Source organism: Ctenopharyngodon idella, chromosome 23, assembly GCF_019924925.1.
Source record: "Ctenopharyngodon idella isolate HZGC_01 chromosome 23, HZGC01, whole genome shotgun sequence".
In the NCBI taxonomy this organism is placed as follows: domain Eukaryota; kingdom Metazoa; phylum Chordata; class Actinopteri; order Cypriniformes; family Xenocyprididae; genus Ctenopharyngodon; species Ctenopharyngodon idella.
In genome coordinates, this window is record NC_067242.1 from 10,376,235 (window position 1) to 10,448,323 (window position 72,089).

At 37.7% G+C, this 72,089-nt stretch overlaps 2 protein-coding genes and 1 long non-coding RNA gene across 4 annotated transcripts; 2 read left to right on the forward strand and 1 right to left on the reverse strand.

The window, feature by feature from the left end:
• The first annotated feature begins 2,444 nt into the window (after positions 1 to 2,444).
• dtx3la (deltex E3 ubiquitin ligase 3L a) lies at positions 2,445 to 8,443 on the forward strand. Its single transcript, XM_051882987.1, has 5 exons — positions 2,445 to 5,387; positions 5,472 to 5,617; positions 6,287 to 6,459; positions 6,934 to 7,145; positions 8,027 to 8,443. Exons 2-5 carry the CDS (start codon positions 5,536 to 5,538, stop codon positions 8,094 to 8,096), a joined length of 537 nt encoding a protein of 178 aa, XP_051738947.1. The 5' UTR covers positions 2,445 to 5,387; positions 5,472 to 5,535; the 3' UTR covers positions 8,097 to 8,443.
• Positions 8,444 to 27,123: 18,680 nt separating this feature from the next.
• LOC127506124 (uncharacterized) lies at positions 27,124 to 30,251 on the reverse strand. Of its 2 annotated transcripts, XR_007927924.1 has the most exons (5): positions 30,099 to 30,251; positions 28,187 to 28,295; positions 27,982 to 28,101; positions 27,813 to 27,891; positions 27,124 to 27,715 (listed from the first exon to the last, which is right to left on the reverse strand). It is a non-coding gene; the product is annotated as an uncharacterized LOC127506124 (long non-coding RNA). The 2 variants fall into 2 exon arrangements; XR_007927923.1 differs by lacking the exon at positions 30,099 to 30,251 and having other exon boundaries at positions 28,187 to 28,358.
• Positions 30,252 to 32,933: 2,682 nt separating this feature from the next.
• Positions 32,934 to 41,381, forward strand: steap2 (STEAP family member 2, metalloreductase). The gene is made up of 5 exons (XM_051882683.1): positions 32,934 to 33,093; positions 33,815 to 34,353; positions 36,041 to 36,568; positions 37,990 to 38,154; positions 38,245 to 41,381. Exons 2-5 carry the CDS (start codon positions 33,853 to 33,855, stop codon positions 38,527 to 38,529), a joined length of 1,479 nt encoding a protein of 492 aa, XP_051738643.1. The 5' UTR covers positions 32,934 to 33,093; positions 33,815 to 33,852; the 3' UTR covers positions 38,530 to 41,381.
• The last annotated feature ends 30,708 nt before the right edge of the window (positions 41,382 to 72,089 follow it).

Sequence of the window (72,089 nt, forward strand, 5' to 3'; positions counted from 1 at the left end):
TGTAGCATAAACACAAGTTTTTAAGTTGATTACTCAAAGAAATTAAGTTGCTCCAACTACCAGAGTTGTAGCCCTAGAACCAATTAATCTGATCTATTTCAAATTAACAGCTATCATTGCACATGCTAACATAACTTATTTGACATATATATTTAATGAAAAAGTAAGATATTACTCGTCACTGGCATTGGCGCAGTCATTGCTTATAGAGTCAATGTGTTTACCTTCATGTATCTACTCTTCAGCACAAAGGTAACCACAAAAACTTCAACATTACAACTTCAACTCTTTTAAATGTCAAACATAACAGCATTAAACACTAACAGGTCTTTCCCTTCACTAAAAACAAATAAATTAACACTTAATTTCAACATTTATTCTCCTTATCCAGCCCTCTGCACTGGAACAAAAAATCCACTGCCTAATTCCTGAAGTTATCAAGACAATTTCATGTACTACAACCTAATTTTTTTATTTAAAAAAGCCAATTAACACAGACATTTGAGTTTAAATTAAGTTTTAATTACATCAATTTAAGTTGATGTAATGATCAACATTATTATGTCAACAGAATTCAACAAATACAAATTAATGTTTGCAACTTAAAAAGTTTAATTAAAACAATAAATTAGAATTTTTAACTTGCAACCATGCACTTATTTAAGTTGTGGTAACAGGCCCCCTGAATTACTTTTTAGAGTCAGACAGGTGGAAATCACAACTTCATTCACTTAGAAAAGTAACTGCTCACCTCTCCTCAAAAGTTGCATGATTTGAGATAACATTCATCATAACAGTATGATGTCAGAGGCGTTGCTCTCTTCAGTATCCCACGGACATCTGCTCTCAGGCCATTCGACTAGAGATGAGAGAGAGAGAGAGTTAACATGCAGTTCTTGAGACAAGACAGATTTAAAATTTAGTTTCCCCAGTTCTGTTGCATATGACTATTAATAGAGCAGATGACTTCAGACAGGACACAGACAGATTAGGGGCTCAGAGCCAGTGGGCATGATGGGTAATGAAACTAGTACAACACTGAGTGTTCAATGTTTGTTTGTGTGAATGACTGTCTCCACTGAGGACCTTTTGTATTTTTCATGTGTCATATGCTGCGGGGATCGAGAGAGTAATTAATATACTTTGGCACACGCATATACACACCCTTTTTAATCAACAAATGTTTTTGTTGCATCACTTAGACACGATGTAAGAATCTTGACACTGATCTTTGCTTTCACTGTTGTGATTTTTTATATAAAAAGGTGTCAATTCAACCCCAGACAGACGCAAACCAACAGGAGATTATCTTTGTCTTCCTCTTTTTCCTCCTCTTTATCTCTCTCTATCGTCAGTGCTTCTTCTCCAGCCCTCTGGGCCACAGTGATGAATAAAGATGGCTCGTATAACTTTCCGATCACCATGGAAACGCAGCACTCTCAGGGATTTAAGAGAAAGAAGCTGACGCCCAAATCTGTGAGGAATGTTCCGGCACGCTCCAGAGGAGCGCAGTACAGCTATGCCTCTCTCTCTCCTCACAACGCGACACCGAAAAACACACTCTGACTGTAACGCTGCCATGCCACCCAGAGGAAATGTTATAGCTTAAATAAGTCAAACCCATCAAACCCAAAGCCTACTATGGAAAATGTTTTCTAAGAAATTTATTTTTGTTTAGTTTAGCTGCAATAAACCTTCAATAAAATTAAATGAGAAAAAAACGGAGCCCCTAAGAGGACATGGTGGTGGAAAAAAAAAAAATGAAATGGGAGGAAAAATAATAAGTCAATGCTTTCGCGTTCGCTCGCAAATGTTTTGCGTTCCCCTGAGAAACTTTGCGTTCAGGGGAATGCAAACATTTGGTGAGCGAATGCAAAGTTTCTCTGGGGAACGCAAAACATTTGCGAGAGAACCCAAAAGCATTACCAAATAATTTTTCCTCCCATCTAATTTTTTTCTTCTTCACCATGTCCCTTTAGGGGCTCCGTAACATAGAGCTCTTAAAAGTACAGTAGCAAAAATGGCACTTTTAATTGTAAGGATCAAAGGCTGCTTTTCCTCCGTTGGGCCAAACCATTCTCTTTACTTAAACTTTCCATTCCAGGCCGATCCAGCCCAGTCGGTATGGATATGGTTTCATTTTCCACTGTGGAGTTGACAACAGAGCTCTTTGGAAAGTAATATAAATGAGTCAGTTGTTGTCTTGATAATGTAAGAGTTTACAGACAAAATGAGATGTAAATAATGACCACGTTATGAAGGATGATGAGATATTTGTCACGTGTGGGTGTAATAAAGCACACATAGAAGGAGTGGAGAAACAAAAACAGTCTTTAATAAATCCAAAACAGAAAACTCAGGAGAATAACTTAACCAACCACATGAACATTGACGACAATCAACATCGAACAAAGAACTGTGAGAACTAAAGACTTAAATACACAAGGGAGGATAATCAACAGAAACTGAAACAGGTGCGTAACATTATGAGTAACCAAGGAAACTAACTTGTGGCAGGAAAATGAGAACAAAGGAAACAGGTACTAGAACTAAACCAAAACAGAACATAATCGTTACAGTGGCGTTATTATTCGTTAGTGGCTGCATTATTCGAAGGCTAATCGCGTCACAGTGGCGAGACAAAGCCTGTCCCAATTTGGCTTCTTCAAATGCGTCATTCGTTTCCCGGTCAATGAAGGATGCAACAGATGGATCCTTTGCGGCCTAGCCTACTGCAGAATTCATTGCACTCCAACCATCCCATTTACCAACGCTCGCTTCGACCTTCGCGGCCTTCGAAGGCGTGGCCTTTGAAGTCCTTGTCCAGCCTCTGAATTGTGATGCAACTACGTTGCTCAAATAGCACACTTAGCCAGCCAGGCAACAGACAAGTGACCAATCCTGAGTTGCGACGTCACTACAAGCATTCTACCAGCATGGTTCAACGCAGTTAGTCAACCGTGCTGAGAATTCTTGGCCGAAAACGGTTTGTAATCATGCCGTGATATACCAGGCTCAAGTGGAAATACAACTGGAACCGTTCGACCCAGCGGTGGAAAAGTTTTAAAGGTACAGTAGCAAAAATATATTTGTTATTCTTTTAAAGTCTTTAAAATGACAATCAAACTGGTGGAGATTAGAGGGCTATAAGAGGGCATGACATATGAGAGTCTCTAGTTACTTTGAAAATGAATGTGATTATCAATATCATTAATCAGTGGTTTCTCACTGCTCTGTGTGTGTATTTGAATTATCTGGTTGATTAGCTCTTTGCACTTCTAATCAAGTCATCAAGACCCTATAATGCTCCTCAAAAAATTCATGGCTGAATTGAGCATTTGTAATCAATATGTATATGAGAGCAGAAAGAAAAAAGAAGGGATTTTTGTGTGTGCGCGCACGTTTGTGACAAAGAAGCAGAAAAGACAGAATGTACACAGACGAACAGAGAAAACTGTCATAAAAAATCTTGTTTGTTTTGCCTCACACACACACACAAAACCTCACAATGAAACCAACAGTAAACTCCCGTCCAGTCTGCAGATCAGTAAGTCCTTCTCTCTGCTCACGTCTCTGGATTTATTTTCTGCTGAAAGCAGGAACTCTCAATCTCTTCTCAGCCTGGAGTCTTTGGTCTCATCTCCCCTCATCTCACTCTGAGCCTCTGCTGTGGATCCACAGCTTCATGTGCTGTCTGAGTGATATTTCTCTCCTCGCTTCTGGGGAAGTAGACTACATGTTCTATCCTTCCTTTATTAAATAATACTTTATAGAGTTGGAAAACCTCCTCAGTGTATGATAAGGAACAGATCTCTACAAACTTATGAGACTGAGTCAAATATGTGGCCTCTGAATCCTCATGAGACAAACATTGTGTTTGGGACGTTACACAGTAGAATACTCTAGAGCATTGTAAAAAATAATTTGATTTATTAGATAGTTTGAGATAGCTACGAACCCAAGAATCTTAGTCACCATCAACCGGGAGTAGCAACCTACTTATTATGACCATAGACTGTATAAAACAATGGACGTAGTGTTCGTGACGTCACCCGTAGGTTTCTGAGGAGCATTTTTGAAGCCCAAAGTGGGCGGAGCTGGCCGTCGCCATCTTGGCAGCACGTCACCACGCGTCACTCCCGGATAACCAAAAATGGGAAAAGAGGTGGGATGTGGGTGGAATTAGCTGAAGTGACGTGACGGCTAACAGCAGACAAACGGCTAGTAGTGACATCAGCGGCAATCCACCTGTCACTCAAGTGGCCACGCCCTTAATTATGCAGAACTTTAAGGCTTAATATAATTTAAACGGATGAGTTATAAAAAAAAAATTCACCCCCCTCACAGATGTCATGAAGGCAAAATTAGCTATATAGACCAAAATCACTTTTTGTACCAGGCTGTAAACATATTTTTTTCTGCTGAAAAGTTGGCATTTTAACATGGGGGGTCTATGGGATTGACTCCATTTTGGAGCCTGTCTCTAGTGGCCAGTCAATGAACTGCAGTTTAAGTCACTTTCGTGTTGGATTCAAAAGAGAGACTGGAAGGTTGGCGCTTTATTGTGACGTATTTTTCCGAGTGAACCGGAAGCACACTGACTGATGTCATCAGAGAAGGAAGGAATTCCAGAGGGGAATTTTCAGATTTTGATCAAAGATTATAAAAGACAAAAAAAAAAAAAAAAAAAAAAAATGTTTTTGTGAATCAACTTGCACGGATGAAGACTAATGTGCACTAACAAAGTAAATAGGGTCAATTTGGATTTCATGCCAACTTTAACATCAACTCCATAGATTGGTCAGAAAGATTAAAGTTGGCATGAAATGGAAGTAGCGATTGTCTTTTCTTCCCTATCGTGACGTATATCCAAACAGCTGAAATAGCTTTCCGAACAAGATAAAATGTAGGGTGGGATTTGATTTTGTCCATGGGGAATTGATTGGATGGTTGTGGTCTGCTATTGGTCGATCTCATGTGATTGACAGGTTGCTCTGTCCTCGTGCCATTAAACACATTATCAGAGAAGTTGCTGCAAAAGGGATGGGAAGTTATTTTGATGAATCAGATTAAATGATTGTCATGTTTTTCACACAAAAAAATCACATTAAAAGTTTTTGAAGCGTTTTGAGTCCTCATGCAAACAAATAAATCACAACAACGTGTCATGCTCGTCTGCTGAAATCCTTAAAACCCCTCCCATTCGCAACCAGCTGTCTCATCCAGAACAGGTTTAACTGCACCTGCCTTCACTTCCTTATGCACTTATTTTTGTGCTTATAAAAATCTGTGAGCTATGAGAAAGTTTCATCACTATAGTCAGAGTATAGATGAGAAGTTCACCCAAAAGAAAGAGAGAAGCAGGTGAGCATCCTAAAAGATATCAGGTAAGTGCACTCAAAGATTATACATTTATATGATAAAATTTCAAAACCTCTGTGATGCTTATATTTTGTTTGTATCTATTTCAGAGCTTATTCTTTTCAATGACCTGAAGATCTATGAAATCATTGCTCATTTAACTCAGAGCTGATCATGGGGGCTTCACAGAGCAAAGATAAGATGCACTGCACCAGATATCTGAACGGCAAAGGTCCTCGACCGCTGACTGAGACAGGTCAGTTTCCAGTTCATGACACAGAAAGACAAATAAAAATATCTAATGTTTTTCCACTTTTAATGCATGAATGTTATTGCATTAGATAATAATATATCGGTAACACTTTACAATAAGGTTTCATTTGTTAACATTAGATACCTAACATTAGATAATGTTAATTTCAGTATTTACTAATACCTAATATATTATTAAAATTATATATTGGTAATAAACCTGAGATAACATGAAGTAACAATGAAAAGTTCTATTTTTATTAACTAACATTTACAAAGATTAATAAATACTGTAACAAATGTATTACTTATTGTTAGTTAATGCATTAACTAATGTTAACTAATGTACAAAACCCTACTTTTCAATCAAATTATTTCAAAAAATGAGTTTTTTTAGGTTTCAAATGATATAGCAATTGATATATTGTTCTTTTTTTTGACACTTTGTAGTTGTCAAACATTAGTTTAACAACATTGTTAATGTAATAAACTATTAATACCTGGTTACTCAGAAACATCGAAAAGTAGATCAGGAAAGTCAATTTAGTTCTGAGAAAAGCTCATGCAGTATTTGTTTGCAGAAGCCATTTGTATTCTACTCCAACTCCATTCAGGCATTTTCACTTGTTTAAGTGTGCATTTAGTGCATTTAGTTAATTATATTTTATGACAGTTCAAGCGGAAATTCAAGGATCAAACAACCACAAAAAGAATACTCCGATAAAACAAGGAAACCAGCCAGATGGAGGGAAGATGAATTGGAATATCGAGAGACGGAGTTTGCCAGGACATTCTGACTGTGACACCATTCAGATCACCTTTCATTTTGATGATGGAATTCAGTCGGTGAGCTCATGATGTGTTATTATTTTTTACAGTATCTCTTTGTCAATGTTTAAGTATCAAGGTGAATTGGCACACCTTTTCAGTGTATCACTGAGAACTCTAAAACATCTCAGCCATCCGTCTCTCTGCTCTGTGGAATCCTGTCCGGCCTGTTTCTCATACACTTCCACAGGGCACATGCAGACACTGACGGATGTGTGCTGATAACTAAAATCCCCTGTTATGACAGACACTAATGCCTGAAGTGTTTATAAAGCGCTGTGCTTGAACTTTCATATAGTTTCCATTAGTTTGTTTTTTTAAATTAGATCAGAGTTGTTTTTCATGTGTATATACATTATAACTTGAAAAACAGCTTTACTAAAGTCTCATCTCAAAGTTTTACTTCTGTTTTACACATGCAAATACATTTTTAAATTATTTTTAATATATATATAGTATGTAAGTGATCAACATTAGTAACTCGCCTTGTAGGACATGCATCCGCACCCAGGACATAGCTACAAGGGCACCAAATTTGTGGCCTACCTGCCTCAGAACACTACAGGGACCAAGATCCTCCGGCTACTAGAGCAGGCCTTCGAAAACAAGCTGCTGTTCACTGTGGCGGCCAATATCAGCAATGAATACTGCGTGATGCCTGCAGATATACCCCTCAAGACTCAGGACAGCGGGGGACCTGGAAGGTATATAGTAATTATAAAAGAATCCCAAAAAATAGATTAGTATTCACTATATTTCTTCATTATTGCTGAGTTGGAATATACATATTCTCATTTCCCTTTCGAATGGGAACTCACACTGTGTCCGAAGGCACATTGGGGAACGCCGATGTGTCTTCGGACACAGTGTCTCGTTCCCCTTCTCAGGGAACCATGGTTACATGTGTAATCTGAGACGCTCCTTTTCGAATGGGAACTCGCACTGGGTCTGAAGACACATTGGCGTTCCCCAGTGTGTCTTCGGACGCAGTGTCTCGTTCCCCTTCTCAGGGAACCATGGTTACACGTGTAACCTGAGACGTTCACTAAACAAACAAAAAATATTTTAAATATTTACTTTCTGTTCATTTGCAGTGTATTTTTTTCTACCCACTATTTTTAAACCTGAAATTTTTTAATTAGATTCAAATTCCTATAGATAAAATATTGTTTGTATTTATTTATTTTCAGATTTTTTTTCTGTTGTGTTTTTGCTATTGTTAGTCATTCTAAAGTTAATTTCATGATTTCGTCTTCAGAAGCCATTCGAAAAATGAAACCACAATAATATAAATAATAAATACATTATAAATTTAATTTCATTCAATTCAAATGCCATAGAAAGATAAAACATTTATTTATTAAAAATATATATAATATTTAATTATAGTATAAAAATGTTCTATTGTTTTTTATTAAAAAGTTAACTTTATAAGGAAATCGTTATGTTAAACATTTACATTGACATCATAAGATAACAAAATTAATTTTGTAAGATTTTTTTTTCTCTCATATTTTCTCTTTTGTTCACCTTTAATGTTGAGGTTAAATATGATTCAGTAACATTCTCTCTCCTTTTGTGTCAGCTTGGGCTATCCAGATCCAAATTATTTGAAATCAGTGAGGAAAAGTCTCAAGGTAAAAGGGATCAACTGAGAGAAGATGGACTACTATGACTACAACAAAATTTCCTACCTCGTCATGACCCTGCTCTGCGTGACCAGGATATGGATATGGATGTGGCACGATTACATGGAGTTTGATGTTTACAGCCAAATCAACAGAACATGGTCGTGGCTGATCAGTTTGACATAGTGTATGAGGACCTTTATATGCAAAGCCAGAAACTGAGTTGCATACAGGGCGACTTGTTGTGTATTTTCTATTAAACAGAGTTCTATCATGAAGTAAGACAGTATTGTATGCATTGCTAACTATTGCTTATTTGCTTAAAGTGTTTTTAAATATTTTTAAATTAAAAATAAAAATTAATATAACCCCTTTATGGATTTCTTTAAGTAATCAGTAAATGATGTCACAATTTTTCTTGTTCATATCAATGTTATTTTATTATCTGCATACTATTAATAATATATTGAATTAGCGTTCATTTTTATTTTAGTTAACTTTGTCATTTTATTTGCGTTTGTCATTTTTATTAGTTTTTTATGTTTCTATTTGGCTTTAATTGATTGTTATTTATTTCAGTTTTAGTTCAATGTTAGTACTTCAGCTTATTTTATTTCAGTTAATTGCCAAGGCAACATTTCTACTTCTAGTTGAGGTTTTAGTTTTTCATCTTTATGTTTTAGTTAACAGTCACAACTGATTCTTATTCACATGCATCTTTAAATTAATCTGACTCAAATATTGATTATCATTTAGTGTAAATGAAGAAAATGCAACATTAAAATGCAAGTTTAAAGGTAGTGAGCATCACATACTCAGTGTGCACCGCCTGCCAGGTGGAGTCAACACATCCTCAGCAATATTTCCTCCGTGCCTGAAATGTGTCTGCACATTGCCGAGTGTGAACTTTCCCAGGCTGACGGTGGCCCTCTGTTCTCCTCAAACTGAATTACACACCAGGCTTCATACTCACAATAAAGAGTAATCGGATTGGCAGGCCCCATTAGAGAGGGCTCCGTCATCTCCAGGGGCGTTCTTAAACCACTTTCTCGTGGACGCTCCGCCAGGAGTCATCCGTCCCGACTGTCAGCTTCCACCACGACTCTGACAGCTATCAAATCTGTTCCTGCCCCATCCTCCTTCAATCTGCGAGGCTCTCCCCTCCTCCGTCACATCCCCCTCTCTCTCTGTTCACGACCCGAAGGAGCTGGGCTCTGTCTAAATGTGTCACAAAACTGTACCTGCCCTATTAATTTTATTATTTAACACTTACTTACTGACTTTAATTATGACCAAAAAACCTTTCTATATCTTAGAAAAAAGAAAAAAAGACCTTTTCACACTTGAAATAGTTAACTTTGGGTCATTCTAAACCCCGGGTAAATAGAATCCTGTGTTATTTTGCTTTAAATTTCACATTACTCACAATTTACCCAGGGTTAAAAATGAATCCTGTGTATTAAAATGTGTTGAAACCATCTCTTTTCTCCAAATGTTGCATTTTCTTTTTATAACCCTGGGTAAAAAGCGGTGCTAACCCCGCTTCTAAATTACAAGTGTGAAACGTTCCTTTACCCGGGGTTAAAAGTGAGGTATGAGCGATGATAATACGGGGTTAAGCGAGGGGTTACAACGCAAAAGCGGAGCAGGGTTTATAACCCCGGTAAAAAGCGGTGCTAACCCCACTTCTAAATTACAAGTGTGAAATGTTCCTTTACCCAGGGTTAAAAGTGGGGTTTAGAACGATGATAACCTGGGGTTATGCGAGGGGTTAACAGCGCAAAAGCGGAGCAGGGTTTACAACCTTGGGTAAAAAGCGGTGCTAACCCCGCTTCTAAATTACAAGCGTGAAACGCTCCTTTACCCGGGGTGAGGTATGAACAATGATAACCCAGGGTTAAGTGCAGTGTGAAAAGCCCTTGTGAAGTGATTTGAAATCATCTGTTAGTAATGACTCCTTCCTCTCCTCCTTGTTATGCAAAACAAAGTTCAAATTGTCATTAGAAATCACTGTTGTTCTTCCCACAAGGGGAGTGTTTGTGGTGTTTTGCCGTGTCTTCCCCACTGGGGGGCTGAGTGTTGGTCTGTGCACCGGCAGCTTGTGATGAATGAGCTGAAGGTGTGTTTTCATTAGGCTGTTTAATTTGGAGCACAATTAGACTTCATCCTCTTTTAGAAGACAAAGCAGATTCTAAAGTTGTTAATTAAAAGGCTGAGTTGCAGACAGTGAAGATGGATGTGAACGCAGGGAATCCTCTCCAACAACAACCCTGCACTCCAAAGTCAATTCTTCCTTGTCTAACTAGCTGCTCTCCTCTCCTCATCAAAAACTAGTTGGTAATCACTACCTAGTTCAGTGTTTTGTCTCCTCTTTTCTGTTTTTGTTCTTTTCATTTAGTCTTCTTTTTATCTCATCACATTTCTTTTTATCTGGTTTCCTCTCCTTCCATCTCCTCTCATCTCATCTCCTTTGCTTTACTTTTGTGTTGTCGTTTTTTCATATTCTCTTCTTTCCTCTTGTCTCATTTCATTTATCTTAATTTCATTTGATCTCATCTCTTCTCTTTTTGTGCTCTGCACTTTTCTCATTTTGCCTCATTTTCTCTCTTCATCAAAACTAGTTAGTAATCACTTGTTCCTCATTTTGTTTCCTCTGTTCTAAATTATTCTTCCCATTTACTCTCCTTTCGTCTCATATTGTCTCAACTGCTCTCATCTCGTCTAATTTTTCTCTGATCTTCTCATCTCTTCTGCATGTCTTTTGTCACCTCATCGCCTCACGTCTCATTTTGTTTGTCTCGTATGAGCTCTTTTTGTTCTCATTTCCTCTTCTAATCCAAAACTAGTACTATCTAGTTCCTCGTTTCATCTCGTCTTCTCTGTTCTATTTCTATCTTTCTATCTAGTTCTATCTCTTTTTATTGTCTTGTCTCATTTCAACTCATTATCTTATCTCATTACATATGTTCTTGTCTTGTTCTGTCTCATCTTCCCTGCTTTCCTTTTTTCTACTCTCTATTTATCTCCTTTCTTCTTGTCTCATTTTGTATCGCCTTGTCTCATCTCCTTTTTTGTGCTATGTTCTCATTCCTGTCTCCTCTGCTGTTGATTTGTCTCATTCCCTCACCTTTGTTCTGCGCTTGTCTCATCTTTTAATTTCTTCTTTTTTCATCTCAAATACTCTCTTTTTTCTTTCCCTGCTCTCTTATTCTCCTCTACTCTCCTTTTGTCTTTTCTCCTCTCCTCTTATCTTCTTGTCTTGTCTCATCTCCTTCTTTTGTGCTGTTCTCATCTCATCTTGTCTCCACTTCTGTTGTCTTATCTCAAATCCTCTCCGCTGTTCTCCTCAGGTCTCTTTTCATCTCTTATTCTTTCTTTTCATCTCATCTCACCTTCCCTCCCTTTTTTCTCTGCTCTCTTCTTCCTCTCATCTCATTTAATCAAACCTCATCTACGTCTCATTCTGTCTCCACTCATTTTTGTGTTCTATTTTCTCATCTCTTATCTTCCTCTGTTTTCTCGTCACATCTCAACTGCTTGACTCCCATCTCGTCTCATCTTGCATTGTCTCGTCTCACCTGCTCTACTCTCATCTCATCTCACCTGCTCTACTCTCATCTCATCTCGTCTCATCTCATCTCACCTGCTCTACTCTCATCTCATCTCGTCTCATCTCATCTCACCTGCTCTACTCTCATCTCGTCTCATCTCATCTCATCTTGTCTCATCTCACCTGCTCTACTCTCATCTTGTCTAACCTCACCTGCTCTACTCTCATCTCGTCTCATCTCACCTGCTCTATCTCGTCTCATCTCACCTGCTCTACTCTCATCTCGTCTCGTCTCATCTCATCTCATCTTGTCTCATCTCACCTGCTCTACTCTCATCTTGTTCCATCTCACCTGGTCTATTCTCATTTCGTCTTGTCTCATCTCACCTGCTCTACTCTCATCTCATCTCATCTCGTCTCACCTGCTCTCTCTCATCTCATCTCATCTCACCTGCTCTATCTCGTCTCATCTCACCTGCTCTACTCTCATCTTGTCTCATCTCACCTGCTCTACTCTCACCTCGTCTCACCTGCTCTACTCTCATCTCGTTCCATCTCACCTGGTCTATTCTCATTTCGTCTCATCTCATCTCACCTGGTCTACTCTCATCTCGTCTCGTCTCACCTGCTCTACTCTCATCTTGTCTCATCTCATCTTACCTGGTCTACTCTCATCTCACCCCATCTCACCTGGTCTATTCTCATTTCGTCTTATCTCATCTCACCTGCTCTAGTCTCATCTCGTCTCATCTCACCTGCTCTACTCTCACCTCGTCTCACCTGCTCTACTCTCATCTCGTTCCATCTCACCTGGTCTATTCTCATTTCGTCTCATCTCGTCTCACCTGCTCTACTCTCATCTTGTCTCATCTCATCTTACCTGGTCTACTCTCATCTCATCCCATCTCACCTGGTCTATTCTCATTTCGTCTTATCTCATCTCACCCCTGCTCTACTCTCACCTCGTCTCACCTGCTCTACTCTCATCTCGTTCCATCTCACCTGGTCTATTCTCATTTCGTCTCACCTGCTCTACTCTCATCTTGTCTCATCTCATCTTACCTGGTCTACTCTCATCTCATCCCATCTCACCTGGTCTATTCTCATTTCGTCTTATCTCATCTCACCTGCTCTACTCTCATCTCGTCTCACCTGCTCTACTCTCATCTCGTCTCATCTCACTTGTTATCTCATCTCAGCTACTTTTCATGTCCACTGTAACCTCCACCCCCAAAGCTCCGTATAACATGGTATATATTAATGATGACCCCGGGTTGGGCTCAGCTCAGCCCTGTGTAAATTGCGCTGCTCCTGTGGGACATTTAACTAAATTAGTTTGCAAATAACTACAGCTGCCTATAAAAAAGCAACTCTGAAGTGCACAAAAAGGAAACACAGCTTTCAAAGCAGCACATATATTTATCCGCCGTGACACAGGATGTTTTTTACAAACCATCACAAGATTCCGTAAGGCCATCAAAACCAAGAAAGCGTGTTTTGACGGACACGACACATCCCATTTGTGTCCATTTTACAGTCTCTATAAACCTTGGCGACAAGGGAAGTGAGAAACAATACAACGTCTCCGCTCCGAAGCATCCGTGCGAAAAAGGCACCTGCCGCGGCGGTGCAGAGAGTGAATCTTCCGGAGGAAATGGTTTATGAAGTACTAAATCTCGATGTGGAGATGGATGGAGTGTTTCTAGCCCTTGTCCCTGCATGCTGATAGGACGGACCTGTCCCTTCAGGTTAACTCTGAGATAAAATGAAGTCTTAGGTGAAAGATGACACATTTAAGAGGGGGAATGTCGGTAGGAAGGGAAAGAGGATTTACCCATAATTCTTTGTGAATGTATTTAGAGAAATATCTTTTACAGAAGTAACAATATGAATTTTTGATGATGGATACCGAGTCAAGTCAATGCTAATAGCTCAAAAGCTCGACTGAAAGAGTGAGGAGAAAGAACAGTAGATGTGTAGACACGTTGCAGTCGGGGAGGGGAGCGTGTCTCGGTTTGATTTACGATGCTGTCGTTCGATATCCTCTCAGGTACCTGTTGTCTTGCTTTCATAAAGCCACCAACACAAACGCATTCACTCTTTAGCCTTCCAGCTCCATTCATCAGTGCAGAAGGTCCCTGTTCGGCTCTTTTCATCTCAGACGCACATGCTTGGGTCCTTCGCAAACGCACCGCTCTTCTTTACACGGCCAAATCAAAGCGGTCAGAGATCTGCCCATGCGATAACCTCCAGCCTCTTTGTGCTCTAAGGTTAGTCCCGTTATGTATCCGGCTGCCACGCGCAGCCACCGCAAGAAGATATCTCACTCAGAGCTGAATGGACCCGGGGTTTCTAAAGAGTCACTGATACATCCCTGTGATAGTGGGGTCTACTATGTGTCGGTGGCCTTTAGCTGAGAGAGATGGAGAGATAGACGACACTGGTCTCCATTTCTCTTTTCTCAGGACCGTACAAAGAGCAGAGAGCTTTGGGCCTGAGCGCTTTTAGCAGTCTGGTATTAGAAACACATAATGGAATACCTGTGGTGGATGTGGGCCGTGATGTCGCTTCCTGTCTCTCTGAGTCCACAGTGATTTCAGACATCTAAAGACGGCCGTATAATCAATTCTGCTATAGACTGAATTTCAAAAAGTGTGTTAAATGCACGTTTGTATTACCAAAGCACTCATTATTTACTATGGATCCAATCTGATTTTGTCCTATAGAAAAGAAACAAGCATTGACAACAAACTAGACATCTCTGAGGAAGAAAATATAAGTGATATAAAACTCGACTGCCAGGTCACTGCAATGTGATTGCTAAGGTGTATAGATAGATAGATAGATAGATAAATGATGAACTTTAATATTTCAGTTTAACACAAGGGACAACAAAGGATGTTGATCTATGAGCATATCCTACTTGCAGAGTAGGACATGCTAAATGATATGTACATTGAAACACTTTGCAAGGATTTTATGATGCTTTAATACTGACTTTTTGTCCCCAGAATTGATCCAAGCTTGTCCTGGTGGGTGAACAGCTCCTCTAGGTGGATGAGCCGAACTGCCCAATCTCTCCTGGCACTTTGTGATTTATGACCTTTTTGGTGACAAATCGCCTCAGTTACACAGCATCGGAATAGCAGCGCGTAGAGTCGGCCTACCTTAAATCAATGGCCCATTGTTTCTCCTCCGTGGACTCTCTGCGGCTGCCGAACAGGGACAAAGCCACCCAGATCTGCTGGAGAACAACAGCGCTTTTAGAGAGCTCAGAAAATGGTGAACTTCACATGTACGTACACTGCTGTGACAAAATAACTTTGACCCTGACTTGAAAATGAGACATGCTCATTTTTCACCATGATTCATTCAACTATGCTTGATGATTTGACAAGTCTTCAGTATGAAAATATGAAAGTTTAGAACACGGGAATTATTTAAAGGGTCTAAATCTGCCACATTAACCAGTAGGGGGCATCTGTAATGCAACCAACCACATTTTGCTTTCTGCATATAACATTTAAGGGAAGGTACTGTACATCTAAAATCAATGACACTACAACAACAAACCAGCATGCAGAAAAGTGAAAATAAAATAAATACATAAAAAAACAAAGTAGGTCATAAAAGGGATAGTTAATTCTGTCATCATTTAGGGTGAATTCAGGTAAATTGGGATATTTTGTCCCAGTCATCTCAATGACAAAAAGTGTCCCAATTTACCTAAATTCACCCCTCACTCTCATGTCGTTGCAAAACTGTATGACTTTGTTTGTGCGGAACACAAATAAAGAAATTATGAAGAATGTTGGTAACCAAACAGTTTCAGGGTCCCATTGACTTCCATTGTGTGGTCAAAAAATATAATGGAAGTCAATGGGAAACTTTAGTTTAGTTACCATCATTCTTCAAAATATCTTTGTGTTCCATAGAAGAAAAAAGTCATACAGGTTTGGAACAACATGAAGGTAAGTAAATGATAACAGAATATTAATTTTTGGGTGGACTTTCCCTTTAAGGTCTGTCATTCTGATTGTCTCAAGATTCAGACTCATGAAAAATGTGCCATGATAACATCACATCAGTCATCAGTCAAGACTGACCTTACAATAAACCCCTGATGACTAACTTTGTTTTCCTGCTCCTAAAGGTCATGGTTTCCTCAAACTATGTCCAGATGGATGCACTGAGAGCTATTCTATGTTGTTTTTTTATCATGTGTCCATGTCACATACAATATTTCTCTCAGGCCACTGAATCTGCCTTTTTATTTGTACAATGCTGTATGTTGATGTTGCATATTTTTCTCTTAGTAATAGCGGAGAATTCTAAAGTACAGTCTGATTGTTTGAAGATGCCCATCTGTCTGTTTTCATGTGACAAAGCGTGTGGAGAAAATAATGAGGGGCGACGAGCTACAGTGGCCATCCACCAACTAAAGGTCACGTCCGGTGGGCTACTGAGTTATTGATAATAAATAATTGATGGTTTATTGTTACTAGTATTCCACCTTTCACATGAACCACAATGTCTGGAGGTTTCAAATCTGAATCTGAGCTCCCATTATGAAAAAAGGATTAAAAAAACTGTTTTTACCTTTTCTGGAGAAAATATGTTTTCCTGTGTAAAATCAGCCATGATCCTGCAGTGTTGACGGGTGGAGCCAGGGCATTGTTATGTGGTTGCTGTGGGTGGAGCCAGGGCAGTTCTATGTGGTTGCTGTGGGTGGAGCCAGGGCGGTTCTATGCGGTTACTGTGGGTGGAGCCAAGGTGGTTCTATGCGGTTACTGGGGGTGGAGCCAAGGTGGTTCTATGCTGTTACTGGGTGTGGAGCCAGGGCGGTTCTATGTGGTTGCTGTGGGTGGAGCCAAGGTGGTTCTATGCGGTTACTGTTGGTGGAGCCAGGGTGGTTCTATGGGGCTGCTGTGGGTGGAGCCAGGGTGGTTCTATGGGGCTGTTGTGGGTGGAGCCAGGGTGGTTCTATGCAGTTACTATGGGTGGAACCAGGGTGGCTTTTTGTGGTTGCTGTGGGTGGAGCCAGGGCGGTTCTATGTGGTTACTGTGGATGGAGCCAGGGCGGTTCTATGGGGCTGCTGTGGGTGGAGCCAGGGTGGCTCTATGTGGTTGCTGTGGGTGGAGCCAGGGCGGTTCTATGCGGTTACTGTGGGTGGAGCCAGGGTGGTTCTATGGGGCTGCTGTGGGTGAAGCCAGGGCGGTTCTATATGGTTTATTGTATAATTATATTTGTAATGCATGCCTGTGATTGCATATATTAAATATATTATAAATTGCTCATATATATATATATATATCATTTTTGATCAATTTAATGCATCCTTGCGGAACAAAAAAAAGCATCTTACTGACCCAAAACTTAGTAACCACCGCACTGCTAATTGATCTAATTGGTTGGCCTGAAGCTGAATGTCTTAAATTTAAGAGTCTGTTTTTAAAGATTTCCTGAACCGAGTGTCTATTCTGATCAGTGGTTACAGCCATTCAGCTGACAGTGTGAAGCACTAATGGCAGGCCTGAGAACTATCTTTTATGTCTTAATAAACCTCTCTCTATCTCTCTTTCTCCTGCCACCAATGAGAGACGATGCTTTTTCTCCTTCTGAGCAAGGGGGCTGCCCGCAGAGGATCAGCTTCCTGTCAGTGGGTCTGTCTCTTAATGAGTGGGACTTCACATAACCTTCAAACTGGGCCGTGGAGCCGCCCAATGCCTGACAGCTTGGCCCATCTCCCCTTGCACCAATAAATGTCAAGCGTTGATCTCTCTCTCCATCTCTCCCATCGCTTTGCTCGGTCTTAACGGGGGTCCCATAAATCTAACTGGCCCTTTTCTCCCAGGTCTGAGTCGGGGCCTGAAAAATGACAGTTCCGAGGCACTCATTTTTATTCTTTATTTCATTTCCTCCTGTCTATCCTCCCGACCTGTATTTAAAGCACTGATACAACGTCCACGTCGCCGTTTGCCTATAGGGCTTGGGGTGTGAAGACAATGACTTCATAACTCACCTTAGATTAACAGAGAGAACGACCGTGGAAGAGAGAGAGAGGGAGAAGTAAAGAAATTGAATAGGTTATGGGGTTATTTGAAGGGCACCGCAGTGGCTTTGTCACTCTCAATGTGATCTTTGGCATCAATTTCTTATTACAGAATACATCACTACAATCAGGAGCAGGGGGTCTGTTTGTGGTCGAGGGTTTTTACGAAGTACCGTAAAGGATTGCGGTCTGTTCCGTTTCTCTTCATTACAGACCAGGGGTGAGTTCCATGCAAAAGTGAGCATCAGTGTATCCCAGGGCAGAGCACTTAAAAGTGAGTACTATAAAGGGTGCAGGACCTGTATCTATGGCTCATACTGTATGTCTGTGGTTTGTACACATACATCACTCCAACTATGTTAAATTGTAAAGTTGCTTTACATGACAGCAGAACTCATGTTCAAAGCTGTTAAAGGATTAGTTCACTTCAGAATTAAAATTTCCTGATAATTTACTCACCCCCATGTCATCCAAGATGTTTGTGACTTTCTTTCTTCAGTCGAAAAGAAATTAAGGTTTTTGAGGAAAACATTTCAGGATTTTTCTCCATATAGTGGACTTCAATGGGGACCAACAGGTTGAAGGTCCAAACTGCAGTTTCAGTGCAGCTTCAAAGGGCTCTACACAATCCCAGACGAGGAATAAGGGTCTTTCAAAAAATAAATAAAAATTATATACTTTTTATCCACAAATGCTCATCTTGCACTGCTCTGCGATGCGCCACGCATTATGTAATCACGTTAGAAAGGTCACGCATGACGTAGGTAGAGTGAAAAACTCCATCTCATTTTGCCCTCCAAGTTCAAAATCGTCTGACATCATTGTTTTACCTTTTTTTTTTAAAGGCCGTTTGACTTAGTCTTTGCACGGTACTTCCTCCTACGTCATGCGTGACCTTTCCAACGTGATTACGTAATGCATGGCGCATCGCAGAGCAGTGCAAGATGAGCATTTGTGGTTAAAAAGTATATAATTTTTTTTTTTTTTGAAAATGGCTGATTGTTTCGCTAGACAACCCTTATTCCTTGTCTGGGATCATGTAGAGCCCTTTGAAGCTGCACTGAAAGTGCAATTTGGACCTTCAACCTGTTGGTCCCCATTGAAGTCCACTAAATAGAGAAAAATCCTGGAATGTTTTTCTCAAAATCTTAATTTCTTTTCGACTGAAGAAAGAAAGACATGAACATAACTCAAAATGCATGTCTCTTTGCATGTTTCACAACAAACATAGTGCCTATAATTTTAGTATTATATATATATATATATATATATATATATATATTATTGTATAATATAAATTGACCAAATGTGACAGTAAAGACTTTTACATTGTTACAAAAAAAATTCTATTTCAAATAAATGCTGTTCTTTTGATCTTTCTATTCATCAAATAATCCTGAAAATCCTTCAGAGTGTGTGGAGCATACTGATGCTCATATTTGAATGGAATTTTGGCCATGAACGAATTGCATTGCTTACTGTTCTTTCTTTGGAATTAGCCAAGGAATTTACTTCCTGAAGTGTCATTCAAGGCCAAACAGGCAAGTTTGGAATTCATTCTAGGTTAAAAGCATGGTAAAAGCATGGTATCGATCACTTAAAAAAAAGTCACTAGCAAAACACTCAAATATAAATACATATGTAACAATAACCACTCAATGCACACAACCACATTGGCAATAGAAGGATATCCACAATCCACTGTGATAGACGGCGAGGTAGAAGAATGATGAAGGCATGACCTGCAGAAAAAGAGAGATAAAAATGAGAAGCAGTTAGTAAAATCACTCAATCACAATTTATTTAAAAGTCAGGTACATTCTAACACAAGTTTCATGTAAAGCACATTTGAAAACAACCTGGAGTGTAATCAACCAACAGCAAAATGACTCGTCTTAAACATTTGGTGGACATCATAGGGTCGTAATGGTTATTTTTCATTAAACTAAATGGCACACCGAAGGTCCTGTCCACCCGCACAATTAGATGCTCACTTCAGACTTGTTTACTTTATTATACTGAAAACACATTTATCAGTAATTGGCTGCTGTTCTTTGTTGGGGGAGGCCAGGTTATAGATTTATCCCATAGCACTGCAAACAGTAAAGTAATTAGAGTGAGAGCTCTTTAGGACCAGAGTTGTGTTGAACAGATTCAAGTATGTGTTTAAAGCTGACTCAACTGTTGGAATGTGGTCTAGTGGCTTTGCATTCTCTAGTGACACGAGTGTTTGTAAGTACATACGTAGTAATACACAGCTGATAATACAAATGCCCAGGAGAAACCTAGTTTTAAGTGCCTTGCTCAAGGGCACAACAATGATCGTTAATGATGTGTACCCAGCATGAATTAAAGGGTTAGTTCACCCAAAAATGAAAATTCCGTCATTAATTACTCACCCTCATGTCGTTTTTCACACCTGTAAGACCTCTGTTCATCTTCAGAACACAAATTAAGATATTTTTCATAAAATCCGATGGCTCAGTGACAAGCCAGCAAGACAATTAACACTTTCATTGCCCAGAAAGCTACTAAAAACATATTTAAAACAGTTCATGTGACTATAGAGGTTCAACCTTAATGTTATGAAGTGACGAGAATACTCAAAAAAAACAAATAACAACTTTATTCAACAATATCTAGTGATGGGCGATTTCAAAAGACTGCTTCATGAAGAATCGAAGCTTTACAAATCTTTTGTTTTGAATCAGTGGTTCGGAGCGTGTATCAAACTGCCAAAGTCATGTGATTTCAGTAAACGAGGCTTCGTTACGTCATAAGTATTTCTAAATTTCAATGGTTCACCACTGGAGGGAGTGACTTTTAGCGTTGCATTGCTAAGGCAAACTACCAAAATATTTTGCACGCAAGCTCATTTGCTACTGATACAGCAGGAACCAATCAGCTGTGCCCTATAGAAAACAATGTGATTACGACCAGGGGCCCGTTCTTCGAACGTTGCTAACTCAGTTAGCTGGATTTGATTGATGACGATTTGGCATTATCTTGGATTGTTCGGGTTCTTCGACGCTCATCCTGGACTTGCTGTCATAGCAACAGGTCCTTAAGCTTAAACCTGCTCGGGAGCAGGCTTATTTCGTGTAAACAGGATTAGATTGCATCTTTTTAAGCGGAGGTGATGCTCAAAGTTTGTCCCAGCCACGGCTACTTTCCCACAAGAGTACCCTAATGAAAACCAAGGGACAATAATAATGATTTAAAAATAAATTTGCAAATAATATTATGTCATGTAGTATATCATAATATAGACACAGCCAGTTCTATGTATTGAGAGATTCATTCGTGAGGGAATAATTACCTAATAATTTTATTGGAGTCTTACACACATGATGTACAGATAGTCTTTGCATTAATTTGAACCGCGACAGCTATTATGGGAGTGGCTTGATGAAGCGCAGGAGATGCAGATAACTTGATCTTGAACCTTTAAGAAACTTTAATTAATGCTGTCAAATCTGCTTCAAAGATAAATTAGTTGCTAATTACAATATTGAAATAAAAAGTGCCTGTACAAATACTAGAAATCGTGAATATAGCCTAAATAATTGGGTAATCATGTAAGAAACAAAAAAAACAAAAAAACAGTGCACATCGTTCTTCTGTCATTTTATTCGCTTGGCTGTTTCCTTATAAATGTCTAGAAATTCGTCAAGTTTTTCGTCAGGTGTCTTTTTTAAATATATGATGTCATTATGTTGACATCTTGACTCCAGCCAATCGCTGCATTGCTGATCGTGGTTTCGAGTATCGATACATTTGCCCTTTTCAGGGAACACGAGAACGCGCAGTAATCTTAGACAACTTAATCCAGATATTTTAATCCAATCTGCATATTCATTTGAAGAACCAAATTAGCCAGAGTTCAGTTATCATGATTAGAAGATCTGGCATCTGTCAAATCATCTCAGATGTATTAAGCAAGGTACGAAGAACGGACCCCAAGTTGAGTTAAAGGACCTATTAGCCTGCGCCATCTAGAGTTTCATGACAGAACTTTGTATGTATATATATATATATATACATTCTTTTTTTTTTATTTAATTTTAAAATGTTATTAACTTCTGTTTTATATCACAGGAAAAAAGTACATTTTAAAATATATTCAAATGAAATTTTTTCATATTACACATATTTTACAGCAAAAAAAAAATTGTCTCCTTTATAAAAAAGATCTCAAAAATGTCTCAAACTGTTTAAATTTACTAAGTCTGCAATAAAAACAGGTATTTTGCAATAAAAAGAATTCAAACTTTTCTCATAAAAAAAAAAAATCAATTCAGCTGAATGCTATTCACATTTTTTAATAGCTAAGTAATTTTAGCAGAAACAAACACAAATTTGATGCTTAAATGAAACAACTGAACTCCATTAACCCTCCTGAGCTTTGAATGAGCAAACTCTGAGCAATAAAACATTCCTCTGCTTATCATTTTTCCCGCTGCGCTCATCGCAACAATCAACAGCTCACTTTAACTCATCCACCCTCTTAACATCACCGGACCTCTCAAACAGACGACACTTTTGAGTGCTATGGTTTCATCTCCATGGCGATTATCACGGCCATTACTACAATCCCGATATCGTCCTTGATCTCTGTCTCTCCTCGTCGTCATTAAGCTCGAGCGTGTTCAGAACACAGCATAACAAATGAGTCTCATCACTCGCCCTCTTCGCTCAACCAATTCTACCAAATAGTGTTTTTTTTAAACGCCCTCCGCAAGGGAATTGCAATTATTTGTCATTTTAATTCATCTGGTCAGACACTGGGAAAAGAAAAGGGACAGGAGCTTGTGTTCGACATCGTGAGCGCTAATGATTCATGGTTCTGTCTCCGGGCCCGAATTAATATTTGAATGTAATTATTACTTCCTCTGCCATTAATGCACGGGCCAAATGAAATCATGTGAGTGAGGATTTCATTAATGCACTGAGAATCTAAAAGGAAAATAATATCACAGCAAACCACCCCTGCAAATGAGTGACTGGATGCTTTAAATAGACAATATGTTGAGCATTCTAATGGAGGCTGATCTGTGCAGAACCTCATAAAGAGAAGGCAAAGCAGACATTTTCCTGATGCTTCACTCGCAGTATGAAACAGTAAGATTTAAACCAGTTTACTTGGTCTTATTGAAATATATAAATTACAACATAAACTGTTCTGTTTAAGATGTGGCCTAGTAATTAGTGCACATGCTCTGACACATATTTAGCTTTAGTACTTGGTGAAACAAGTTTTAACCTTTTTTTTTTTTTTCTAATGTTGTTACCTTACATTCTTCACACTGCTCTCCAATTTCTCCAACCCGACATTATGGAAGCCCATTTCTACCAAATATGAAAAGGAAAATAATGCTTTGGTATGAGATAATGTAAAATTGTGAAATACTAAGTCAAAATGATGCTAAAAAGTTAACATTATAACAAAAAAAATTTAATTATGAACCATTTCTTTCAAATAAGAACACAAATCATGCTTTGGTAAATCATAAAAAGTCAAAATTATAAGTCATAATTATGAGATAAAGTAAAATTCTGACATACTAAGTCAGAATTATGACAAAAAGTTAGATTGATTTTTGTCGTAACTGACTTTAGTACTCAGCATCTCATAATTTCAGCTTTTTTTCATTATTATAGTATCAAATTTCAACTTTTTATGTCATGAATATGACTTAGTATCTCAAAATTTTCACTTTTATCTCATAACTATGACTTTTTATGTCATAATTATGATTTACCGAAGCACGTGTTTTCTTATATGACGAAAATGGGTTTCCATATGATACAGTCTATATAATGAAAAATAAATAAAAAGTAAACAAACAAATACAAACTGCACAATAAAATAAAATAACATATTATACAATAAAAAAATAATTGCAGCAATATCACATGAGCAAGAACAATGGTGAATGGTCAGCATTTGTTATATGACAAACTAAAAAATCAAGTAAAGCAACAGATTAATGGTCTCCATTCAGAGTTCGCACATCCCTATCAGAGAACACGTTGGATTTTCTCCTGTGAGAAGGGGACAAGATCGGTGATGACGGGCCTAGTGAGGGGGAAGAGATGTCAGAGAGGTACTGGTGACAGGCCTAATGCTGTCAGGTAGCGCTCTCTCCCTATGTGCCCTCTGGATATGCATGCCGCTCCATGAGGCTAGTAGAATTTAATCTGTGCTGATAGTATAATGACATCTGCAGGTCTGTTTGTGCAGGAGAGATGTTTAGATGATGATATTATAAAGTGTGAGTAGCCAAAGGCTAAATTGGAGGGCAAAAGTGGTGTGGTAAAAAAGTGGGGTGATGCAAGTCACATGAAAGAACATGTCCAGCACCGAAAACAAAACTTATAGGTGTGCCTCAGCTGCAACTGCAATGTCTTGGAGTCTTACATGGGTATCAGGTCATAACTAGTCAGCTGGAAAGATTCACTCACTTCAGCCTGTTACTCTCACCATGGGGGTGCCACAAGGTTCAGTGCTTGGACCCCTGCCACATTGCCACGAAGGCATAAACTGGGAACACAGAAGTAAATTTACTAAGTAAAATTGTAAGGTTATACACATAATATGAATAAATGTTTTCAATAAATATGCAGTGTTGGACAAACTACTCAAAAAAATTAGCTCTGATTAAGCAACTTCATATTTTTTAACAAATATTATATGGTTCACTGCGCGTGCATGTGCTGTTAGTGTTTTGGTTGGAATAATTCTTTAACTGCAGTTCGAATGATTCACACTGAATCGCAAAACTTTCTGACTAATGTTCTGGCAAGGTTCTCTCAAAATTATGAACAAACGTTCTTCAAGTAGCTAATGCTAACATAATGTTTGTTCAGAGTTATCTGGTCTTTGATATTCTCAAAACATTAACACAAAGACTACAACTTTTTCTCTGAAATGTTTTAGGTGGACATTCATTTAACATTTTTTAAATGTTACTGCTTGTTTCAGATTATAAAACTCAAATGTAACGTTTCCAAAATGTTTGCAAAATGATAAAATTTAATCTTACCTTAACAACTGCATAATTAAGGGGGGATAACGTTATACGTTTTAAAAACATTACATTTTTTTGAACGTTCAGATATCATTCAGTTCATAACTTAATGATAACATAGCGACACAAAAAAAATTTGTTAGCATGGCTAGGTCGACAGAAAATATTCACGCGCGCGATTTTATTAGCTACTTAGTAGTCAGGTAAAATCTAACGCTTTAGTCCTACCGTGGTATTTAACCAGTAAAATAACTTCGCTACTGATTCTGAAATCCATGATTTAATAACTAGCGATGCTATTGACACATTCTGTAAATAAGTAAACAATCTGACAGCAGACAGAAAGGTGAGCATGTCGCAAGGTGTATTTAAGGAGACGACCTGTTTGTCCTTGAGAACCTGCACCACTCAACGTGATTTATTGTGCGATATTGTTGTGCTTTTCAATATTGTTCAAAAGCAAGGCACTGATTACCTCTCTGAGTTCCTCTGTGGTCTCCTGTCAGCCCTTCGCTCACCACCCCTGCGGGCTAAGGCCTCTTTAATTGGTTTTGAAAGGATTGTGCACCCTTTCATCAATGATATATTTCGTAATCTTGAGGGCTGGCCTGGTTAAATTCAACTAACTCTGTTCTGAGAGAGATTCAAAACGCTCCCAGTGTGGAAATTACAGTACGAAAAGAGAAACAGACAGCAAGCAGAAATATTAATTAGGCTAAATAAACTTGAGCTTCAATGAAACGTTAATTTGAGCTAAAACGCATCACAAAATCTGCTATATTATCCCTACTTTTATTTCACTTGTTTACAGGCATAGCTTTGTCTACTCCTCCTGGCACAGATCAACAGATTCTGCAATTTTATAAAAGGCTTGAGTGGGTTTCCAGTATGACATTATTTAATACTGTGTCTCTCAGTCTACAGTAATGGTTCAGTAAATGTGAAAAATCTCTGCAATATTCTGGGCTGTAATGGAGTACCTTTCTTCTTTCTGCTACTTAAACTTCTCACACCTGAGACGGACCATTTCAGTCATTCATTCAAGAGACTGTCCAATTTCTTCCATGAGCTCTCATCACTGCCGCACTGGTAGTTTAACCTCGTATTTTACCTTTGGTCACTCCCAATACTGAATATTTGAGTTACATATTTGACCTCCAGTATGTATGAGGGATGTCGCAACATTTTTATTACTAATAAAAAGGAATAACCAAAAATTATAGAGTATTAAAAAAAGGGAAATATAAAATAATAAATGTAAACAAAAAATGTATAATATTATGTTTTATAAAACTATACTGTACTACAAAACACGCACTAGCAAACAGTTCCCTCTACTGGTGACAGAACGCTATTGCAGCAGTGAGACTGAAGCCATCAGCCAGAAGGACTCCGGTGATGACTGCAAGACATGCATGATGGATGGCTGCACCCACCGTAGCATATTGCTGCCCTTAGAGAGAACAATGTCTGTGCAGAACACTGAGCCTAACACCATTGAGAACTGCTATATTTGTCTCCAAACACAGTGCTAAGGACAGCATATGAAATGTCACCCTCATCCATACTGAATGAGGAGAAACAAATAGAGGAGTCATACAATAGCAACAACTTTAGAACTATAACTCTAATTTATGAGCTAGTTCTTTGCTTCATTATTTGACCCTAAGAAATGCCTGATGAGTGCAGTTTCCTTTTCTGTATTTCCTAATGAAACAAGAAGTTGTAATGTGATATTAAAGCTTTTGCTATTGCTAGAGGATGAGACGTTCTCCTAAAACAGAGCATTTGATTGGACAATGTTTGTATACAGTCTGGGATTGGTAAGTTTTTTTTATGTTTTTGAAAGAAGTCTCTTACGCTCACCAAGGCTGCATTTATTTAATCAAAATACAATGAAAACAGTGAAATATTATTGCAATTTAACGCTGCTGTCCATAACTTTTGGCGCTCTAGCGGTTGATAAACAGAACTGCGTCCGTCTTGCGGAAGAACATTTTAGCCGGATCTACTTCTCTCTGTTTATGTCTATGAAGAGTCACGCAGGTACTCCAGTGGTACGACCCGAACCAGTCTAAAATAGTCCGAATATAAACACTTATTATAGGTGTACCGTAGTGATTCTGGATAAGACAAAAACACGGTTTGCAAAATGGATTCATGATGTACTAGCTCATTATATAATTTTTATAAATTTTGAACACAAAAAAGTTACGGACAGCAGCTTTAATATATTTCAAAATGTAATTTATTCCTGTGATGCAAGGCTGAATTTTCAGCATCATTACTCAAGTCTTCAGTGTCTTCAGTGACACATGATCCTTCATAAATCATTCTAGTAATATATAATATTATGTAATATTCTAATATCAAATTATGTTTTTTTTTTGTAACTTTACTTTAACTTTTGATCAATTTAATGCATCCTTGCTAAATTAAAGTATTAATTTCTTTCCAAAAAAAAAAAAAAAAAAATCTTACTGACATTTTATCGGTACACCCTTGCCACAAGCCATTAATAGTTTTAGTCCATATTCCCAGCAAGAGACTGTAATTTTTAAATATGTATGTTGGTTTAAAGTTTATTTTGTAAATTGAAGGGAGATTACAGATGGCCTCAAACCTAAAAATCATGACTACACTCTTAAGACATGGTTCTATATAGAGCGGTTCGGAACCTTAAAGGGTTCTGTCAGCGCTTCATATATAATCTTTAGGGGTTCCCATAATGGGATAATTTTATGGATTTAGTTTTAATGAATTTTGTTTTAATTTCTCCTTTTTGGCATAGGGGTTCTTTAAAATTGAGTCAAGAACCCCAGTGTTCTGTATAAAAAACCATTGAACCTTTATTTTTTAGAGTGTAAAAGCCACAAAAGTCCAATTTCGATATAAAAAAAAGTATGAACATGTTTCAGTGCTAGTAGACGGTACAGTTAGCAGATGAGCGTTGAGTGCACAGGAAGTCACTGGTGATTTCTTTATATCCTGGAGCTTCAGTAAGACCACTGCCTGCACACAGACAATAAACATCAGAAGCTGCTTTTGTCTATCCATTAATGCTGTTTAATTAAGTGACGCGTTATATATATATTGTATTTTGACCTACCTTCCATTAAGTTGTAGAGGTTACAATAGTTGGTGCCATGATCTGTGACAGCATACCAGGTCTCTGACACTGACATGGCCTGGAGAACAAGTTAAAACAGGTTATTTGGTTGGTCAAACATGATATTCCTACAAGTCGAATTTAGTTCCATGTCTGTATAAACACTTACAGATACATGGCAATGTGTAAAGAATCCATAGGAGACGAGTCTGAAGTTGATGTCATCAACATATCTTTTGACTGGCGTTGTGTGTTTGGCTGATATGAAGTGCACAGATGCAGACTGCAACTTCATAAGATAGAAGGAGCAAATTATTCACGTGATTTATACAGATACATATACACACTGACACTCCTTACATCTAAACACACACCTTGTAGAGACACTTCTCTCCTCCCATGGCACAGGTCGAGACTGTCCTCCACTTTTTAATCTGTGTGACCAGAGCTTCATACACACTCCTGCAAGGGAGACTGAAATACCTGGGAAGAGCCAAACACGTTTTCACACACACGCATCGCCTTCATAGCTAAAACTCTATACAAATGCTGCCACCTAGTGGAAACCGAAGCTATTACACTGCCCACTAAATTTAAAGGGTTAGTTCACCCAAAAACGAAAATTCTGTCATTAATTACTCACCCTCGTGCCGTTTTACACCCGTAAGACCTTCGTTGATCTTCGGAACACAAATTGAGATATTTTTGTTTAAATCCGATGGCTCCGTGAGGCCTAACGTTACATAGGGAGCCATAACATTTCCTCTCTCAAGATCCATAAAGGTACTAAAAACATATTTAAATCAGTTCATGTGAGTACAGTGGTTCAATAGTAATATAAAGCGATGAGAATATTTTTGAAAAAAAAAAAAAAAAAAAAAAAACGACTTATTTAGTGATGGCCGATTTCAAAACAATGCTTCCGGAAGATTCGGAGCGTTATGAATCAGCGTGTCGAATCATGATTCGGATCGCGTGTCAAACCGCCAAACTGCTGAAATCACGTGACTTTGGCGCTCCGAACTGCGGATTCGACACGCTGATTCATAACGCTCCGAAGCTTCCTGAAGCAGTGTTTTGAAATCGGCCATCACTAAATAAGTCAATATTATTATTATTATTATTTTTTTTTTTTTTTTTGGCATGAGGGTGAGTAATAAATGACAGAATTTTCATTTTTGGGTGAACTAACCCTTTAAATGTATAGTACACAAACATTAAACACTCAAATTGCTTTTCTTCCCAACTCCACATCTAATTTGAATAACTTTTTTGTATATAACTACATAATTGTACTTTCCCCCCCAAATAAAATGTCATTTAAATATCATTCATAATAAGAATAATTATATATTCAAGGGGACCTATTATGCCCCTTTTCACAAGATGTAATATAAGTCTCTGGTGTCTCCAGAATGTGTCTGTGAAGTTTCAGCTCAAAATACCCCACAGATCATTTATTATATCTTGTCAAATTTGCCCCTATTTGGGTATGAACAAAAACGCGCCGTTTTTGTGTGTGTCCCTTTAAATGCAAATGAGCTGCTGTTTTCGGTCCGCTTTCCAGAAGAGGGCGGAGTTTTAACAGTTCGCGCTTCGGTTGCTCAACAACAACAAAGCTGGAGAATCTCACGCATTGTTCAAACCGGATTCGGACACTGATGGAGAGACTCAGGAAGAAGTTACAACTTTTAGAATGCAACTGGACGTTTCTGAATGGTTAGTGGATAAATTTATGTAGTTGCGGAGTTGATTCAAGTAGCTAATCGACTAGCATGCGCCGTCATGCTAATCTTTTGTGCAAATGTTTTATCTTAAACAGCAACATTACACACTAATTAAAGTTAATAAAGTGAAATAATAATCAGGGAGAACTTTTAAATACATTAAACAATGTATAAATATTATAACAAAATATAAAAAAATATACAGAATAGATAAAAAAAAATTGACTGATTAAAAATGACTTCTATAAAACATGTTAATATAAAGTAAAACTTGATCTAAGCAATTGGAAACAAACAAAACTGTTAAAAAATTCAAGATTCAAGTTTAAAACTAATTGATAACTTTTTAAAAAAAGGTTATCTAATTGAAACCTTATAATTGTTTATTTATACAAATTATATAAACATTCTATCATTATAATATAAACAAATACATTTATATTAGTCATTTCAACTATATAACTGTTTATATGCAAATCTAACGCTAAAGATTTTGTATTCTTTAATCATTTTTTTTTTTTTTTAAATAAAAAAAGACACATAAATTACTATACTTTACCACTCGACTTTGCACTGTGCGTGTAGAGGTCCTGCGGAGCAGAATTCAGATGTTCCTAATGTCACAATACCAATAAACAGCAAGTTAGAGAAACGCATGATGATTCTGCAGTCTCGTAGCCGCAACTAGTTCAGTCAACGCAGAATGTTTTCGAGAGGTCTTTACAGGACAGAAACAGAATCATAGGATGGTCATGAGTGAGACTGCAAGGGAAATTGACAAATTTAATTAGACCATCAATGAGCTCTCAAAAAAGAAACAGGCCTACAGGGTGTGTGAAGTCTCTAGTCTGAGAGAAGTGAGAACGATTACATTTTTAAAGTGAGTTTGCAGACAGAGAATTAAAGGCACTCTTTCCCTCGAGGACATAAATTATTCATATTCTTAATAGACATTAAACCTATTTAAATGGAGGATCAGAAAATGGAACAAACATTAGGGATTTGGTAAAAACAAAACTGTTGGACAGTTAGGACAAGATCAGGAAGAAACTTGTAAAGTTCTTCCAAATAGGAAAATTCTGCCATAATTTACTCACCCTAACGTTGTTCCAAACTTTTATTACTTTCTTGCTTCCGTGGAACACACACACACACACACACACACACACACACAAACAAAAAAATCTTGGACCCTACTATATAACTATATACCTATACTATATAACACTATTTTTAATGAAAGTCAATGGGGTCCAATGTCAAATATCTTCTTTTGTTTGAACTATTTTGTTTGAATTCACATCTGCAGATATTTTTTACATTTTAGTGCATTTTTATACTGTTGCTTTATAGCAACCAACACAAAAAAGGCCTCAAACCAAGCTTTTGTATTCTACCAACACAATGCACAAACTGACACACTAATATCCTCTTCAGCAAGTCATATCATACTCCTCTGACCTCCATGCACACACCCCTCAAGGAAGTTCTGCAGCATTACATGTCTCACAGTAAGTGACTCTTTCTGGTCAGGAACAACATGCTTGTTGTTTTTGCAGGCCTGAAGCTGCTGTCCTGATGTTGCACAGAAGTTGAAGAAGAAGAGGGGTAAACAGCAGTGTGAACTCATCGGAGGACTGGAGGTAAGAGCGAAGATGCTATTTTCGGAGAAATTGACACGTTGTCGTCAGCATGCTCTTGCTGCAGGCTCTCTCTCGGTCCACACTCTTGCCAAAGGACCTTAAGGTATCACAGATTTTGACACAAAGTCAAGCATTAAATGTCACAGTCTACTTGTATTGTCACCAATTTATATAGTCTATTTATATGCATGTATGTGTGTATCTATCTATCTGTCCTCTGTTTTGGCCTTTGTGTGCAGGCTGAGTGAGAGACACTGGGATGTGTCATTAGTTTTCCCAGTAATCTGGTGTTCAGCCCATAGCAGGGATTTTAATTTTAATGAATTGTTTCAATCCCTCTCACGTGAAAATGTCATCTGCTTCTTGGCCTTTGGCTGAAAGGGTTTTGTCACAGTGCATTGCTCTTTAATTGTTCACCTGTGATGTGCAATTCATGGCTAGATTACAAGCTTTGCATTGTGTTAAAAACAGAAAACAAGCTCATTTGAACCTTAGTCCTGGTGAAGTGAACAGAATATTACTGCACAAAGGAGGTTTTTTAATGTGATTGTTGTCCAAGTTTGTAAAATATCCTATTCTAATCCTATAAATTTATGTATATATTGTATATGTGTATGTGTGTGCGTGTGCTTTAATGGTTATTTTATATTGCTTGTAATTGTCCAGAGTTCTTTTTTTTTCTTTGGCATTTTATTTTAAGGACACAATGCTTGTTTATTTCCATAATTCCATATTAAATATCGTTAAATAAACAATCTTTATGAGAAAAGGATGAATTGTTGATCACATTATAACAAAAATAGGTTTATTTTTCTGTGGGGTCTCTTTCACTTGTGCATATTTCATATGACATTACATAATTTGCATATTTAAAAGGTTTAAGCGCTGAAGGCTAGGCCTGTTTTATGTGTATTCTAATATGGCAGAGTTTCATTTTGATGAAAATAAAGGAACAATTTTAGCCTAATTACCTGAACTGCATCTCCTAAATCAGCACTTTTGTTTTTTTAGCACCTGGTTTTCCAGTAAAAATATGTAAACATCCTTAAAAAGTGTCTTGCTCAAAGACATAATGGTGGTTCATCATTAGGCTACCGTGTAGTGAGTGGTGTTTGAACCAACTATATTGAGTGACCAGCCTAGATCAACCCAGAGGTCTACTACTGCAGAGGGCTGTCTTCACCCAGCACATCTGAGACATGCTGCAGCACTCCAACATGTAAGAGCATAGAAATTTAATAAAGAAGAACGGCAAGTTTTCATGAAACGTTGTTTACGATGAGTAGGGGTATAGCGGCCCGGAAGTTATTCATAAATGGTTAAAAAAACGAACAATTCTCCGATGTTGTTTCTTAACTGTGTATGTTTAAAATAATGGCTGTTACAAGTTTCTCCGTTTATTTTTTTATGAATACATTATTATTCGAATCCGTGCTGAAGCAGCGCCGTGAGGATATTGTCACGTGGTAACTGTTGTTTTTCTCAGCGCCGATAAGGATGGACCAATCACGCTCGTTCGTGATTAATGGATTAGAGTATCACACAATTATTTAATATAACTTCCTGGAAATGATTTTTATTTGTATGACAGGTTAAAATATCATAAAATTAATAGATTAAAATGATTATACTATTACGCGCACAGATATTTCCAGTTAAATGAAAAGCGTCCTGAAATTTTAATTTTGCTCAATGGAGAATTCGGCTTGTTGAGCCTCCTCGCGCCCCCTGCAGGAAATATCAGTTATTGGCTAGTAGCTGCCGCCCAATGAAAGAGACGCCAGTTCTCTGTATGCGAATATAGCGGTGGGTCATTACAAATCAAACGGACAGAGGGCGGGGAAACAGTCACCGGTGAGGGACATATACATCTTATCCGTTTGCTCGATGGTGTACTGCAGTCCATTACAGGTAACGTTATAACCTTGAGATGTTTTTCGCATACATATAATCGGTTGCGTCATGCTCTATTCTACGCTCATAATGCGTGATTTACAGAGCAACCGTTACCTGCCACTGTAATTATATAGATATTGTTTCTGTTATTCTTTTTATGAATAAACAATGATTTATGTGCTTTTATGAGCAGACAATCACCTTTGGCAATCTAACAGGTCTGAGATTTCAAAGTCATAGTATTGATGAATACAGAATTTGATTCCATATTCTATTCTATATTCTTTTTATTTTATTGGAATACATTTTAACGTTTAAAACAGGAAATCCTACGCTATGCATCCAACCTGTGGATCTTAATATTATTTTTCAACAACATTTACTTAATAATTAAGCTATGCAGTCTTTGAGTAATTATTTTTAGTTACAATTAGATATAATTGACTTTATTATTATTATTATTATTAGCATCATTTGCATGGTTATTATCATGGCAATTAGACATATTTCCCATTCAATTCTCACTACAATAATGCGTCCAGATGTTTTGCTTGCAAATTTGTTTATAATTGTCCTTATTCTCAATACTCTCACTGATGACTGTCATTAGACTCTTATTACTTTAATACAATAATGAAAATCATCCTGTCTAGACACAGTATAAAAGACAGTAGAACAAATACTTTTTCTCTCTTTTTTTTTTTTTTTTTTTTTGCATGTGATTTTATTCCATTAGTGTCTTAAGATCCAGTACGAGGTGCTTTGGGCCTGAAAATGGACTCTATTTCCCTGCTGGGCAGCAGCCCGGCCAGCACCAAAGTTTGCTTCCTACCCAACGGTCTGAAGAACTGTTCCAAGGAGGGATCTGGCAAGCCCACAGTCGGCATCATCGGTTCTGGGGACTTCTCCAAAAGCCTGACCCTCCGGCTGCTCCGCAGTGGGTTTCATGTGGTGGTGGGGAGCCGACAGCCCAAGAGAGCGGCCGAGTCATTCCCACATGTGGTAGACGTGACCCATCACGAGGATGCAGTGGGGAAAGCCAACATCGTGTTCCTGGCCATTCGCCGAGAGCATTATTCCTCCCTCTGGGACATCAAGCACCTGCTGGCAGGAAAAATACTGGTGGATGTCAGTAACAACAGACGGGTGAACCAGTATCCAGAATCAAATGCAGAATACCTAGCCTCCCTATTCCCAGAATCCATTGTGGTCAAAGGATTCAATGTGATCTCGTCCTGGGCCATGCAGTCAGGCCCCAGAGACTCCAGTCGACAGGTATGTTGTGCAAAATTTAGTGTACTTTGATAGCCACAACACTCAGGAAAGAACACACTGAGCCGAAGATCTCATAAATTAAAACACAGATCAAAATGTTCAAATTTTTTGGCAGACATTCAGAACAGTCTGTACAATGTGTATCTTAGCACAGACAGTCAATTACACACTGCAAATAAATTTGGTTTGGTCAATTCACCTTTTAGTCCATAAAGGTCCAGTGTGTAAAATTTAGGAGGATCTATTGATAGAAATGCAATATAATATACATAACTATGTTTTTAGTGGTGTATAACGTCCTTACATAATGAACTGTTATGTTTTTATTACATTAGAATGAGCCATTTCTATTTACATAAACCGCGGGTCCCCTTATATTGAATTCACCATTTTGCGGCACCATGTTTCTACAGTAGCCCTAAACGGACAAACACTACAGAGTGCGTTTGCTTGACTGGCTACTCTCTGCTGTCTCAGGCGATGACATTTTTGTCCTGAGTCAGCCACCATAGCTTCTCTATGTGCTTCGAAAGGGAGGGGTGGGCGGTGGACTGAGCCGTTTGTTGCAATTTGCAACCTCACTGCTAGATTACGCTAAAATGTACACACTGCACCTTTAATGCACAACCGCATTTACAAAATTCCACACAGTGTGGATGCACCTTTCCAAGCATCAAAAACACTATGCCTCGGTCGACTGTGCTTTAGTTAAAATTGCTGAACATAATGTCGTCTTTTGTCGTCTGTAATATTTCTTTGGTCAGAGTAGTGGATACCAAACATACGTGAGGCCTGCATAGGGAGCAATGACATTTCCTCTCTCAAGATCCATAAAGGTACTAAAAACATACTTAAATCAGTTCATGTGAGTACAGTGGTTCAATATTAATATTATAAAGCGACGAGAATATTTTTGGTGTGCCAAAAAAAACAAAATAACGAATTTATTTAGTGATGGCCGATTTCAAAACACTGCTTCAGGAAGCTTCGGAGCATAATGAATCAGCGTGTCGAATCTGCAGTTCGGAGCGCCAAAGTCACTGTTTTCAGCAGTTTGGCGGTTTGACACGCGATCCGAATCATGATTCGACACTCTGATTCATTATGCTCCGAATCTTCCTGAAACAGTGTTTTGAAATCGGCCATCACTAAATAAGTCGTTATTTTGTTGTTTTTTTTGGCGCACCAAAAATATTCTGTACAGAAGACACAATTTATGATTGTGTCTTCTGGTATTAACAAAGACCTCTTCCAACCAGCAGTGAAAGTCAGTGTCTTACTTTCAGTGAAGAGCTGATTAGAATGATGAACAGATGAGCAGCCCTCTGTGGAAACTCTGTGAGCTGAAAGAGGAATAGATTTTATTAACACAATGAAAGTTCCATTAAAGCCATGCCATAAACCTGCTCTTATCTCACAGTCTGATTTTAAACGCTTATAAACTCAGTGAATTAATTCCACTTTAGTTATGGGTTCTGGGGAATTGTTCTTACTGTATAAAAGCATTACTACTGTATAAAAGCATAACTAGTTCATTGTAAATTATTTTTTCTGTTGTTTTCCATGCAATGTATTTCTAGCTACTTGGGATGCATAATTACTAATTACTGCCTAATTACTGTTTGTGAATGAATGAATGTTTTAAAAGGAATGATTATTGATTGCTTGTAATTTCTTTGTATTATAGGTCTATATTTGCAGTAATTCAGTGGACGCTCGACAGCAGCTCATTGAAATGGCGCGTCAGCTGAGTTTCATCCCTGTGGACATGGGCGCCCTCTCCTCTGCCAGAGAGATCGAGAATATGCCACTGCATCTCTTCACAGCCTGGAAAGGACCTGTTTTGACCGCCGTCGCATTGTCCATCTTCTTTTTCGCTTACTCCTTTGTGCGGGACATTATCCATCCTTATATGAAGACCAGACAGAGTTTTTTCTACAAGATTCCTCTGGAAATAGTGAACAGGACGCTGCCTGTAGTGGCCATAGTTCTGCTAGCGCTGGTGTATTTAGCAGGACAGCTTGCTGCCGTGTACCAGCTCATCTACGGAACGAAGTACCGCCGTTTCCCGCCCTGGTTGGAGGGCTGGCTGGAGAGCCGCAAACAGCTGGGTTTGTTGAGCTTCTTCTTTGGCTGCATACACGTGCTGTACAGTCTCTGCCTGCCCATGAGACGCTCAGAGAGATACCTGATGCTCAACATGGCCTATCAGCAGGTGTGTGTGTGTGTGTGTGTGTGTGTGTGTTTTACATCTTTGAGATCCAGCAATTCCACTGAGACCATCCTGAACACCCTGCACTGTTTAAAAACATAATAATAATAATAATAATAAGTAAATACAAAATAAATAAATATATATAATACAATAATAGTAATAAAAACTATATCATTATTATTATATCTGTAAGTATTGATTATTTATGGTTACAATAATGCTCATTAATATTATTGTTATTAATATTAATAATAATAATGATAATAATAATAATAATAAGTAAATACAAAATAATACATAAATAAATATACAGATGCAATATTAATAAAATTATTATTTTATCTGTATGTATTTATTATTTATGATGCTGCTGCTCATTAGTATTATTAATAATAATCATCCCTAAAAAATAAGTAAACAAATATGCATATATATATATATATACATACATACAGATGCAACAACACCACAAATAATAATAATAATAATAATAATAATAATAATATTAATAAGCAGTAGGCTACATTAAATATTGACCATCCTGAACATCCTGGACTGTTTTAAGCCAATGAAATAATAATAATAATAATAATAATTATTATTATTATTATTATTACTTATAATAATAAATAATAATACTTATTATTTATAATAATTATTAATAACAATAATAATAATAATTATTATTATTATTATAAGTAAATACAAAATAAATACATACATATATACAGATACAATAATAGTAAAAAAAGTATATTACTATTATATCTGTATGTATTTATTATTATGATGACAATGATGCTCATTATTAATATTAATGACAATAACAATACAAAATAATACATGAATAAATATATATATAAAGATACAATATTAATAAAATTATTATTATATCTGTGTTTTTATTATTCATGATGATGATGCTCATTATTCATATTATTGTTATTAATATTAATAATAATGACAATAATAATAATAATAAATACAAAATAATATATAAATAAATAAATATATATATATATATATATATACACAATATTAATAAAAATATTATTATACATATCTGTATGTATTTATTGTTTATGATGCTGGTTCTCATTATTATTATTATTATTATTAATCATCACAAATAAATAAGTAAATAAATATGCTTATATACATACAACAACACCACCACCACCAATATTAATAATAATAATATTATTATTAATAAGCAGTAGGCTACATTAAATATTGACCAGTCTGATAATTGTCTATTTTGAAATTAATAATATCTGTTATTTTTTTTATGAATTTTGAGTAAATATGGTGTTTGTTTTAGCAATTATAATTGATTAAATTCAGCATTTTTAATTAATGAAAAATGATTAAAATACATTTAATAAAAATCATTTTAAATATAATTTTTTCTTTCTCTGTAGGTCCATGCCAATATCGAGAACTCATGGAACGAAGAGGAAGTTTGGAGAGTGGAGATGTACGTTTCCTTCGGCATCATGGCTCTGGGTCTCCTCTCTCTATTAGCTGTCACTTCCATCCCATCCATCCATAACGCACTCAACTGGCGAGAGTTCAGCTTTATCCAGGTAAGACATCAGACACAGGCAGGTCATGCGCCCTCCCCATCTTACATTTTCAGACAAATATGATTTCAATACGCGTCTATATCCTGTCAGTCTACTCTAGGTTACATCGCCCTGCTCATTTCCACGTTCCACGCTCTGCTCTTCGGCTGGCAGCGAGCGTTTCTGGAAGAGTCTTATCGCTTCTACATGCCACCCAATTTTGTCCTGGCCCTGGTTCTACCTGTCACGGTGATAATCGGAAAAGTGCTGTTGCTGCTTCCCTGTGTGAGCCGGAAGCTGAAACGGATCAGGCGTGGATTAGACCCCAATCAGAGCCGCACCAACCACGAGAGACCAGCTGCCCACGTTTCACCTGAAAGAGTCACCATCATGTAACTCCACCACAGTTTTTAATGTCACAGTAACGGTAAACTCTCAGTCTTTTGTTTTTAGTTGTGCTAATCATACTCATAACACCTGGCCAGCGTACAGCACATCTATGAATTGATATTTCAGCTGCTTTATTGGATAAGGGTCCTGGACTAAAAGTTCTGTTTGTAGTTAGTATTCTGTTCCAGATGATGAATAGGAGTTCAGTTAGAACTGCACTGGTCATGTGACCTCATTAACCTCTTGAAGGAGGATGTCATGTGATTGGATGACCTGATCAAGAGCTTTATTGTATCCCAAACTTTATTAGAAACAATGTTATTTACGTGCACGCTACCATTCAAAAATTTGGGGTTGGTAAAATGTCTCTTATACTTAACAAGGTTGGACTTGTTTGATTAAAGTACAGTAAAATAGTAACATTGTGAAATATTATTAGAATTTAAAAATAACTTTTCTGCTTTAATATATTTTAAAATATAATTTATTCGTGTGATGGCAAATTTTCAGCAGCTATTACTCCAGTCTTCAGTGTCACATGATCCTTCAGAAATCATTGTAATATGCTGATTTGGTGCTCAAGAAACATGTATTATTATTATTATTAATGTTGAGAACAGTTGTGCTGCTGAATATTTTTGTGGAAATGTGACACATTTTTTTCTTTCATAAATAGAGTTCAAAAGAGCAGCATTTATTATTATTTTCTAACATTATAAATGTCTTGACTGTCACTTTTGACCAATTTGTCATTTTTTTTTTTTATTAAAAGTTTTCATTTATTACCCCAAACTTTTGAACAGTATATAACATGCAGTTTCATTAAACCTTTGACGTGTTTTAAAGTCAACAAAGTCAAAACTGACCTTAATAAATGTTCTTGATCTTATTTTGCACAATTCATCAGTGTTTTTTTAATATTATTTATATAACTATAAATAAAGACAAAATTGTCTTTGTAATCTTTCATCAAAATGTAGTGACTTTTGAAAAACTTTCCTTTTCGGCAGACTAAGCCACCAATGTTAACCAACATCCAAATAGCTGTTGAAGTATTGTAAAATCTCGCCAAAGGTTAACACTTTAAAGGTGCAGTAAGCAATTTCTGAGAAACACTGTTGATATTTGAAATCAATCCAAACAAACACACTCCACCTTTCATTGCTCCGCCCCCAAAACTCGCAAACACTCAACACTAGAGTGGATGTCTCTTGACTCTTTATTATAGCAAAGCAAAATAAAATGAAGATGACGAATGAACAACAAGGAAGAACAAAAAATAAACATACAGTACGCAAAAGTGTATACAAGCAACAGTTGGTTGTTAGCCGCCAACAGCACAGCAGTTCCAGACAAACAATGGGTGTGTCTCAATCAGCTCCCTAGCTCCCAAGCTCGTGAATCAGTATATCATGTACACGAATTCGGGCACTGGTAAGGACAGTAAAGGACGCTGGTTCACTACACATTGGGACACTTATGACTCTATTTCCGGCGACGTGACAATGTCCTCATTGTACAACATCACTACTGGTATTTATGAACAACAGCAGAGCTGATATTTTCTGACATTACTTGTAATGTTATTTAAAGTACATTATGATAAATTATTTGCTTGATACATATACGTGCAACATTTCAGTCGTAAATAATTTATAAATGTTAGCTAGATTATGATCATTACCTGTCTAGCGATATATGTTTGTTAAAATATGAAATATGTTTCGCGCTTTAGAATTTCCGTTAAGGGAGCATAGTGAGCATTGATGCTCCCTGGTTTTCACGGTGCATTGTGGGACTTTTTAGGGAGCGAACGTTTCAGTGCCCTGGAAGGATTCTGCGATTGAGACAGCCCTTAAAGTGGCCGACTCCCTGATCAGTGTCCTGACTACTGAACTAGGGAGCTGATTGAGACACACCCAATGACACTCAAAACTGTCCTGTTACTACAGCTAACATTACAACAACAGCATATCTTGGTTCTATGAGACATAGCAAAACCAATGTTACTCACGTGTGGAGCAGAAACAACCGTCCGTTTTCAGGCTTTCCCAATTAGGTTTCTCCAGCGCTGCAAAGCTTTTCTAATATTAACGCGGGTCCTAAAGCTCTTGCCTGATCATAACCCTTTATTTTCCAGTGATATTCCTCTGACCTTTTCTCTTTTGTAATGTCTCTCAGCCATCTCTCTTTCTACAGTGTTTCTTCAAATCTCCCTCTTGCTCACTCTCTCCATTATGAGTGGACACGCCCCCTACTGCTGATTGGCTACAAGTGTGTTGTGCTCAGTCCGATCCACGTTCAACAGCGTTTCTCAGAAATTGCTTACTGCACCTTTAATTGGATTGCCAAATAACATTAATGTACAGTTTTACAAAAATACCACATAACAATAGTTCGGGAAAAGAAAATTACCTTTGTGATCAAGATTTTCCGAACGTTCATGTCTCCATTCTGGTACGGAAACACCCGCTTTTCTCTACTCAATCAATTCCCAATGGGAATTTTCACTGTGAAATATGTCACATTACAGAAGTTAAATAAGCTGTGAATGTCATTTCATGTTGACTTTAGTATAAACACCGAATCTGTTCATGAATTTAACACCTGTACAGGCAAAGCAGTACCATGAAATGCTAAACCACTGTAAATGACCTGCACAGACTCACTGATAAACATCTCATGTTAAAAGACAGCTCTTTTCTACACTGTTTCTTGTGACCTGTACTGGAAGCTGTTTTGTGTCACTTGTCTTGTTACACAATGCTATCTGCCTACAGTGTGCTGTTTGATAGAGTGTGAACACTCGAACTCCTGTGCCTGATGCTTGGAGTACCAATAAACACAACTGTACAGTATCTCTCCAAGACGTTCTTAATTCTTCTTTTTTGGTATGCATACAAATATTTTAGTTGATTTAACCTGACCTTACACTCAAGTACTATAGTAGCCTATGGTATCAGATCATAATATTGTAGTACTTCAATGTACACTACCATTCAAATGATTGGGATTGGTAAGATTTTTTTAATGTTTTTTAAATAAGTCTCTTATGAAGGCTGAATTTATTTGATAAAAATACAGTAAAAACAGGAATAGTGTGAAATATTACTACAATTTACAATAATTGCTTTCTATTTGAATATTTTAAAATGTAATTTATTCTTGAGATCCTTCAGAAATCATTCCAATATGCTGATTTGATGCTCAAGAAACATCTTTTATTATTATAAATTTTGAAAACAGTTGCTGCTTAATATTTTTGTGGAAATGATACTTTTTTTTTCATGATTCTATGATGAATAGAAAGTTCAAAAGAAAAGCATGTATTTGAAATATATTTTATTTTGTAAAAGTCTTGACTCTTCAATGTCACTTTTAATCAATTTGCTGCAGATTTGCTAATGTGTACTTTTAAAAATACCATGGTAATACCATGTGACAACGAGAAACATGTCCAAAAAAGACATTGAAAAAACATTTTTTTACACGTACTAAAAAAAAGTTACTACAAATAAAAGCCAAAACTGACTGTATAATGTATACATTTACATTGTCGATACAGTTCAGATACACTGAAAAACCTAGACAACAGAAAAAATAGAGTAAAATAATGTTTTATGACATACTTTGGCATAAAAGTCTTTGAATTATGGTATCATCCCACGTCAGTCCTGCTGGAATTGTTGTGGGCTCCTAAAATCATTCCACCTTTTCACCTCCGCTACAATTTTCACTCCTACACATCAATAAACACATTTACCAGCAGATGGCACACGTCTCCTTCTCAAACAGAGCATTATGGGTAAACTCATCATGGTGTGGGTGTTAAGTGGTGCAAGATCACCCACCAGTTTGCCATTAATATACAGTAAGAGATAAAAATGTAATCGCTTCATCCCCAAAATGTTCAGTTTAGATCTCAACAGGCGTATCTCCTAAAGATCAGGACACAATAATATCAATCAGGGTGATGAGAAGAGTTCGTTCGTCTCTCTGGTCACGTGACGCTCTGAGGCCTTAGTGCACGCTGTTAAATCGTTTATTAAACCATTATCACTGAAGGGAGCTGAAAAGTGTTGGCCTGGGCGGAATGTTTTACAATGTTTCGATGAAATGTCACGAGGCGGTTTTGCTTGGGCTTCTGTACGTGTCAATGCCAAGCGTTTACTAGGAAACTTCCAACAAATCACTGCAAATGCAAGAAGAGACATTTCTCATGGCATGCTGAGATCGTAACAGTCGCCATGGTTACAAATGTGCTTCCTGCTAAGTTTGAAAGACGGAGAGAGATTAGTCTTAATTACCACTAATGATCAACAAACAAGGAGAAATTGTCTGCCTGTTATACTCGGGTACAGGTTATCACCCCGAACCGTAATAGCCCCACAAACTTACATCTAATTTATGCTGATGTCGTTCATCAAAATAGCTGTGTTAATTGCAGGGGAGAGTAAAAAACTGCAGTTTAGGAGAGTGTGTGGCCAGCGTGGGCTCATAAATAAAACACTCAGCCTCATTTGCTTCTTAATACTTTTATGATTGGTTCCTCAGTGGTTCTCATGTGGAATATTACACTCTCATTGCACAACAGACGCAACGATTTCTGTTGTATCGAGGTTTCCAAAAAATATTAAGCAGTGTTTTCAACATGAATAATAAGAAATGTTTCTTGAGAAGCAAATCAGCATATTAGAATGATTTCTGAAGGATCACGTGACACTGAAGACATGCTGAAAATTCAGCTTTGATCACAGGAATAAATTAGATTTTAAAATATATTCATAAAAAAACTTATTTTTAATAATATTTAATAAAATTACTGATTTTACTGGATTTTTTTGCGATAAACAAAGCCAAATGTTTGAACTGTAGTGTATACGAATACTCTGCACGAAAAATATATTATTATTGGTATTATATAATATAATAATATTAATTATAATTTTCATATTATTGTTATTATTAGAATTATATTTGATGTTTGAAATCAAAATGACCTGGCATGACTTGAAGTTCTGTCCCTCGCATAAAGCTATTATTTGGCTTCAAATGCCTTGGAAAACAGTGCACTAGTCAAATAAACTACTTTAAAGGCACAATATGTAAGATATTTAGATTAAAATATCCAAAAACCATTACATTTTTTTTTCTTTTTGTTAACTTGTGTAGGCTACTTACATTATCCCAAATGTTTCCAACAATGTTTAAATCCAGAGAAATCAGCAATTTTAACCAGGACACAGATTGTGTCATTTCGTCGCCTGTCAATGACATCATATCCTCGTTACCTTCGATTTCCAGTTTTACTTTCATAGAAACCATGGAAACACCAAAGACGCTTTAATATATTATGTGTTTTATCAGACAGGTGAGCAACTGTTTGAATACTTTTATTGACAGAAAACTAATCGTTATAGTTTAGTCTTATTGTTTAAATCGCTTGTTTTCTTGATTTACCATAAGTACCATGTTTTTACCATGCCTCAGATACTATTTTGTCAAGTGGCTAACATTGAATAATCATTGCATGTCATTTAGCAACACAAGTCATCCAGCTTTTATTAATATATTTTAATATGGATCTAGATTACTCCAGCCACCGAGCGAACGCACAGAGTAACGTTAACATAACTTTCAAAACACTCAAATATATTTAGTATGATTGGTTTAACCATGTAAAACAGCACTGCGTTATCCCACATACACAACGAAAAGAGCGGAAGCATAAGCATAATACAAGCTCCACTGTATTCGAGGTCAGTGTACGTTTCGCGCAGGTGTCTATTAGCATTTGCTCCATCAGCCTCGTTCCGCTCCCACAGCTCTCGGCCCGCCCTGCTTCATACCACAGTAACGTTAATAAAACTTCAATACATTAGCTCATCCATGAACGATTTCTGCCCGAGTCTGTTGGATTCCTTTCCATCGGCTGTGGAGGTGAAGATGACAACTCCCATGAATCCGTGCTCATTCACAGCATCATCAAGCTACGCCTTTGTTTTAAATAAGTGACCTCTAGCGGCAAAAATTACATATTGTGCCTTTAATGGTACTTTTTATGGTACTTCATATGAAAAAGAGCAGCGTGAACATTCTTCAAAACATCTCCTTTTGTGTTTCACAGAATAAAGAAAGCCAAACAAGTTCGAAATGACATCAGGGTGATGACAAATGTTCATTTTTGGGTGAACTATAAGCAGCTTTTGCACCTAGAACCAATGTAGTAACCAATTTCCTCAGTTCTCTGCTCATCCAAACCTCTATCCAATGTGATTAGGGTTTTTCTTGATTTGGGAAGAGTGCTGGTTTCTGTGATTCTCAATTGTGGGTGTTGAATAAGTATTCTCTCACTTTTTCATTTTGCCTTCAATCCTTCTCTTTCTCTCTCCTATCGATTGCCTTTTCTACTCCTCTCACCAAAAGACCTGAACGACTCTTCCTCCTCTCACTGATTGCATAATCTTCACTATTAACATATGAAAATGGCTTCCACTGTGCATGTGTGAAGACCTGCCATGCTGCCTGTGGTAGTTGTTACTCTTCTGCTGATGGTAAGACAAGGAAAAAGTCTTATTAAGGTGCACCTTGCTTTGAAAGAATATAAAGCTAAAAATAAAAAGGCTGTCATGATTTACTCCCCGTCATGTCATTCCAAACCCTATGATTTTCCTTTTTCAGTAGAACACAAATGGAGATGTCGAGCAGAATGTCTTCTCTTTCCCTTACAATGAAAGTGTCGACAGATGCCATCAAGCTTTAAAAATGACGAAAAAGCAGAAGAAAGAAAGTCATACAGGTTTGGAATGACACGAAAATGAGCAAATGATGACAGAACTTTCATTTTTGTGTGAACTATCATTTTAACTGTTCACTTCTACTGTGCAAGAATCTAACATCTGTGTGTGGTTTTGTCATCCTGTTTATTTGATCTTTCTTTTTTTCTGGAGTTATATATTACACTCTTGAGAGTGTTTGTAAGCCGCTCTGCACTAGATTAAACAGGCCTTGTTCTGTTTTAACCTCAAAAAGGGGATGTCGTGATGAATGTAGAAGTGTTGGTCATTCTGACAGGGAATGATACACTTATAGAGGCACTTTGCTTTCCTCCCGATTAAATGAAAAGGAAATTGCTCCACTATCATTTATGTGCAGAACCATCTTCATTATGAAAGCCACCAGGAAGCCGACATCCAAGTCTTGAACCACTGCCAATAAAACCAATCAGAGCGTAGCTGGGGCCTGAGGCTGCAAAACAGCACAGAGAGAGAGAGAAAAGAGCCTGTGAGATTCATCAGAAAAGAACATTGCAAGACGACATTTAGAAAACGGTTAGGATTCATCTCAGACAGGATAAAATGAAACAAATTAGAATCAGAATGGAGCATCTGGATAGATTACAACAGATGGGAGTAAAATAGAAAAGGTGATGGAATAGAATACAGCAGCAGAATATGAGGTTACACTTTATTTCGATGGTTCCCTTTAGACACTCTACTAACTTTGCAACTACATGTCAACTAATACCGTGTCTACACCAGATGCGACTTTTTTTGCGTTGCATCGCGCCGCAACAGCTAAAAGCTATCTACACCGAAGGCCCGGGTATACTTCACTTTCCGCATCCGTGCATCTTTCAAAGTATACTCAACTGCGGATGACCAAGTTCGACACATGCGCAGTACAATTTTTTTCTATACTCTTACTAGACATCGTGTCATCAACGGGACATTCGCTGGGCAGGATCGGAGAAGAAAAATAGTGCATCCACCATACCAACATAGTTCAGAAAATACACAAAGAGAACAAGAATCAAAAACAATGGAGAAACGATGCTTCTAAGTTTACTTGTCTTGTTTTTGAATCGCTCTTTCCACACTCTTCTTCAACGACTGCACACTGTGCTCAGTACTGTGTGTATTGCCACCTGGTGGACACTTCTGTCCTGCTTCTGTCCTGCTGTTGCATGCGCACCGTCCGCGCAGTCTCAAAATTTGGGCTGCACGCGGACGGGGTGTGCGGACGTTCGCGAGCCCTCCGGATGACGAAAATTACATCATGCGGAAGGTGCACAAACGCGGACGGCCGGAGTATACTTTGGGCTTGAACGCAACAAGCCGACTGTTCAAAGCACTTGGACTGCGTCAAAAATAGAACGGGGAATTCGTTTACTGTCGTGATTTTTTCGCATCGCATCACGCCGCATCTAGTGTAGACATTATCACTGACTATAATGGGTTCTGTTGTCTTTTGACGCATCTGGTGTAAGGCCCTGTACCCATTTACACCTGGTGTTTTAATCCATCTCTATTGTCCACTTTCAACCACTTCTGTCCTGATTTCTTCGAGGAAAGAGTCTATGGGTGAGTAAATGTATGGGTTTTTTCAGTTCTTTCGATTTAATGGACAAAAGACCCAAGACCCAAGACCAAAGTTTGGTTTGAAGAAGAAAAATGTACCAAGCACAATGTTCTCTCATCATTCCTGATTTCTAATACGCACTCACAGCGTTTGGCGTGGTCTTGTGTCTATCAAAGCAGAAATGAAAGCAGCTGCTCTCCATATGTTTTTCCATCATCTCCGGTTGCGTTCATATGTAAATTGCGCAAGCTTATTTTGTCCATTAGATCGAAAGATCGAAAAAACCCATACATATATTTCGACTACCTCTGGAAGTGGTCGAAAGTGGACAATTTCTAAAACGTTTTACACCCTGTTTACACCTGTATTTAGCATTGTCCACTTATGATCCGATCGACCAAAACGCATCTTAATACCAGGTGGAATCAAGGCCAAAAAAGCATTTGACCGGATTGCTTTCATAGTGTAGATGCTAATGTGGTTAAATGCGTTCAAATAGCCACAAAAGACCGCCTACTCTCCGCCTACTGACCTTACGCCTAAACATTATGGGAAGCACGCTAGCCAGATGGCATTTAAACTTTGTCGGCTGGAGACCCAAGTTTGATTTGACGATGGAAAATGTACCAAGCACAATGTTCTCTCACCATTCTTGATTTTGGTGTGGTCTTGCTGCTATCAGAGCAGAAACGAAAGCTGATGCTCTCTGTATGTTTTTCCGTCATCTCCGACGGAATTGCACAAGCTTATTTTGTCCATTAGATCGAAAGATCTGAAAAAAAAAAACACATATATTTACCTGTCCATAGACCCTCCCCTCGAAGAAATCAGGACAGAAGTGGTTAAAAGTGGACAAAAGAGATTAAACACCAGGTGTAAACGGATATGTGTCTCCCTTGTCTACATGTGATCTGATCGACCAAAATCTTAATACCAGGTGGAAACAGGGCCTCTGACTACCTCTGGATGTGGTCAAAAGTGGACAAGCTCAAAACGTTTTACACCCCATTTACACCTGTATTTAGTGTCGTCCACTTGTATTCTGATCGACCAAAATGCATCTTAATACCAGGTGTAAACAGGGCCAAATTTTCATTGGAGTATTAGTAGACTTTTAGGATGGGTGTTAGGGTTCAGGTTTGTAGAATAAGTTCACATGTACAGAGTTACTTATAGTAATAGAATGTCTGTTGGGGGACCATCAAAATAAAGTGTTGGCAGATATTAAGCAGACAATCTACTAATACTTTAATGAGAGTTAGTTGATATGTAGATTCAAACCCAGCGTAATGGAATAAGATAGAATAGAATCAATTAGAAAAGAGCGGAAAAGGAGAGAATAGAGCACAACAGAATAGAAATGAAGTGCATCGATTAGTCAATAATAAAGCTGCTATGTGGTATCAAATGTAAACTGTAAAGCTGACAGAATGTTTTGAGAGGGGGCTTGTTGGCGTTCAGATCTGGGTCTCGTCCAGTGACACGGTGGTGTGGGAGGGACAGCTGTGATGTGCAGCCTGCCGGGGAATGAGTGGGCCTGACTGGACTGCCAGCTTCCCTCATTAAGATTTGATTAAGATTATTGTGCCCTTTCACGGAAAGCAAACAGAATGTTCTTCATTTGCTCTTCCTCCACTCTGTCTTCCTGTCCAGGCTGTTTCTGTTTTGTCTTTTACGTCCATCTGCGAGGACGTGTGTTAAGAAAGGTTAGCATGCTAAAATTGAACAAAGCACGTGACACGTAGAATGACATTTACATGTATTTATCGAAGGCAGTGGAATTACATTCTTGATCAATATCAATTCAGTCTTGGGCAAACACTTCCCTCTTTAATATTCTCTATACCCATACAAAGAATATGAGCAAGAGTATGAATATTAACAAAAATATATCCAAGAAAAATGATTAAAAAGGAAACCATAGTTACTGCAGTTAGCTACTGAAGTCCTGCAGCTTAAAAACTGCTGTTTGATTATATATACATTTATAAAACGGTTAGTTCCTGTCCTTGATTCTGATTGGTCAACAGCGGTGTTTTATTCATGATAAAACACAGCTATGACCGCTTCACCCAACGGTTCTGTGTATCACTACACAACACCCTTAGCAACCACTCTTAGCAACGTAAACTGTTTGTTCTCAATTTATATTGTTCATTGAAGCTTACTGCATTATGTAGAAGAGTATTGTGAAAAAAACATTGAGTGAGCGAGTTTATTACTTGCATTCAGATTTAGCATTTTCCTTCAGGTCAGTCCTATGTTCTGTTTAAATGTCCGATGTATTATCTTGTCCTTTTAACAATTAAGGGGTTTTCCCGTGACTGACAGCGCTAGTCAAAGCATTTGTCAGTTGCGTCTTGTTCCGTGTTCACAACAATTCAGTCTTTTCAATGGAAAAAGTCTTCGTGACTGACACACTCATAAAGACCGTCTTTGCCGCCATCTAATGGCGTAATAATGTAACTTCTGTTGCTGTTCACAGTCAGGGACTATTTTTTCCAGCAGAAGGAATGCTTTTAGTGAAAGTTTATCGTGAATAAGTCACGGCTGAAGGTGCGTATATATATTATTGCTTATTATTATTTATATATATTACATATATATGTCTGCGTGTGCACACATATTTATACATGTGTATATGTGTGTGTATATGTACATCTACACACACCCACACACACATATAATATACTGTATATGCATACACACATTCATTGTGTAAACAATATATATATAAATTTGCACATTATAATAATTAAAAAAAAAAACATGAGATTAATCAATTATTAAAATAATCCCTAATAGCAATTATGGTATTTTGTCAGAAACTGTGGTAGTCATAGTCGATTTTTGTAAGGACATCAACATGAACAGACTCATGAATTCACCGCAACATGAGGGAAACAGACCGCCTGTCCTTCCTCCAAGTGTCCCAGTGGAAAGGTGATGGGATCGATATCCACATGTGCGATTAGTTTTCCACATAAGGCTGTGAGATAGAGATAATCCCTGCATAAATCACGCTGCTGCAGAGTGCGTTTCATCTAGACACTCCGGCCAATCAATCACCTGCAAGGGTGGTTACGCCCTTTCACTCCGTCATCCAATCAGAATCCAGCTCTCTGAGATGAACAGATTGTTCTGCCTGACGACCTGGCCTGAAGCTTCTGTTGAACCAAAGAGGCACATTCAGGACAGCCAAAGAACAATATATGTATCTAAAATGTCGTAAAAGCAATGAAATATAATTCCCCCTATTTTTTGAAAATATCTTCCAATGTGTTCTGTTTGAGGAGTAATGAGATATTTCCTAAACAGGTTCTTGAACCTAATAAGAATGGAAAAGATCTAAGCTGAAAGAAACACAGTCCTGCAACCCCAGAATCTGGTTATGTTGCCACAGAGATAAGAATGGCATGTTTCATTGGGTGAAGGACTAGCTTGACTTTCATTTGACTTATGGAGGCCGGAAAACGGAGACTGCATTCGGGATTGTTGGCAAATTGAAAATACAACTTGGGTCTTTATAGAAAGCAAGATAAGATATTGCGGCAACAGAAATGTTTTGTAGCTCGCAGAACTGACTGCCATTTAGAATTGAGTGAATTGAGAATTTAAATTCCAATTCTTCCATTGCTCCGTGGTCCAGTTCTGATGATCACTTGCCCACTGTTGGCACTTTCGGTGGTGGACAGGGGTCAGCATGGGCACCCTGATTGGTCTGCAGCTATGCAGCCCCATACGCAACAAACTGCGATGCACTGTGTATTCTGACACCTTTCTATCAGAACCAGCATTAACTTCTTGAGCAATTTGAGCTACAGTAGCTCGTCTGTTGGATCGGACCACACGGGCCAGCCTTCGCTCCCCATGTGCATCAATGAGCCTTGGCCGCCCATGACCCTGTCGCCGTTTCACCACTGTTCATTCCTTGGACCACTTTTGATAGATACTGACCACTGCAGACCAGGAACACCCGACAAGAGCTGCAGTTTTGGAGATGCTCTGACCTAGTCGTCTAGCCATCACAATTTGGCCTTGTCAAACTCGCTCAAATCCTTACGCTTGCCCATTTTTCCTGCTTCTAGCACATAAACTTTGAGGACAAAATGTTCACTTGCTGCCTAATATATCCCACCCACTAACAGGTGCAGCGATGAAGAGATTTTTTTTGTAGCAATATACAGATAATTTGTGATCTGGTTTTCAAAAACTATGAAAAAAGAAAAACAGTACAGCACAGTGACCTCCAAGAAAAAAGAAGAAAAAACATCTCTGTTGAATGACTGTTGTATTTCATTGAATTTAAATTCCAATTCAACATCTTTTGGGGCATTCAAATTCACATTTATGACTTGAAAGGGAGCCGGTTCTCAACTTCTGAACAGCCCTCGTTAGTAGTTTCGGGGTGAAATGCTCCATCAAATCTTGGCTCAGTTTATTTGTCGGAAAGAGCAGGGCGGAAACTGCAGCAGATGTGATCAGCCCAGTCAAAAAAAACCCTATCTGATGCTGCTCTCACACTCGACAAAGTGCACTCATGAGCTCTTTCAGTCTCATAGATGATCTACAATGGCCACTAGTACTTTACAAGACCCATTGACGACCCTTTCAGGCTGGTCATGTTATCCTGGAGGCTTTAAACTGGAGCCATCTATCAAAAATAATAAGCTTTCATCTCTTCATCTGACTGAGCTGCTTTTGGCTTCATCGCTGAACCAGATGGAGAGAATCCTTTTACAGAGCCAATCGGCTGTATCTCTGCCTAACTTCAAACAGTTTAACTCATATCATTCCTCCTGGAGAAGAGTGTGATTTCTTTTCCCACGCAGTGAGATGTGTCCTGTCCAGCTTCCGTTTCTTTATGGTCTAGTTTGTTCGTGTACTGTTTCCCCAGGTCATTTTACAGTCAAGCAGCTGAAATCTTGCCAGTGTCGGCCCACACAAAAAGCAAAACCTTGACTTTTGCCTTGCACTCAAGTCCAGCTCATTGACCTACTCATTTGAGTGGTAATGGCCCTGGCTTAATATTTACTGCATACTGCGAAGTACACACTTCATACTGCCAACTGTTCTTTAAAAATAGTAAGTGAAACTGCAGGCATTATTCCATGGTGATAACTGGCATCCAGTTATCAGTGTTACTTAACTATTAAAAATATTTTTTGTTAATTGAAATACAGCTGAACTAAATATATATATTAGATGAAAAACTTGTTTTTCAATTCCGTTATTTTTCAAATTAGAAATATAAGCAAAGGCAACTAACTTGAAGTTTAAGTACTAAAATTACTCAAACTAAAATACACAAGCTACATATATATAAACATTAACACAGATTAACAAATACAGTAACAAATGTATTGCTCATGGTTAGTTCATGTTAGTTAATATTTTAACTAATATTAACAAATTAACCTTATTGTAAAGTTTTACCAATAAACCTAATAAAAATGACATAAGGGCATAACACAATTACTAAAACTTAAACTAAAATAAAAATATAACTTAAAATATAAAAATAAATACTAATTCAAAAAGTTAATACATATTATAATAGTATATAAATAATACGAAAATAACACTGGTTATCATAGACATCAATGATGCTCTTCACTGGGTGCTTACACGGATACACACGGAGCGTTTGAAAGCAGGTGTTTATCAGTGCATTGAAGGCCAAGGGTTTCAAAAACGTGAATTTTAACACGTTAACAATGCGTAAAATACACATATTTCATATGTATTTTTTACGTGTTGTTTGCACGTGAAAATCAGCAAGTTGTTCACGCGTAAACAACACGTATTGAAAGCGTTAAATACATGTTAAATACGTATAAAATACGCATATTTTATGCGATGTAAACCTGTTAAAATTCACATTTTTGAACCTTTTGGCTTTCCATATCAGCGGACCGGTCCGCTCATAGATGCCTGCTTTCAAACGCTCCCACTTTTAAATTCAAACGCTCCCATGTGTTGAACATTGTAGCCAATCACAGACATATATTTTGAGTGCGTGAACACAATGGCCAATCAGAGGTGTTTATGAATCCGCTCAACAGCACTCAAAGCGTCACATTTTTAAAATTTCAGTACCGACTTGGTATCGAAGTTGGTACTTTTGACAACACTACCTACTACTGTATCCCACAATGCAGTGCGCTTGACTTCCACACCTTAGTTTGACGAATGAACCTAGTAAGTAATATCAGCTGCTTTGTGCTTTTAAACATCTCTTTCTTGACTCATTATTTCATTAAATTTTTTATTACAAATAAAAAATAAAATAAAAATAAGCTTATTTTCAATATGATTACTGGACACCACTTGCTAAACTGAATATACAATGTAGCGAGGTTATGTGAAAAACTATATATTTTTTCAAACATTTGCCACACTATTTTTCCATACATATATATATATATATATATATTTTAAAATAATAAGCACTATACAGTATATACTGCTTTGTATAGAGTATGCTAAAATTTCACTCCAAATTTAACCAATGTTTTTTTCTGTCTTGAAAAGTGAAATGAATACTTTTTGTGAGCTATCTTTGATTTCAGTACAGATATAGCTGCCATAACGTCAGGGTGTGACAGAGGAAATCGCAACAGTAAGCGTACAGTCTGACGTGGTGTCCCTTGTCTCTCGTATCATATAACAACATCCTATGCTGAAAGCATTGCTCAGAATTGCACTGATAAGACAGGCTGGTTATCGTCAAATGTTTTATGTGATTATGAGACTCTCTCTGGAGTGGACCGCAGGCATTAGCGTCCAGCTAATGTTTTTCTCTCAGTGACAGAGCAAAAGAATCATCCTCCCTTTGTGGATTCTGATAAAACGTACCACCTGATCCAATTGGATCAAATCCTCGATCATGTAAACTCTTGCGTGAGCGGTATAGTCCAGCTACCATTGATCTCCACCACTAGGCCTGGTGTCTCAGCAGTTGCTCTATCGAGCAAAAGAGCAGCGGTGCGTCCGATTCGAGATTCGAGCATCACGCACTGCCGGACAGCGGGAGATATAGGGCCACACGGCTCAGCTGATTCATGTTTCCTGCTGCTTTTGTTCACCTCTGCTTAAATCTGCGATCGACCCTCCAATCAGGGCTGAGAATGCAATGCCTGATGGGTTATCATTTAGTGGGGATTGTATCTGACAGAAGAGAGGGATGTGCAGGTTTACTAAAAGAGCAGTTACGTTTGTATTTTCACTGCAAACTGAGACTTTTAGCTGCCCTTTCCAGTCAGACAAATGTTGAGTAAAATGCTGTATTACTTGCAGAAGACTTTATGCACAGCAAAGCTTTTAAAATCACTGCCTCAGCCAATAACCCTGATGGATTTTGTTAAAAGTTTAGGTGGCAAACACACAGACTAGGGTGGAGGGTGGACTAAAAGAACTTGAGACAAAATGTACCTTAAATGGGCATTTCAAAGAACATTTTAAAAAACTTCAGTGAAATGAACTGCCATTGAATAAAGATGAGTTTAAGTTCTGCAGTTACTTTAAATTACTACGAGAACACGCAATAAAGGGGGTGAGGTCAAGAGGAAGAGTTGTTGTAGTAGAGTGTTGTTGCCATGCCGTCATTTTACGCCGGACTGCTTCACAAATGAGGGTCAATTCAATGCTGGATTTGCACAAAAGATTAACATGACGATTAACATGGCTGAACACCGTTACTGACAATTGTCATTTTAGCTGCGCGAGATTCTCCAGCTTTGTTGTTGTTGAGCAACCGAAGCGCGAGCTGTTAAAGCTCCGCCCTCTTCTGGAAAGCAGGCTGGGAGCAGCAGCTCATTTGCATTTAAAGGGACACACACAAAAACTGTGTGTTTTTGCTCAGAATAATAAATAGGGGCAAATTTGACAAGATAATAAATGATCTGTGGGATATTTTGAGCTGAAGCTTCACAGACACATTCTGGGGACATCAGAGACTTATATTACATCTTGTAAAAGGGGCATTATAGGTCCCTTTTAAGTTTATTACAGCGTGGCATTGAAATCAATTGTGAATCGAGTCTCCCGTGAGGAGAGCTATTTGTGTTGCTACGTTTGTAGAACATTTCAAATCATTCACTCTGTTGAATGACAGATTCTTCTGCCTATGTCAGTAGTAGACAGCAAGGCAGCTCACTAGGCTTTGGAAGAGATCTGCAATGTGAGTGTGTTTTCATGTGTGTACATGTTTGTAGCATATGGCAGCACAACACAGTTCAGTAGAGCAAAGAATCAGGGCAAATTAATTCACAAAACATACAGCAACACTGAACACAGAAACAAGACCCAGCAGGACCAGCAGCAGATCTAAACACAGCTCAACCGAGAACAAGAGTGAAAGTACAGTACAACGTAAACACTCCAAATGAGACCAGAAGAAATACATGTCAACATTTGGAGAAAATGCAGTGAATTACAAAAGAAGTGGCTGAGAGAGAACACAATTTATCAGTAGACAGTACACAGCACACACACACATACATACATACATACATACAGTGCATACATATATGTATTTGTGTATATATATATATGTATATATACATATACACTAAAAAAATAAATTCATATTTTCAGTTACCCATGTATCTCTGGCATTAGAAAGGGGATTTTCACTGGAAAAGAGGATGCAGCTCTGTCTTGATTTATCTTGCAGCTTCCTCTCATATATTCTGTGCAGCTCTGAAATAGCAGTTCCTTTCTGGCCCGTACACTGGGCGCATCATCCCAAAACCGGTCAAAACTGGCACTAGAAATGTGTTGTTTGGTTCTTTTGCTGGCACTGATGAAAAATATCACAGTCATATAAGGAGACTTGGACTGTATGTTGTTGGGAAGCAGAAAAAAGACCCAGCAAGCACCATCTGTGTTTTCAATGTGAATCATTCACAGTTCTGTATGACATACTTTTGAACAGCACAAGAAAGGCCAAATGTTCAGACATCAGTGCGTCCTCAAACTGCCAGAAATGATGATGAATTGAGACCGCATGGACTTGTGCAAAGGAAAGTTCAAAAGTCACAGCGAACGACCAAGGATGCTTAGCAATTACAACAGCTTTACCGGTCAAAATGTTTCCTGACAAATCTTCCTGGGAAAATTTGAAAATTATGCAAAAAAGTAAATAATTTTGGTCATAATTTCGTATTCGTATTCAATTCACAAAAAAGACAGAAGGAATTTTACATAAACCACAGAGCATGATGGGAAATGTAGTGTTGCCACATAAACTAACTTAATGAGTTGTATTTTAAGGCACAGCACATTTGCACAAACTCAAGTACAATCAAAATTCACAATTAAAACTTAGTATAACCAATAACACTTCCACCATTATACTTTAGTAGGGGCTTAAAGAAAATTACAACATTGTGAAGGTGATCATGATCATTCTGATATGATTTGAGGGCAGTTTTCAAAGCAAGAGCATTTGCACAAATAACATGATAAAGATTTCAAGTGTACTTTCCTGGCAGTTCTCTGCCAAAGTAAAACAAAGAGTAACTTTTACGTTTTAGATATGTTTTTAGTGTGTGTGTGTATATACATATCATTCCAGTACACGTTTACAAACACACACACCCTTACAAAAAATTAGTATACTTCAAGTTCATTTTATTGAGTATACTTAAGTAAAGTTAAGTATATTTTTAAGTATACTTTATGTAGTAAGTATACTAATATCAAGTATAGATGTAAGTGTACTATTTCAATACTGCTTGGGACTAAATTGGCCCACTTTTTAATGTATTAAAATATACTTTTAAGTATACTTTAAGTGTAACATTAGTACACAACTAGTTTACAACAACTATAATACAAGTGAACTTATACTGATAAATACAAGTATACTTTATATTGCAAGTATACTTGTAAGTTTTCTTTAAGTGAACTTAACACCATACTTATAGTTTTCTCTTTATATATTATATTTGCACTTTAAGTATACAACTATGTTCCTATTTAGGTGTTAATTTTTATACCTTTATCTGTATTTTAAGTAGATTTGAAGTAAATTCCTATGTACACCAGTGGACTACACAAAAATTCACAATCTCAGAAAAAAAATATTTAATAGGCTACTAAATAGGCCACTCTAAAGGTCGCTCTAATCTAAAGAGTTAATAACTACTTTAAGTATATCTTGATCAAAAGTCTGAGTACAAGTATAGGCCAAATATACTTAGACTTTTCTGTCAGTATATACTTAAGAATACTTAAGTGTAATTTTAAGTATATTTCTGAGAAGTACATAAAAAGTAGACTGAAACTGAAGTATACTTTTTTTTTATTTTGTAGTTTAAAAGAAGTAAATCTCTTTTTGTAAGGGAACACACACAGATGGCTGGACTTTGATGTAAGGTACGACCCAAACAATCTAGCCTGCAAGCCAAATGTCTAGTCTCTAGTTTATGTATGAACATGTTTTTTTTTTGTCTCTACAAACACTAGAAACAAAAGTGTCAATCCTCAGGCCAGTTCAGTATGCTCTCCATTAGCGGTTCATCAGAATTCCCTTTACACACACACTCACACAGCACAATCACACCAGACACACAGACAACTTCCATCGTTCACAGTCGATCTTCTCCTCCCTCACGTTCCGTCTGTCTGAGAGAAAGGCTGAGTTTAGAAAGCCATCCTCATCAAATTACCTGGCAACGCTTAATGAGCAACATTTTTATAGTGCAAATGACTTGGTTGTTTAGTTTGAGATATATTGCTTCCTTCTCTTTCTTTATTTTAAGACATTTCACTCCCTCTGTCCTTTTTATTTCAGGATATATCACTCCCTCCCTCTCTTTATTTCAGGATAAATCACTCTCTCCTACTCTGCTCTTTACTATCTTTATATCCGAATATATCACGAAAAGAATCCTTTTCCGTTGTAGTCTATTATTGATAATTTAATGGTGTGAGTTCAGTCTGGTTTGAAAGTGCAGAGAGCAGAGAATCTAGACAGTGATGCAACCTGAATGTCTCTCATATAGTCTGGCTTTTTATATTGGCTGAAAGTCTGGTTCTGTTTGCAGCTTATTCTGGCAACAAATTGCTTGACTGACATACAATGCCATCTAGTTTTATAATGTGTAATTTATTTTTATAATTTTAATCTAATCTTCATTTCACCTTGTCTGCCATATTGCATATTTTTCACTGACCTCACCAATTGCAGGTATATATATATATATATATATATTGGAAAATATTACATATATTTAAATTTATATTAAAATGTATATTTTTTATAAATTCCTTTTGGTATTGAAGGAAACATAATTAATAATTTAATTGTACATGATTTGATTTGCATCTATATATTATTAATATTTAAATGATAAATTGTATTGCATTCAATACTGGAAAATATTCATATAAAAAAAATAGTAGTGTAGTTAGAAATTGATTATTTCACCCAATATTGGTGCGTATGCTTATTAGCGCATCATACAACAGGTCAGTTGTCAGGGTGTTGCTATGTGGTTGCTAAGGTGTTGTATAGGTGGTTGTCCGGGTGTTGCTATGAAGTTGCTAAGCTGTTCTGGCTGGTTGTCAGGGTGTTGCTATGCAGTTGTGAAGGTGTTCTCTGTGGTTGTCAGGGTGTTGCTATGCAGTTGCTGAAGTGTTCTAGGAGGTTGTTAGGGTGTTTCTATGCAGTTGCTGAGGTGTTCAAGGTGGTTGTTAGGGGGGTGTTATGCAGTTGCTGAGATGTTCTATGTGGTTGTTAGGGGGTTGCTATGCAGTTGCTAAGTTGTTCTGGGTGGTTGCTTACTGGCCCATGTCAAAACGTACAGCTTATTATGGGGGTGATGGTCAAGGTGTTGCTATGCGCTTACTGAGGTGTTCTGGGTGGTTGTCAGGGTATTGCTATGCAGTTGCGAAGGTGTTCTGTGTTGTTAAGGTGTTGCTTTGCAGTTGCTGAAATGTTCTAGGTGGATGTCAGGGTGTTGCTATGCAGTTGCTAAGTTGTTCTAGGTGAATGTCAGGGAGTTGCTATGTGGTTGCTAAAGTATTCTGGGTGGTTGCTTACTGGCCCAAGTCAAAACGTACATCTTACTAGGGGGTGATGGTCAGGGTGTTGATATGCGATTCTGATCAGTTGTCAGGGTGTTGCTATGTGGTTGCTAAGGTGTTCTATAGGTAGTTGTCAGGGTGTTGCTATAAAGTTGCTAAGGTGTTCTATAGGTAGTTGTCAGGGTTTTGCTATAAAGTTGCTAAGTTGTTCTGGGTGGTTGTCAGGGTATTGCTATGCAGTTGCAAAGGTGTTCTAGGTTGTTAGGGTGTTGCTATGCAGTTGCTGAGGTGTTCTAGGTGACTGTTATAGTGTTATTTAAATTAAAATGTATATTTTTTATAAATTCCTTTTAGTATTGAAGGAAATATAATTTATAATTTAATTGTATATGATTTGATTTGCATCTATATATTATTAATAAATAAACGATAAACTGTATTGCATTGAATACTGGAAAATATTCATATAAAAAATAGTAGTGTAGTTAGAAATTGATTATTTCACCCAATATTGGTGCGTATACTTATTAGCGCATCATAATTGGCACGTAAATTGAATCTCCCTAAACAGAGAGCTACTGTTGTCTGCGTTCCAAATCAGTCAGGATGCTGCCTTAGAAGGTAGCTGCCTATGTAAGCGGTGAGACAGCTTACTAGTTTATGTCTCTCTAAACCTCTAAATGTTTAATTTAGGAATAAATCACAGTTCTAAGCACGTACAATGCAGAATCTCTAAAGTCTTCAACTGAGCAGAAAAACAAAATGAAAGAAAGTAACCTGTGGCCCTTTCCTGTCTTTTTGCCAAATCTGCTCTGCTAACTTTGTTCTGTCCCTGCTAATTTGAGAGGTGTGTGGTGCATGTGTTTGTTTGACTGTGTAAGCTGGCATTTGCTGTCTCCTCAGTGTGTGTTTTACAGGCTATTGGTATAGTACAGTCCCTGGATACAGGCATCCTCTGGTCCTCTGTCCTACCAACTACAGTACACCCACCCACTTGCGTGGAGATGGAACCTTCTGTATTCCCCAATGATCGTGTGGGAGGCATCCCCACATCGTGGAGCACAGTCACATTTAGAAATGCCTCTCTCTCCATGGTCCTACCCACATTCACTCATAACCGTGTGAAAAAAGGAAAAGGTCAATGAGCAAGCCATCTTTACAAGTCTGTGTGTTACGTAATCCTGACTCCCTGCTACTCTCTACCTCTGTCTCTTAGTTTCACATCTCAACAGTTGCTCACCTGAAAAATGGAGACTCTGAACAAGGGCAACAGATTCTACTATACGTTGTCACAAACACAAAAGGTACCTTAAATAACAGCTATTACTACATTTTTATAAGAAAAAGTAAGCAGGGCTTGTCTGTGCAAAACCCACTATGCTAAGATGTTGCAGGTGATGGTCAGGTTGTTGCTATGCACTTACTAAGGTTACTGGGCAGTGGATGCTATGTGGTTGCTAATGTGTTCTATAGGTGGTTGTCCGGGTGTTGCTATGAAGTTGCTTAGTTGATCTGGCTGGTTGTCAGGGTGTTGCTATGCGGTTGTTGAGGCGTTCTAGGTGGTTGTTAGGGTGTTGCTATACGATTACTGAGGTGTTCTAGATGGTTGTTAGGGTGCTGCTATACGATTACTGAGGTGTTCTAGGTGAATGTCAGGGTGTTGCTATGAAGTTGCTAAGTTGTTCTGGCTGGTTGTCAGGGTGTTGCTATGACGTTGCTGAGGTGAGGTATTCTAGGTCGTTTTTAGGGTGTTGCTATGCGATTACTGAGGTGTTCTAGGTGGTTGTTAGGATGTTGCTATGCAGCTGCTGAGGTGATCTAGGTGGATGTCAGGTTGTTGCTATGCAGTTGCTAAGTTGTTCTGGGTGGATGTCAGGGAGATGCTATGAAGTTGCTAAGTTGTTCTGGGTGGATGTCAGGGAGATGCTATGAAGTTGCTAAGTTGTTCTAGGTGGTTGTTAGGGTGTTTCTATGCAGTTGCTGAGGTGTTCTAGGCGTTTGTTAGGGTGTTGCTATGCGGTTGCTGAGGTGTTCTAGGTGGTTGTTAGGGTGTTGCTATGTGGTTGCTGAGGTGTTCTAGGTGGTTGTTAGGGTGTTGCTATGCAGTTGCAGCTTACTATGGGGGAAATCTTATTGCGATTTTTTTTGGATAAAAACTGTGATGGTGATTTAAAATGCGATTTAAAAAATCAAAATAAGAAATATTACTATTGTACTATTTCACTGTAAAATAAAAGTATTTAAGAAGAATATAATAATAATTTACAGTACAGCTGTAAAATTACAATACTAATATTTATGGTTGTCTTAATTTTTCATTTTCAAACGTTAAAATTTTGGCAGAAAACAAAACGGCAGGGAGTCCTTATAGCTTCTCTTTTTTCAACAGTAGGTTTATAAGCACTTCTCGTTACAAGTTTGGGGAGATGGTTGGAGATGACTGACCAATCAGAATCAAGTATCCCAGAGGACCAAATAATTGTAACATGTATGTTCTGTTTTGGTTTAGTTTCATTGTGTTTTGGTTCTGTTTTCCCTGTTCTGGTTTTCCTGTGTTCCCTAGTTAGTTTCCTTGGTTGTTAATTAGTTCTATGCACCTGTTTCTGTTCAGTTGATTACTCTCCCTTGTACTTAAGCCCTCAGTTTCCCTTGTTTCAGGGTCCGGTATTGTTTATGTTAAGCGTGGTTATTTCCTGAGCTTCTTCCCTGTGATTCTCCTACATGTTCCAACTGAAATTTACTTTTAAAGACTCCTTTTGTTATCCTTTGTGATTGTGTGCTTACTACAGCCTACACAGCGCCTGACAACAATAAGCCAGAGTTAATTTGCGCAAGAGCCAGAAAGAAAATGAAACTATAATATCTTACACAGCTGTCAAAAATCTATCATCATTATCTTCTTTTAATATTTATTCATCTGATCAGCTTGCCTAATTTAATGTAATATATCACTGGCACCATTTCTGCTTCAAAGGTCGATTAATGATCACTAACTCGAAATTAATTTAGAATTTTTAATAGCAATGTACCTCTCCTGTTTCTCTGCATGAGGTGATTTACTATCTCATGGACGTCTGGTGGATTTTATTTGAGTGCTGTTATTTCTGATGAGCAGAATGAATGAAGCATGCTGATATTTGAGTCTTATTGCCTTCTCAGTGTTTATGTTTGATGATTTGCGTCATTTAGCGATGGCTTTGGTTCCAGGCAATCAGCAGGGGATTCTGGATAACAGACCTTTAGCCCCATGAGTCATACCACAGTTCCCTGCAACGCTGATCACATCAGCTCTGAGGTGCAGTGTCAGTGAGATGAATCAGCTGCCGTCGCTCTAACACATGGGAGGCGGCACTGTTAGAGGAGCTGAGGTGAGGGAGGAAGCTGTCAATCACTGGCTGAGCAATTTGACCTCATCTCTATTTCCGTTACTGCATAAAAACATAAACATTTGTCACAGCTTTCTACAGTTTGATTGACAATTGAGAGTGATTGCGCGAGTGACATTGAGAAACAAATTGAACTGTTTCCAGGAGATATGATAAAGGAGCCACGTAGATGTAAATCAAGTGCATGCTGGGGGATTTATGCTTGGCAATTAAGGTCAATTGCAAGAAAATTTCAGCTATGAGAACATTTGTTGGTAAACTGGTATGCATGTTTATGGAAAAGGCCACAGATGAATGATCTTGATGGGTACGGTAACGATATCCTGCTGAAAAGACAAGAAAATTACTGTAATGCAATGATTAGGGATTTACAATATTTTACATTTCCCCTATCATTTAACACTCAGAATAATTTAACACTGATTAGAAAATGTTTAGAAAATCTCAAAATATATATACATTTTCATTCTGTGCATTATAACGTTGAGATGGCTAAATGTACTTGTAGCACTTAAATGAAACAATGACAATAAATCATTTTACTTTCTATTTTAGAGAAAATAGTATCAAATTTTAATACTGGCCATTTATTGGTTATCAGCAATGGCCAGAATACTGTGCATCCCTGATAGATGGGTGGATGGATGGATGGATGGATGGAAATGAAGCAATACTGAAAGAAATACCAATTATCTGTATTTGCCAGAATTTCAATATTGGTTCATCCCTAATAGTGAGTAATATGGATGGATGGGTGGGTGGATGAATGGAAATGAAGCAATAGAATTTCAATATTGTTGGATCCCTAATAGTGACTAATATGGATGGATGGATGGATGGGTGGGTGGATGGAAATGAAGCAATAGAATTTCAATATTGGTGGATCCCTAATAGTGACTAATATGAATGGATGGATGGATGGGTGGGTGGATGGAAATGAAGCAATAGAATTTCAATATTGGTGGATCCCTAATAGTGACTAATATGGATGGATGGATGGATGGGTGGGTGGGTGGATGGAAATTAAGCAATAGAATTTCAATATTGGTGGAACCCTAATAGTGACTAATATGGATGGATAGATGGATGGATGGATGGATGGATGGATGGATGGGTGGGTGGATGGAAATGAAGCAATACAATTTCAATATTGGTGGATCCCTAATAGTGACTAATATGGATGGATGGATGGATGGATGGGTGGGTGGATGGAAATGAAGCAATAGAATTTCAATATTGGTGGATCCCTAATAGTGACTAATATGGATGGATGGATGGATGGATGGGTGGGTAAATGGAAATTGAAGCAATAGAATTTCAATATTGGTGGATCCCTAATAGTGACTAATATGGATGAATGGATGGATAGATGGATGGATGGATGAATGGATGGAAATGAAGCAATACTGAAAAAAATACCAATTATCTGTATTTGCCAGATTTTCATTATTGGTGCATCCCTAATACTGACTAATATGGATGGATGGATGGGTGGGTGGATGAATGGAAATGAAGCAATACAATTTCAATATTATTGGATCCCTAATAGTGACTAATATGGATGGATGGATAGATGGATGGAAGGATGGATGGATGGATGGATGGAAATGAAGCAATACTGAAAAAAATACCAATTATCTGTATTTGCCAGATTTTCAATATTTTTCAATATTCAATATTTTCAATTTTTATCCCTAATACTGACTTTTTTTAATTTATTTTTTGATCAGTGTAAATGGCATAGAGGCAGTGAAATAAATAAATATCATGGAAATAATGTGGAAATGCAAAAAACAAAACAAAACAAACAAAAAAAAACATTAAAAGTCTTAAAAATAGGCATTCTTTCTTTTGATTTTGGGCTGAAATGGGACATGGAAATGTTCTTGACAGGTCTCATGACATGAGATTCATCTGTGTCTGTGTGTTAGTTATGCGTGTCATTGAGGCAGGTTGATTTATTCTAGCTGTGAAATTTCCGGTGCCTCATTAAGGCAGATGGAGGCGGGTCAGTCTTGTGCCATCTCCGTAGCAACAATAGCCATGCTGATATTTAGTAATATTGATGCAGTAAAGGTCAGAGTCGGCTGACGATATAGCAGGCACAGACCACACTTTGTTATGCCTTAAGGCTTAGTTCATGCTTATTTCAGGACAAAGAATCACAGGTATTATGATATTTCATCCTAGCTTATGTTTGACAGCAGATCCCAGAAGTGACCTCATCCAGATACAGATGCACAATGTCTTGGATCATCTGATTATCAGAACTGATGTCAGGTCTGTTTCTCTGATCCTCAGCTAATAAGCGCAGATGTTTCTTTTGCTTTTACTAAAGTCTGAGACTACAAGGAGGAATGCATCAAAGGAGATTCCATGGAAAATGAACAAAACGAACAACTCAGAGTGTGGCTACAAATTGGTGACTTATTCCAGACTCAATCCTGAAAACCCGCAGCACATGAAGATAATAACATGAGCATGGCACAGACAGCGGCAGACTCCAAGGCTGTTGGTATTCAAGCAAAACATTACAGGAATTCTTCAGTTTCCACTGTTGAATCAGTCCCCATGCTTTAAATTTCCTGCCCAGTGATTTATTTATGATGACTGAACCAACCAATAAGAAGCATGGGGAACAGTACACTTCATTAAAGGTATGGTAGGCAACTTCAGAGTGGCTAGCAATAGCAAGCTAGCTTTGAAAACATAAGATCCGACTCTCCCTTCAGAGTGCTCTCCGAAGCCACGCCTCCTTCAAAACACATGAACGCACACAGCCAGAGCAGAGTCTGCAAAACGTCACGAGAGTAGGCATTAAATTACCTCAAAGCCATCTCTCAAAGTTCATAACATTATAAATACAATGAACATAAAGAAAGACTATAGAATAACACAAGACGTGTCACTCGTATTGTTTTGAATGGGAGAAAGTGCAACGTGCAATATGGCGGAATAAGTCCCGCCTTCTAAATAAGAGCCAATTGCAGATTGGTAAAGTCATCGTGTCACTGCAGCGGCCGTTAGAAGCTCCGGTTCCTATAGAAACAGTCAGACGCGCGCCTCCGAAATGAGACACAAGAGACGCGCATTTAGGACTGCGCATGCGCATTAGCTCGATCCAACTTGAAAAACACTGTTTTTTGTCATGATTCAAGCGTTTAGAAACAAAATTTATGAGGCAGTTGTTCAGATTTTATTGGTGATTTCAAATATTAATTTTAATCGAAAGCTTGGCAAACAGCTTTGGAGAATTCGATGATTCCCCATTCAAAGAGATAGGAGCTACACTTGCATGCCTAAGATGGCCGCCGAGTGAAATGACTTGTCTTAAAGGGACTATGACATAAACAACTTAGAGCTCTGACTTGTACCACCTGACTGCTGTAGATTAATTTCGGCGTTGATAGTGTTGCCATAGAAACGCATAATTTCGAGTCTGAGGAATTAGTGGTGAGCATAAGAGACTTCTTTCAAAAACATTTAAAAAAAACCCAAACATTTAGTTTATATTTCCTTAATACTCTCTTTTAGTATCTTTTATTGTATCATTTTTTTCTTTGGTCTTCTCTACTTTACAATTTTATGTTTTTTGAGACGTGCCATTAAAGCACTCGTGACTGAAACGATGATGTGCTGCTCGGTTCATCTCTGTTATGCTACGAGCAAAGGAGATTCTGACCTCGTAATGTGACATTTCTTTTGATTGATAGCTGTATTAAGAGTGTCACTACTGCTTTTGCTAATGGAACATCACATTCTGAAAGCCATTACTTTACCATCCGTCCCACTGGCCACCTCTCTCTTTCACTCTATCTGTCATCCACCTCTTTTCGCTCCTCCTTGATCGTGTTTCCCGCCACCTATCAACTGTTTACATTCAATTTCTCGGAGGCAATCATGCCGTGCCCCGTGTGAACTAAATGGAGGTTAGGCAGAAGCTAGGTGGACTATCGTAGCCCAGAATGTGCTGCCTGGCTGGAGATGCTTATTCCCAGAATCTGGAGTGAATTTTTGCAAGGGAATAATTCCTCTCACAGATGGTGGGCTCATTTTCATCAGCAGTTGACAACAGCATTGTTTTGACAGCTCAGAGAGGGAGATTATTCCACGCCACACAATCAGCACCTAATCTGGGAAATCAGGCGAGCGGCGCCCCTCAAAGAGGTTTATCAAAGCACACTGTGTCTAAAACAGTTACTGAAATCTCACCAAATGTATGCACCATATCATAAATGGAGACATTTCAAAGTTAATACTTTCGTTTGTGGTTAGAAGCATGTGTATTGTGTAATAGATATGAAAACACTTTATTTTGAAGTCCACTTTAGACATTCTACTAACTATAAGTAACTTTGCAACTACATGTCAACTAGTAGTCATTAGAGTATTAGTAGACTGTCTGCTTAATATCTGCTAACACTTTTGATGCTCCCCAACAGACATTCAACTGACTAGAAGTCACTTTGCAAGTACATGTCAACTAATTCTACTAACCCTAACCTAACAGTCTACTAATACTCTAATGTGAGTTAGTTGACATGTAGTTGCAAAGTTACTTATAGTTAATAAAATGTTTACGTGGACTATCGAAATAAAGTGTAACCAAAAACTGTGTAAACCTTTACACAACATTGGATTAAAATAGTAAAATAACCTTTTTTTTTTCTTTTTTTTTATAAATCATACAACTTAATGAAGTTGTGTCCAACAACTGTTTGAATGTTTCATACTGCATATCACATATGCTATGTAATATACTATTTATTTTTTTTAAAATGTAGGCTGTATACCATATATACTGGGAAGTAAGCAGTATGCCATTTTTTACACAAACTTAAATTAAACATGTAAAATAACCACATTTCCAAGATGATAACTGGACTCCATTTTGCATTTAAAGGTGCAGTAAGCAATTTCTGAGGAATACTCTTGATATTTGAAACCAACACAAACAAACACACTACTCCTTAAATTGCTCCGCCCCCAAAACGCACAAACACAAGCAACGCAAGAGTGAAACCAATGTAAATCAATGTTACTCATGTATGGAGCAGAAACAACGCAACCTTTGCATCCATTTTTTTCTAATATTAACGCGGGTCCTAAAGCTCTTGCCTGATCATTACCCTTCTTTTTCCAATGATATTCCTCTGACCTTTTCTCTTTTGTAATGTCTCTCAGCCATCTCTCTTTCTACAGTGTTTCTTCAAATCTCCCTCTTGCTCACTCTCTCTCCTCCCCCATCATGAATGGACATGCCCCCTACTCCTGATTGGCTACAAGTGTGTTGCGGCGCTTAGTCCAATCCACATTCCACAGCGTTTCTCAGAAATTGCTTACTGCACCTTTAAAATTCATTTGAAATACTGCATACTAAAATCACACAACATTGTTTTTTAAGTATACAGCTGTAAACAGTATAAAGTGAATAGTAAGCAGTATGCTAGTATTCCATTATGTATATCAACTGTATCTCACATTACAATGCGCTTGACTATTTTCTTTTACACAAACTGGATTAAAAGCGTAAAATAACCATATTTATTTGTATAATGACAACTGGACTTACTGTATTATTTCAATAAGCACACTACAATTTTGCATACTGCAATCTGAATCTTTAAAAAATTGTTTATCATTTTATCTTGCATACTATTTCACATGCTTTTAAAAAATGGTAGGCATTATACAGTATATACTGCACAGTAAGCAGTATGCAAGAAGTACATTACATTCTGAACACAGCCACATACACACTTTTAACTAAGTCAATAGCATCCCAGACACACTGCTCCAACTGTCTCCAACATTGGCTCTTTTGCCCAGTGGCCAGTGTGATGAGTGTCAGCAAATGGTGAGTCTGATATTCTTAATGCAAGTGTTGCTGCAGAGCTCATAAATTAGATTCAAGCCTGAAGCCATGCAACCGAGCCAACTTCATTTGCAAAGTGCAGGTGATAAAGATACACACGCAGACTCTCAAACTTTTTTCTTTCTCCATCTCAGACATGCACACACACTTCAACAGAATCTCACTTTGTCTGGACAGTCCGTGAGTGAGACAGGCCTCTCTGCAAGAACTGATTTCTCATGCATTTGCAAAGGCAGACGCGACAACATGATTTTTCATCTGTAGGCCTATGTCTCAAGCAGCAATCTTATTTCTCTGACCTCTGCTCGCTGATTAAATACTGTCATTGCTTTCCTGTCAAAAACTCTTATATTTTACATATTTACAGCTGTCCCTTTCCAGATATTGTGGCAGTCCTTTCTAAAAGATTAGAGAGGGGTTTTCCCCACTTATATTCTACTAAAGATATGAAGCTATCCCACACTCTTAAAGGGGACATATCATGTTTAAGTGCTGTAATAGGGTCCTCGGTGCATCTATCAACCCAGAAAACGTGAAAAAGGACAAACAAGCAACTTTGTTTTGGCAAGCCTTTCTCTGGAGCATATGAAAAAATGAGCCGCTCAGATTTCGCTCCCCTAGTGACATAGGAAGGGGATCTTATTTAAATATTACCGCCCCGAAAACAATGTACCAGTTCTAAGACCATGGCAAAAGTGTGAGCAAAGCATGCTAACTGTTCTGTCGTTGGCTGCACAGACGAGCACAGAACACTATTTAGAGTCTCGTTACAGTCTCGTTAGAGTCTCATACTCCACAGCAGCTACATAAATTTATCCACTAGCCATTCAGAAATGTTCAGTTGCATTCTAAAAGTTGTAACTTCTTCCTGAGTTTCTCCATCAGTGTCCGACTCTGGTTTGAACAATGTAAGGCTGAACACCGTTACTGACAATCCTCATTTTGGTTGCGTGAGATTCTCCAGCTTTGTTGTTGTTGAGCAACCGAAGCGCGAGCTGTTAAAGCTCCGCCCCCTCTTTTGGAAAGCGGGTCGGGAGCAGCGGCTCATTTGCATTTAAAGGGACACACACAAAAATGGTGTGTTTTAACTTACCCAAATAGGGGCAAATTTGTCAAGCAATAATAAATTATCTCTGGGGGTATTTTGAGCTGAAACTTCACAGACACATTCTGGGGACACGAGAGACTTATATAACATCTTGTGAAAAGGGGCATTATAGGTCCCCTTTAAAAATAAAGATTCTTTATTGGCATTGATGGTTCCATGAAGAACCTTTAACATCTTTGGAACATTTCCATTGCATAAAATCTTCTTTATAGTGGAAAAAGTTTATTAAAATATTCTTCAGACTAAGAAAAAAATCCAAATACATAAATACAGTTATCTGGTTTTTGGAACATTTTTATAACAATTTTCTGCAACAGCATAACTGCAGCAAAAACAACACTGAGAGATGCTGGAGGAATACAGTGCTTGCTTGAGTATGACTAGATTATTCTTCACTGATACATTTTCTGATCCTTTATCCCTTTATTAGCAGTCTTACAAAACAACACACACACACTCACAAATTACAAATTACACTCATAGTGAGTGCAAAAGTTACACCACTGTTTTGTGAATTGATCCCTTGGAGTTTATTTAAAGTGTCTAGATTAAATCCTGTATATTTTCTGTAATGCTATAATGATTTCAGTACAGCCAAAACAAGAGCACAGGGAAAGACAGAGACAGATACAGAGAGCGAGCGCTGGGTTAGAAGGCGAGTCTGGCATTATTCTAGATGAGTGATCGAGTGACACACTGGGCACTACATCATTCCCACTGAGCATTCTGGGTAATTTACTGCTTTTGTGTCCATGCATGTGTTTAAGGCCATTTTGTTGGTTTCAGTTTTGATTTATGTCTCCAGCTCTGGCCTTTTAGCAGCTGAGAATGAATTAAAGGTTGATTTGCATACATTTGCTGTTAATTTTCTGCCCATGAAAGCTTTTGTCTCGGTGCCTGTGTATTATCACACTCTATATAAATATAATAGAAGGTTGCTGGAATCTCTCTAAAGCTGCTCTCAGTCCCACAGCACCATTAGACCCTTTTTACCTCTAAGATTATACACTTATGTAAGACTCCATATATAGTTTGATGCTAAATTTGATATAAAATGGGTCAGTAGAGTCTTAAGCAGAATCAATGGAAAACACAAACCACTCTCTCACACACATTTTTAAAAACCTGAACTGCTTCATCTCCAGATTTGTGCCTCCAGTCATGCCTGTAGCTTGCTCAAGTTCTGTTTTAAGTCTTAAATAAGCATAATTGTGGATTATAAAAAACTATCATTCTATTATGTATCATTTGTATTTTAGTTATAATGTCAATATTAAAAAATACATTACAGTTTCCACAAAAATATTAAGCAGCACAACCATTTTCAACACTGATAATAATAATAATAAACATTTCTTGATCAGCAAATCATCATATTAGAATGATTTCTGAAGGATCATGTGACACTGAAGACTGGAGTAATGATGATGAAAATTACAGCAGGAATAAATTACATCTTAAAATATATTAAAATAGAAAACCACTATTTTAAATAGTAATAATATTTCACAATATTACTGTTTTTACTGTATTTTTGTAAATCCAACTAAAAAACTAGACAAAATATTTCACTGATAAAAAATACTTAAATTAATCACTCAAATGAATCAGTGAATCATTTTCTGGAACAGTTCATTTACCATCCGAACAAGCTCATTCAACAAAATGAACATGGATTTCCAACAGTAGATATGTAAAAAAAAAAAAAAAAAAAAAGAAAAAAAGTTTGCTAGAAATTCACTATTTTGTAAATTGGTAGAATCACTACTTTTAGTTATTTGTTGCCCAACACTGATTATTCATATAATATATACAATTTTTTTGGTCTGAGTGACATACAAAACAGAGGACATGCAGTGCCAAACCAAGAGTCTGAGCTGAGGTTTTATTCACCGCCACTTGGCACTTACACATCCTAGCGGCCTCAGGCTGATGAACCGGATTTGTAAGTCAGATGCTCCACAGAGGCTCCGTTTAAAAGGTCACTGGAATCAGTATTAGGTTTGAGTTTTAGACATCTTGTTTGAAGTATTACCTGGAGAATCTCGCCTCAGATGCAAGTGTGTTTGTGTGCATGAATGCATGTTTGCTGACTCTTTGGAAAGACACAGACTATGTTTTCTCACCTCCATTGGGCATCAAACCGGTACTGACCAAGCAGACCAGATGGAAGGCACTGCGTGAGCGTTTCGACTTTAACTCTGAGCTCATAACTCTCTCTCTCTCTCTCTCTGTGTTCCACTGGTTTGTTTCTTCTGTTGACCAAACTGACAGTGAAAGCAGGAGTGATAAACAGTGTTGGGAAATAACTAACTAAAAGTAGCAATTCTACTAACTTCTCTATATTAATCAGTAGTGTGGGAGTAGATAATCTTGAAAATACTTTTCCGCAAACAACTTACTTTTCCAATAACAATCTACTTTTCCAACAAGTAGCGGAGTAACGTGAACAAACACTGTCTCGTTCTAAACAAGATTCCATTCTAAATGGTCCTTGTGCTCATATTTAGCATTGGTTTGATTCATTCTAGTAAATCAGTTTGTTTGGACAGTTCACAAGTTCGCCTGCCCATTCAGTCTGAATGGTTAATGGTAAAACAAACTTGGCTTGCTGTCCTCGAAGGAGGCTCAAACCCGAGGCTCGGCTTGAGCTCCGAGTTAAACCCCCCTATAACAGTACTGCGTAGAGGGAGAATAAGAGAAATAGAGAAGGAGATGGGGAGGAGGAGGGATGCTGGAAGAATTGTCGCTGGGATGACGCAGTGACTGCTGCTTATATATGCTGGTAATGATGATTGAC

Coding starts and splice junctions, on each gene's coding strand:
- steap2 (XM_051882683.1), top strand. CDS start 33,853: ATGGACTCTATTTCCCTGCTGGGCAGCAGCCCGGCCAGCACCAAAGTT. Junction 34,354..36,040: donor CCAGAGACTCCAGTCGACAG/GTATGTTGTGCA, acceptor TTTGTATTATAG/GTCTATATTTGCAGTAATTC. Junction 36,569..37,989: donor TCAACATGGCCTATCAGCAG/GTGTGTGTGTGT, acceptor CTTTCTCTGTAG/GTCCATGCCAATATCGAGAA.
- dtx3la (XM_051882987.1), top strand. CDS start 5,536: ATGGGGGCTTCACAGAGCAAAGATAAGATGCACTGCACCAGATATCTG. Junction 5,618..6,286: donor TCGACCGCTGACTGAGACAG/GTCAGTTTCCAG, acceptor ATTTTATGACAG/TTCAAGCGGAAATTCAAGGA. Junction 7,146..8,026: donor GACAGCGGGGGACCTGGAAG/GTATATAGTAAT, acceptor CTTTTGTGTCAG/CTTGGGCTATCCAGATCCAA.